This window comes from Pseudophryne corroboree, chromosome 10, assembly GCF_028390025.1.
Source record: "Pseudophryne corroboree isolate aPseCor3 chromosome 10, aPseCor3.hap2, whole genome shotgun sequence".
Taxonomy (NCBI): Eukaryota; Metazoa; Chordata; class Amphibia; order Anura; family Myobatrachidae; genus Pseudophryne; species Pseudophryne corroboree.
Window position 1 is genome coordinate 84,006,788 of NC_086453.1, and position 72,089 is coordinate 84,078,876.

General features: G+C 47.6%; 1 protein-coding gene across 1 annotated transcript; it reads left to right on the forward strand.

Annotated features, from left to right (window-relative positions):
• The first annotated feature begins 15,978 nt into the window (after positions 1-15,978).
• On the forward strand, positions 15,979-53,278 carry LOC134966085 (insulin-like growth factor III). Its single transcript, XM_063942559.1, has 4 exons — positions 15,979-16,448; positions 23,709-23,883; positions 25,857-25,985; positions 50,949-53,278. The coding sequence occupies exons 1-4, from the start codon at positions 16,398-16,400 to the stop codon at positions 50,960-50,962; spliced, it is 369 nt and encodes a 122-aa protein (XP_063798629.1). The 5' UTR covers positions 15,979-16,397; the 3' UTR covers positions 50,963-53,278.
• Positions 53,279-72,089: the final 18,811 nt, after the last annotated feature.

Consider the following 72,089-nt stretch of genomic DNA (forward strand, 5'->3'; position numbering starts at 1 on the left):
CGTCTCATTACTTTTGTGCAGGTAGCACGCACCGTCCTGTTACTTCTAGTGCAGGTAGCACTCAACATCCCGTTACTTTCAACATTCCGTTACTTCTGGTGCAGGTAGCAGGCACCATCTCATTACTTCTGGTGCAGGTAGTGGGCAATGTCCTGTTACTTCTGGTGCAGTTAGCGGGCCATGTCTCGTTACTTCTGGTCCAGGTAGTGGGCACCGTCCTGTTACTTCTGGTGCAGGTAGCGGGCACCGTCCCGTTACTTCTGGTGCAGGTAGCATGCACCGTCCCGATACTTCTGGTGCAGGTAGCAGGCATCATATCATTACTTCTGGTGCAGGTAGCGGGCACCATCCCATTACTTCAGGTGCAGGTAGCGGGCACCATCCCGTTACTTCTGGTGCAGGTAGTGGGCAACGTCCCGTTACTTCTGGTGCAGTTAGCGGGCCATGTCTCGTTATTTCTGGTCCAGGTAGTGGGCACCGTCCCGTTACTTCTGGTGCAGGTAGCAGGCACCGTCCCGTTACTTCTGGTGCCGGTAGTGGGCAACGTCACGTTACTTCTGGTGCAGGCAGCAGGCACCGTCCCGTTACTTCTGGTGCAGGTAGCAGGCACCGTCCCGTTACTTCTGGTGCAGGTAGCAGGCACAGTCCCGTTACTTCTGTGCAGGTAATGGGCGCCGTCTCGTTACTTCTGGTGCAGGTAGCGGACACCGTCTCATTACTTCTGGTGCAGGTAGCGGGCACCATCCCATTACTTTTGGTGCAGGTAGCGGGCACCATCCCATTACTTCTGGTGCAGGTAGCGGGCACCATCTCGTTACTTCTGGTGCAGGTAGCGGGCACTATCACGTTACTTCTGGTGCAGGTAGTGGGCAACGTCCCGTTACTTCTGGTGCAGTTAGCGAGCCATGTCTCGTTACTTCTGGTGCAGGTAGCGGGCACCATCCCATTACTTCTGGTGCAGGTAGCGGGCACCATCCCATTACTTCTGGTGCAGGTTGCGGGCACCATCTCGTTACTTCTGGTGCAGGTAGCGGGCACCATCACGTTACTTCTGGTGCAGGTAGTGGGCAACGTCCCGTTACTTCTGGTGCAGGTAGTGGGCAACGTCCCGTTACTTCTGGTGCAGTTAGCGAGCCATGTCTCGTTACTTCTGGTGCAGGTAGCAGGCACCGTCCCGGTACTTCTGGTGCAGGTAGCGGGCACCATCCCATTACTTCTGGTGCAGGTAGCGGGCACCATCCCATTACTTCTGGTGCAGGTAGCGGGCACCATCTCGTTACTTCTGGTGCAGGTAGCGGGCACCATCACGTTACTTCTGGTGCAGGTAGTGGGCAACGTCCCGTTACTTCTGGTGCAGTTAGCGAGCCATGTCTCGTTACTTCTGGTCCAGGTAGTGGGCACCGTCCCGTTACTTTTGGTGCAAGTAGCAGGCACCGTCTCATTACTTCTGTACAGGTAGCACGCACCGTCCTGTTACTTCTAGTGCAGGTAGCACTCAACATCCCGTTACTTTCAACATTCCGTTACTTCTGGTGCAGGTAGCAGGCACCATCTCATTACTTCTGGTGCAGGTAGTGGGCAATGTCCTGTTACTTCAGGTGCAGTTAGCGGGCCATGTCTCGTTACTTCTGGTCCAGGTAGTGGGCACCGTCCTGTTACTTCTGGTGCAGGTAGCGGGCACCGTCCCGTTACTTCTGGTGCAGGTAGCATGCACCGTCCCGTTACTTCTGGTGCAGGTAGCAGGCATCATATCATTACTTCTGGTGCAGGTAGCGGGCACCATCCCATTACTTCAGGTGCAGGTAGCGGGCACCATCCCGTTACTTCTGGTGCAGGTAGTGGGCAACGTCCTGTTATTTCTGATGCAGTTAGCGGGCCATGTCTCGTTATTTCTGGTCCAGGTAGCGTGCAGGTAGTGGGCACCGTCCCGTTACTTCTGGTGCAGGTAGTGGGCAACGTCCCGTTACTTCTGGTGCAGGTAGCAGGCACCGTCCCGTTACTTCTGGTGCAGGTAGCAGGCACCGCCCCGTTACTTCTGGTGCAGGTAGCAGGCACCGTCCCGTTACTTCTGTGCAGGTAGTGGGCACCATCCCATTACTTCTGGTGCAGTTAGCGGGCCATGTCTCGTTATTTCTGGTCCAGGTAGTGGGCACCGTCCCGTTACTTCTGGTGCAGGTAGTGGGCAATGTCCTGTTACTTCTGGTGCAGGTAGCAGGCACCGTCCCGTTACTTCTGGTGCAGGTAGCAGGCACCATCCTGTTACTTCTGGTGCAGGTAGCGGGCACCTTCCCGTTACTTCTGGTGCAGGTAGCAGGCACTGTCTCGTTACTTCTGTGCAGGTAGTGGGCACCATCCCATTACTTCTGGTGCAGTTAGCGGGCCATGTCTCGTTATTTCTGGTCCAGGTAGTGGGTACCGTCCCGTTACTTCTGGTGCAGGTAGCAGGCACCGTCCCGTTACTTCTGGTGCAGGTAGCAGGCATCATATCATTACTTCTGGTGCAGGTAGCGGGCACCATCCCATTACTTCTGGTGCAGGTAGCGGGCACCATCCCGTTACTTCTGGTGCAGGTAGTGGGCAACGTCCTGTTACTTCTGGTGCAGTTAGCGGGCCATGTCTCGTTATTTCTGGTCCAGGTAGTGGGCACCGTCCCGTTACTTCTGGTGCAGGTAGCAGGCACCGTCCCGTTACTTCTGGTGCAGGTAGTGGGCAACGTCCCGTTACTTCTGGTGCAGGTAGCAGGCACCATCCCGTTACTTCTGGTGCAGGTAGCAGGCACGTTCCCATTACTTCTGGTGCAGGTAGCAGGCACCGTCCCGTTACTTCTGGTGCAGGTAGCAGGCACCGTCCCGTTACTCCTGTGCAGGTAGCGGGCACCATCCCATTACTTCTGGTGCAGTTAGCGGGCCATGTCTCGTTATTTCTGGTCCAGGTAGTGGGCACCGTCCCGTTACTTCTGGTGCAGGTAGCAAGCACCGTCCTGTTACTTCTGGTGCAGGTAGCACTCAACATCCCGTTACTTTTCAGTGCAGGTAGCACTCAACATTCCGATACTTCTGGTGCAGGTAGCAGGCACCATCTCATTACTTCTGGTGCAGGTAGTGGGCAATGTCCTGTTACTTCTGGTGCAGTTAGCGGGCCATGTCTCGTTACTTCTGGTCCAGGTAGTGGGCACCGTCCTGTTACTTCTGGTGCAGGTAGCGGGCACCGTCCCGTTACTTCTGGTGCAGGTAGCATGCACCGTCCCGTTACTTCTGGTGCAGGTAGCAGGCATCATATCATTACTTCTGGTGCAGGTAGCGGGCACCATCCCATTACTTCAGGTGCAGGTAGCGGGCACCATCCCGTTACTTCTGGTGCAGGTAGTGGGCAACGTCCTGTTATTTCTGATGCAGTTAGCGGGCCATGTCTCGTTATTTCTGGTCCAGGTAGCGTGCAGGTAGTGGGCACCGTCCCGTTACTTCTGGTGCAGGTAGTGGGCAACGTCCCGTTACTTCTGGTGCAGGTAGCAGGCACCGTCCCGTTACTTCTGGTGCAGGTAGCAGGCACCGTCCCGTTACTTCTGGTGCAGGTAGCAGGCACCGTCCCGTTACTTCTGTGCAGGTAGTGGGCACCATCCCATTACTTCTGGTGCAGTTAGCGGGCCATGTCTCGTTATTTCTGGTCCAGGTAGTGGGCACCGTCCCGTTACTTCTGGTGCAGGTAGTGGGCAATGTCCTGTTACTTCTGGTGCAGGTAGCAGGCACCGTCCCGTTACTTCTGGTGCAGGTAGCAGGCACCATCCTGTTACTTCTGGTGCAGGTAGCGGGCACCTTCCCGTTACTTCTGGTGCAGGTAGCAGGCACTGTCTCGTTACTTCTGTGCAGGTAGTGGGCACCATCCCATTACTTCTGGTGCAGTTAGCGGGCCATGTCTCGTTATTTCTGGTCCAGGTAGTGGGTCCCGTCCCGTTACTTCTGGTGCAGGTAGCAGGCACCGTCCCGTTACTTCTGGTGCAGGTAGCAGGCATCATATCATTACTTCTGGTGCAGGTAGCGGGCACCATCCCATTACTTCTGGTGCAGGTAGCGGGCACCATCCCGTTACTTCTGGTGCAGGTAGTGGGCAACGTCCTGTTACTTCTGGTGCAGTTAGCGGGCCATGTCTCGTTATTTCTGGTCCAGGTAGTGGGCACCGTCCCGTTACTTCTGGTGCAGGTAGCAGGCACCGTCCCGTTACTTCTGGTGCAGGTAGTGGGCAACGTCCCGTTACTTCTGGTGCAGGTAGCAGGCACCATCCCGTTACTTCTGGTGCAGGTAGCAGGCACGTTCCCATTACTTCTGGTGCAGGTAGCAGGCACCGTCCCGTTACTTCTGGTGCAGGTAGCAGTCACCATCCCGTTACTCCTGTGCAGGTAGCGGGCACCATCCCATTACTTCTGGTGCAGTTAGCGGGCCATGTCTCGTTATTTCTGGTCCAGGTAGTGGGCACCGTCCCGTTACTTCTGGTGCAGGTAGCAAGCACCGTCCTGTTACTTCTGGTGCAGGTAGCACTCAACATCCCGTTACTTTTCAGTGCAGGTAGCACTCAACATTCCGATACTTCTGGTGCAGGTAGCAGGCACCATCTCATTACTTCTGGTGCAGGTAGTGGGCAATGTCCTGTTACTTCTGGTGCAGTTAGCGGGCCATGTCTCGTTACTTCTGGTCCAGGTAGTGGGCACCGTCCTGTTACTTCTGGTGCAGGTAGCGGGCACCGTCCCGTTACTTCTGGTGCAGGTAGCATGCACCGTCCCGTTACTTCTGGTGCAGGTAGCAGGCATCATATCATTACTTCTGGTGCAGGTACCATCCCATTACTTCAGGTGCAGGTAGCGGGCACCATCCCGTTACTTCTGGTGCAGGTAGTGGGCAACGTCCTGTTATTTCTGATGCAGTTAGCGGGCCATGTCTCGTTATTTCTGGTCCAGGTAGCGTGCAGGTAGTGGGCACCGTCCCGTTACTTCTGGTGCAGGTAGTGGGCAACGTCCCGTTACTTCTGGTGCAGGCAGCAGGCACCATCCCGTTACTTCTGGTGCAGGTAGCAGGCACCGTCCTGTTACTTCTGGTGCAGGTAGCAGGCACCATATCATTACTTCTGGTGCAGGTAGCGGGCACCATCCCATTACTTCTGGTGCAGGTAGCGGGCACCATCCCGTTACTTCTGGTGCAGGTAGTGGGCAACGTCCCGTTACTTCTGGTGCAGTTAGCGGGCCATGTCTCGTTATTTCTAGTCCAGGTAGTGGGCACCGTCCCGTTACTTCTGGTGCAGGTAGCAGGCCCCGTCTCATTACTTCTGTGCAGGTAGCACGCACCGTCCTGTTACTTCTGTTGCAGGTAGCAGTCAACATCCCGTTACTTTTCAGTGCAGGTAGCACTCTACATCCCGTTACTTCTGGTGCAGGTAGCAGGCACCATCTCATTACTTCTGGTGCAGGTAGCGGGCACCATCTCGTTACTTCTGGTGCAGGTTGCGGGCACCATCTCGTTACTTCTGGTGCAGGTAGCGGGCACCATCACGTTACTTCTGGTGCAGGTAGTGGGCAACGTCCCGTTACTTCTGGTGCAGGTAGTGGGCAACGTCCCGTTACTTCTGGTGCAGTTAGCGAGCCATGTCTCGTTACTTCTGGTGCAGGTAGCAGGCACCGTCCCGGTACTTCTGGTGCAGGTAGCGGGCACCATCCCATTACTTCTGGTGCAGGTAGCGGGCACCATCCCATTACTTCTGGTGCAGGTAGCGGGCACCATCTCGTTACTTCTGGTGCAGGTAGCGGGCACCATCACGTTACTTCTGGTGCAGGTAGTGGGCAACGTCCCGTTACTTCTGGTGCAGTTAGCGAGCCATGTCTCGTTACTTCTGGTCCAGGTAGTGGGCACCGTCCCGTTACTTTTGGTGCAAGTAGCAGGCACCGTCTCATTACTTCTGTACAGGTAGCACGCACCGTCCTGTTACTTCTAGTGCAGGTAGCACTCAACATCCCGTTACTTTCAACATTCCGTTACTTCTGGTGCAGGTAGCAGGCACCATCTCATTACTTCTGGTGCAGGTAGTGGGCAATGTCCTGTTACTTCAGGTGCAGTTAGCGGGCCATGTCTCGTTACTTCTGGTCCAGGTAGTGGGCACCGTCCTGTTACTTCTGGTGCAGGTAGCGGGCACCGTCCCGTTACTTCTGGTGCAGGTAGCATGCACCGTCCCGTTACTTCTGGTGCAGGTAGCAGGCATCATATCATTACTTCTGGTGCAGGTAGCGGGCACCATCCCATTACTTCAGGTGCAGGTAGCGGGCACCATCCCGTTACTTCTGGTGCAGGTAGTGGGCAACGTCCTGTTATTTCTGATGCAGTTAGCGGGCCATGTCTCGTTATTTCTGGTCCAGGTAGCGTGCAGGTAGTGGGCACCGTCCCGTTACTTCTGGTGCAGGTAGTGGGCAACGTCCCGTTACTTCTGGTGCAGGTAGCAGGCACCGTCCCGTTACTTCTGGTGCAGGTAGCAGGCACCGCCCCGTTACTTCTGGTGCAGGTAGCAGGCACCGTCCCGTTACTTCTGTGCAGGTAGTGGGCACCATCCCATTACTTCTGGTGCAGTTAGCGGGCCATGTCTCGTTATTTCTGGTCCAGGTAGTGGGCACCGTCCCGTTACTTCTGGTGCAGGTAGTGGGCAATGTCCTGTTACTTCTGGTGCAGGTAGCAGGCACCGTCCCGTTACTTCTGGTGCAGGTAGCAGGCACCATCCTGTTACTTCTGGTGCAGGTAGCGGGCACCTTCCCGTTACTTCTGGTGCAGGTAGCAGGCACTGTCTCGTTACTTCTGTGCAGGTAGTGGGCACCATCCCATTACTTCTGGTGCAGTTAGCGGGCCATGTCTCGTTATTTCTGGTCCAGGTAGTGGGTACCGTCCCGTTACTTCTGGTGCAGGTAGCAGGCACCGTCCCGTTACTTCTGGTGCAGGTAGCAGGCATCATATCATTACTTCTGGTGCAGGTAGCGGGCACCATCCCATTACTTCTGGTGCAGGTAGCGGGCACCATCCCGTTACTTCTGGTGCAGGTAGTGGGCAACGTCCTGTTACTTCTGGTGCAGTTAGCGGGCCATGTCTCGTTATTTCTGGTCCAGGTAGTGGGCACCGTCCCGTTACTTCTGGTGCAGGTAGCAGGCACCGTCCCGTTACTTCTGGTGCAGGTAGTGGGCAACGTCCCGTTACTTCTGGTGCAGGTAGCAGGCACCATCCCGTTACTTCTGGTGCAGGTAGCAGGCACGTTCCCATTACTTCTGGTGCAGGTAGCAGGCACCGTCCCGTTACTTCTGGTGCAGGTAGCAGGCACCGTCCCGTTACTCCTGTGCAGGTAGCGGGCACCATCCCATTACTTCTGGTGCAGTTAGCGGGCCATGTCTCGTTATTTCTGGTCCAGGTAGTGGGCACCGTCCCGTTACTTCTGGTGCAGGTAGCAAGCACCGTCCTGTTACTTCTGGTGCAGGTAGCACTCAACATCCCGTTACTTTTCAGTGCAGGTAGCACTCAACATTCCGATACTTCTGGTGCAGGTAGCAGGCACCATCTCATTACTTCTGGTGCAGGTAGTGGGCAATGTCCTGTTACTTCTGGTGCAGTTAGCGGGCCATGTCTCGTTACTTCTGGTCCAGGTAGTGGGCACCGTCCTGTTACTTCTGGTGCAGGTAGCGGGCACCGTCCCGTTACTTCTGGTGCAGGTAGCATGCACCGTCCCGTTACTTCTGGTGCAGGTAGCAGGCATCATATCATTACTTCTGGTGCAGGTAGCGGGCACCATCCCATTACTTCAGGTGCAGGTAGCGGGCACCATCCCGTTACTTCTGGTGCAGGTAGTGGGCAACGTCCTGTTATTTCTGATGCAGTTAGCGGGCCATGTCTCGTTATTTCTGGTCCAGGTAGCGTGCAGGTAGTGGGCACCGTCCCGTTACTTCTGGTGCAGGTAGTGGGCAACGTCCCGTTACTTCTGGTGCAGGTAGCAGGCACCGTCCCGTTACTTCTGGTGCAGGTAGCAGGCACCGTCCCGTTACTTCTGGTGCAGGTAGCAGGCACCGTCCCGTTACTTCTGTGCAGGTAGTGGGCACCATCCCATTACTTCTGGTGCAGTTAGCGGGCCATGTCTCGTTATTTCTGGTCCAGGTAGTGGGCACCGTCCCGTTACTTCTGGTGCAGGTAGTGGGCAATGTCCTGTTACTTCTGGTGCAGGTAGCAGGCACCGTCCCGTTACTTCTGGTGCAGGTAGCAGGCACCATCCTGTTACTTCTGGTGCAGGTAGCGGGCACCTTCCCGTTACTTCTGGTGCAGGTAGCAGGCACTGTCTCGTTACTTCTGTGCAGGTAGTGGGCACCATCCCATTACTTCTGGTGCAGTTAGCGGGCCATGTCTCGTTATTTCTGGTCCAGGTAGTGGGTACCGTCCCGTTACTTCTGGTGCAGGTAGCAGGCACCGTCCCGTTACTTCTGGTGCAGGTAGCAGGCATCATATCATTACTTCTGGTGCAGGTAGCGGGCACCATCCCATTACTTCTGGTGCAGGTAGCGGGCACCATCCCGTTACTTCTGGTGCAGGTAGTGGGTAACGTCCTGTTACTTCTGGTGCAGTTAGCGGGCCATGTCTCGTTATTTCTGGTCCAGGTAGTGGGCACCGTCCCGTTACTTCTGGTGCAGGTAGCAGGCACCGTCCCGTTACTTCTGGTGCAGGTAGTGGGCAACGTCCCGTTACTTCTGGTGCAGGTAGCAGGCACCATCCCGTTACTTCTGGTGCAGGTAGCAGGCACGTTCCCATTACTTCTGGTGCAGGTAGCAGGCACCGTCCCGTTACTTCTGGTGCAGGTAGCAGTCACCATCCCGTTACTCCTGTGCAGGTAGCGGGCACCATCCCATTACTTCTGGTGCAGTTAGCGGGCCATGTCTCGTTATTTCTGGTCCAGGTAGTGGGCACCGTCCCGTTACTTCTGGTGCAGGTAGCAAGCACCGTCCTGTTACTTCTGGTGCAGGTAGCACTCAACATCCCGTTACTTTTCAGTGCAGGTAGCACTCAACATTCCGATACTTCTGGTGCAGGTAGCAGGCACCATCTCATTACTTCTGGTGCAGGTAGTGGGCAATGTCCTGTTACTTCTGGTGCAGTTAGCGGGCCATGTCTCGTTACTTCTGGTCCAGGTAGTGGGCACCGTCCTGTTACTTCTGGTGCAGGTAGCGGGCACCGTCCCGTTACTTCTGGTGCAGGTAGCATGCACCGTCCCGTTACTTCTGGTGCAGGTAGCAGGCATCATATCATTACTTCTGGTGCAGGTACCATCCCATTACTTCAGGTGCAGGTAGCGGGCACCATCCCGTTACTTCTGGTGCAGGTAGTGGGCAACGTCCTGTTATTTCTGATGCAGTTAGCGGGCCATGTCTCGTTATTTCTGGTCCAGGTAGCGTGCAGGTAGTGGGCACCGTCCCGTTACTTCTGGTGCAGGTAGTGGGCAACGTCCCGTTACTTCTGGTGCAGGCAGCAGGCACCATCCCGTTACTTCTGGTGCAGGTAGCAGGCACCGTCCTGTTACTTCTGGTGCAGGTAGCAGGCACCATATCATTACTTCTGGTGCAGGTAGCGGGCACCATCCCATTACTTCTGGTGCAGGTAGCGGGCACCATCCCGTTACTTCTGGTGCAGGTAGTGGGCAACGTCCCGTTACTTCTGGTGCAGTTAGCGGGCCATGTCTCGTTATTTCTAGTCCAGGTAGTGGGCACCGTCCCGTTACTTCTGGTGCAGGTAGCAGGCCCCGTCTCATTACTTCTGTGCAGGTAGCACGCACCGTCCTGTTACTTCTGTTGCAGGTAGCAGTCAACATCCCGTTACTTTTCAGTGCAGGTAGCACTCAACATCCCGTTACTTCTGGTGCAGGTAGCAGGCACCATCTCATTACTTCTGGTGCAGGTAGCGGGCACCATCTCGTTACTTCTGGTGCAGGTAGCGGGCACCATCACGTTACTTCTGGTGCAGGTAGTGGGCAACGTCCCGTTACTTCTGGTGCAGTTAGCGAGCCATGTCTCGTTACTTCTGGTCCAGGTAGTGGGCACCGTCCCGTTACTTTTGGTGCAAGTAGCAGGCACCGTCTCATTACTTCTGTGCAGGTAGCACGCACCGTCCTGTTACTTCTAGTGCAGGTAGCACTCAACATCCCGTTACTTTCAACATTCCGTTACTTCTGGTGCAGGTAGCAGGCACCATCTCATTACTTCTGGTGCAGGTAGTGGGCAATGTCCTGTTACTTCTGGTGCAGTTAGCGGGCCATGTCTCGTTACTTCTGGTCCAGGTAGTGGGCACCGTCCTGTTACTTCTGGTGCAGGTAGCGGGCACCGTCCCGTTACTTCTGGTGCAGGTAGCATGCACCGTCCCGATACTTCTGGTGCAGGTAGCAGGCATCATATCATTACTTCTGGTGCAGGTAGCGGGCACCATCCCATTACTTCAGGTGCAGGTAGCGGGCACCATCCCGTTACTTCTGGTGCAGGTAGTGGGCAACGTCCTGTTACTTCTGGTGCAGTTAGCGGGCCATGTCTCGTTATTTCTGGTCCAGGTAGTGGGCACCGTCCCGTTACTTCTGGTGCAGGTAGCAGGCACCGTCCCGTTACTTCTGGTGCCGGTAGTGGGCAACGTCCCGTTACTTCTGGTGCAGGTAGCAGGCACCGTCCCGTTACTTCTGGTGCAGGTAGCAGGCACCGTCCCGTTACTTCTGGTGCAGGTAGCAGGCACAGTCCCGTTACTTCTGTGCAGGTAATGGGCGCCGTCTCGTTACTTCTGGTGCAGGTAGCGGACACCATCTCATTACTTCTGGTGCAGGTAGCGGGCACCATCCCATTACTTCTGGTGCAGGTAGCGGGCACCATCCCATTACTTCTGGTGCAGGTAGCGGGCACCATCTCGTTACTTCTGGTGCAGGTAGCGGGCACTATCACGTTACTTCTGGTGCAGGTAGTGGGCAACGTCCCGTTACTTCTGGTGCAGTTAGCGAGCCATGTCTCGTTACTTCTGGTGCAGGTAGCGGGCACCATCCCATTACTTCTGGTGCAGGTAGCGGGCACCATCCCATTACTTCTGGTGCAGGTTGCGGGCACCATCTCGTTACTTCTGGTGCAGGTAGCGGGCACCATCACGTTACTTCTGGTGCAGGTAGTGGGCAACGTCCCATTACTTCTGGTGCAGGTAGTGGGCAACGTCCCGTTACTTCTGGTGCAGTTAGCGAGCCATGTCTCGTTACTTCTGGTGCAGGTAGCAGGCACCGTCCCGGTACTTCTGGTGCTGGTAGCGGGCACCATCCCATTACTTCTGGTGCAGGTAGCGGGCACCATCCCATTACTTCTGGTGCAGGTAGCGGGCACCATCTCGTTACTTCTGGTGCAGGTAGCGGGCACCATCACGTTACTTCTGGTGCAGGTAGTGGGCAACGTCCCGTTACTTCTGGTGCAGTTAGCGAGCCATGTCTCAATACTTCTGGTCCAGGTAGTGGGCACCGTCCCGTTACTTTTGGTGCAAGTAGCAGGCACCGTCTCATTACTTCTGTGCAGGTAGCACGCACCGTCCTGTTACTTCTAGTGCAGGTAGCACTCAACATCCCGTTACTTTCAACATTCCGATACTACTGGTGCAGGTAGCAGGCACCATCTCATTACTTCTGGTGCAGGTAGTGGGCAATGTCCTGTTACTTCAGGTGCAGTTAGCGGGCCATGTCTCGTTACTTCTGGTCCAGGTAGTGGGCACCGTCCTGTTACTTCTGGTGCAGGTAGCGGGCACCGTCCCGTTACTTCTGGTGCAGGTAGCATGCACCGTCCCGTTACTTCTGGTGCAGGTAGCAGGCATCATATCATTACTTCTGGTGCAGGTAGCGGGCACCATCCCATTACTTCAGGTGCAGGTAGCGGGCACCATCCCGTTACTTCTGGTGCAGGTAGTGGGCAACGTCCTGTTATTTCTGATGCAGTTAGCGGGCCATGTCTCGTTATTTCTGGTCCAGGTAGCGTGCAGGTAGTGGGCACCGTCCCGTTACTTCTGGTGCAGGTAGTGGGCAACGTCCCGTTACTTCTGGTGCAGGTAGCAGGCACCGTCCCGTTACTTCTGGTGCAGGTAGCAGGCACCGTCCCGTTACTTCTGGTGCAGGTAGCAGGCACCGTCCCGTTACTTCTGTGCAGGTAGTGGGCACCATCCCATTACTTCTGGTGCAGTTAGCGGGCCATGTCTCGTTATTTCTGGTCCAGGTAGTGGGCACCGTCCCGTTACTTCTGGTGCAGGTAGTGGGCAATGTCCTATTACTTCTGGTGCAGGTAGCAGGCACCGTCCCGTTACTTCTGGTGCAGGTAGCAGGCACCATCCTGTTACTTCTGGTGCAGGTAGCGGGCACCTTCCCGTTACTTCTGGTGCAGGTAGCAGGCACTGTCTCGTTACTTCTGTGCAGGTAGTGGGCACCATCCCATTACTTCTGGTGCAGTTAGCGGGCCATGTCTCGTTATTTCTGGTCCAGGTAGTGGGTACCGTCCCGTTACTTCTGGTGCAGGTAGCAGGCACCGTCCCGTTACTTCTGGTGCAGGTAGCAGGCATCATATCATTACTTCTGGTGCAGGTAGCGGGCACCATCCCATTACTTCTGGTGCAGGTAGCGGGCACCATCCCGTTACTTCTGGTGCAGGTAGTGGGCAACGTCCTGTTACTTCTGGTGCAGTTAGCGGGCCATGTCTCGTTATTTCTGGTCCAGGTAGTGGGCACCGTCCCGTTACTTCTGGTGCAGGTAGCAGGCACCGTCCCGTTACTTCTGGTGCAGGTAGTGGGCAACGTCCCGTTACTTCTGGTGCAGGTAGCAGGCACCATCCCGTTACTTCTGGTGCAGGTAGCAGGCACGTTCCCATTACTTCTGGTGCAGGTAGCAGGCACCGTCCCGTTACTTCTGGTGCAGGTAGCAGGCACCGTCCCGTTACTCCTGTGCAGGTAGCGGGCACCATCCCATTACTTCTGGTGCAGTTAGCGGGCCATGTCTCGTTATTTCTGGTCCAGGTAGTGGGCACCGTCCCGTTACTTCTGGTGCTGATAGCAAGCACCGTCCTGTTACTTCTGGTGCAGGTAGCACTCAACATCCCGTTACTTTTCAGTGCAGGTAGCACTCAACATTCCGATACTTCTGGTGCAGGTAGCAGGCACCATCTCATTACTTCTGGTGCAGGTAGTGGGCAATGTCCTGTTACTTCTGGTGCAGTTAGCGGGCCATGTCTCGTTACTTCTGGTCCAGGTAGTGGGCACCGTCCTATTACTTCTGGTGCAGGTAGCGGGCACCGTCCCGTTACTTCTGGTGCAGGTAGCATGCACCGTCCCGTTACTTCTGGTGCAGGTAGCAGGCATCATATCATTACTTCTGGTGCAGGTAGCGGGCACCATCCCATTACTTCAGGTGCAGGTAGCGGGCACCATCCCATTACTTCTGGTGCAGGTAGTGGGCAACGTCCTGTTATTTCTGATGCAGTTAGCGGGCCATGTCTCGTTATTTCTGGTCCAGGTAGCGTGCAGGTAGTGGGCACCGTCCCGTTACTTCTGGTGCAGGTAGTGGGCAACGTCCCGTTACTTCTGGTGCAGGTAGCAGGCACCGTCCCGTTACTTCTGGTGCAGGTAGCAGGCACCGTCCCGTTACTTCTGGTGCAGGTAGCAGGCACCGTCCCGTTACTTCTGTGCAGGTAGTGGGCACCATCCCATTACTTCTGGTGCAGTTAGCGGGCCATGTCTTGTTATTTCTGGTCCAGGTAGTGGGCACCGTCCCGTTACTTCTGGTGCAGGTAGTGGGCAATGTCCTGTTACTTCTGGTGCAGGTAGCAGGCACCGTCCCATTACTTCTGGTGCAGGTAGCAGGCACCATCCCGTTACTTCTGGTGCAGGTAGCGGGCACCGTCCCGTTACTTCTGGTGCAGGTAGCATGCACCGTCCCGTTACTTCTGGTGCAGGTAGCAGGCATCATATCATTACTTCTGGTGCAGGTAGCGGGCACCATCCCATTACTTCAGGTGCAGGTAGCGGGCACCATCCCGTTACTTCTGGTGCAGGTAGTGGGCAACGTCCTGTTATTTCTGATGCAGTTAGCGGGCCATGTCTCGTTATTTCTGGTCCAGGTAGCGTGCAGGTAGTGGGCACCGTCCCGTTACTTCTGGTGCAGGTAGTGGGCAATGTCCCGTTACTTCTGGTGCAGGCAGCAGGCACCATCCCGTTACTTCTGGTGCAGGTAGCAGGCACCGTCCCGTTACTTCTGTGCAGGTAGTGGGCACCATCCCATTACTTCTGGTGCAGTTAGCGGGCCATGTCTCGTTATTTCTGGTCCAGGTAGTGGGCACCGTCCCGTTACTTCTGGTGCAGGTAGTGGGCAATGTCCCGTTACTTCTGGTGCAGGTAGCAGGCACCGTCCCGTTACTTCTGGTGCAGGTAGCAGGCACCATCCTGTTACTTCTGGTGCAGGTAGCGGGCACCTTCCCGTTACTTCTGGTGCAGGTAGCAGGCACTGTCTCGTTACTTCTGGTGCAGGTAATGGGCACCGTCTCGTTACTTCTGGTAAAGGCAGCGGGCACCGTCTCGTTACTTCTGGTGCAGGTAGTGGACACCGTCTCATTACTTCTGGTGCAGGTAGCGGGCACCATCCCATTACTTCTGGTGCAGGTAGCGGCACCATCCCATTACTTCTGGTGCAGGTAGCGGGCACCATCTCGTTACTTCTGATGCAGGTAGCGAGCACCATCACGTTACTTCTGGTGCAGGTAGCGGGCACCATCTCGTTACTTCTGGTGCGTGTAGCGGACACCGTCTCATTACTTCAGGTGCAGGTAGCGGGCACCATCCCATTACTTCTGGTGCAGGTAGCGGGCACCATTCCATTACTTCTGGTGCAGGTAGCGGCACCATCCCATTACTTCTGGTGCAGGTAGCGGGCACCATCTCGTTACTTCTGATGCAGGTAGCGAGCACCATCACGTTACTTCTGGTGCAGGTAGCGGGCACCATCTCGTTACTTCTGGTGCAGGTAGCAGGTACCGTCCCATTACTTCTGGTGCAGGTAGCAGGCACAGTCCCGTTACTTCTGGTGCAGGTAGTGGGCACCGTCCCCTTATTTCTGGTGCAGGTAGCAGGCACCGTCCCGTTACTTCTGGTGCAGGTAGCAGGCACCGTCCCGTTACTTCTGGTGCAGGTAGCAGGCACCGTCCCGTTACTTCTGGTGCAGGTAGCAGGAACCGTCCTGTTACTTCTGGTGCAGGTAGCAGGCACCGTCCCGTTACTTCTGGTGCAGGTAGCGGGCATCGTCCCGTTACTTCTGGTGCAGGTAGCAGGCACCGTCCTGTTACTTCTGGTGCAGGTAGCAGGCACCGTCCCGTTACTTCTGGTGCAGGTAGTAGGTTACTCCGTGTCTCTATATACTGTATCTTACTACAGCAGGACCTTATAATGATGATAACTTTACACGCTGTACATCAGCGGCCATTTTATTTCTGTGGTAACATTCTGAGACAGTGATGTGCTCTGCTCATGCACTTTATTAACTCCTAACAAGTTGAAAGAGTCACGGCCCCATATGAAAACAATATATTACCGTAAACATGCCAGCTTAGGAATTAGCTTCTGAGACGTAACATGTACACAGCTAAATTCACCCAATGTGGGTAGCAGCGGCCACCCTGTCGCCCTCCAAAAATGAATCCTATAGGGCTGAAGCAGAACTGATCGCACCTACATTGTGCACATGGAAATAGATGCGGATACCCACCGGTATGCTGAGCTGTACACAGCTACACAACTGCACCGCCCTACCACTTGTTTGACAGCTGTCATCATTATCTGCACCAGGCCACGGAGACTGAAATCAGATACATCCCAGATCGACACATCCCACAATTAAATATACACCCCCCCTCCACACACACTAAACTTAGTCTACGGATGAACTTTCCCGTAGATGCGTGCCTTTAGCTGCAGAGCTTGTGCGGAGCTAAATACTGCACGATGCCTCTGCAAAATGAACTTCCGTGCAACGGTATCGGCAGTCCCCATATCCGAAACCGTGCGTGGGGGACAAGTAGGGCAATATTCGGTTTATACAATGAATTTTAGGTGGACTACCCTCCCCCCTCTCTCCCAGCTGGACAACAACTAAGGATCCTCCTCCACCTTTCAAATCCTTATACTGCTGAGTTACCCTCTTCTCCCTATGGGCTTCTCTCAGTCAAACAGCTCCTGGTCACTACAATTACTGGCTGCTACATGGCCTGAGAGCTCCCACAGTGCAAAGTCCTGTCAGCTCAGCAGCACTCTGAGCTGGTAAAACATTTGTGCATGCCATCATACAGTCTCTAATACAGGCCACTGGCAGTCATGTGCCTCCAAGACTGGAGAAACCCAAAAAGGCCAAAGCTGACAAGAAAGGTAACGTCTTCATTTTACCTCCCATGTCTTCCTCCCTTTGGACATTGACCTCAAACCCTGCTTGCTTGTAGGCAAGTCCGCTGATTGTGAGTGTGACAGGGAAAATGTAATGGCGGTATCATATCTGTACAGTGTTAACTCATTAGGCAGTGGTGCAGCTGAAAGCATTTAACCTCTTGCATGGTCTTCCCTGGTGCGGACAGGGTTAATTCTATGTCATTATCTCTTAACAAATAGTGATAAACTAACAAGTGTCTTTGCTGGTGTGGTAGATTCTCTGGGCTTTCAGCTGTGTTTCTGTGTTGCTAGATAAAGTCTGTACAACGCTTTATTATATATTTAATTTTTTGTCATTTGTTTCATTATGTCTGGACCGTGCCTAGAAAGAATTATTTGCAAAAATGGATGTAAGATGTTGAATGACATAATGTTGTTGTATTTTATTTCTTCTAATACCAGTTTTAGACCACAAATACCCCATAGATTGAACGGGTGTGGTTCATTAGGTCGACATGAGTTAGATCGACATACATTGTGTCAACCACGTTTAGTCAACATGCATTAGGCCAACATGATCACTAGGTCGACATGGACATTAGGTCAACATGGAAAACAGGTCGACATGAGTTTTTTTTACTTTTTTTGGTGTAGTTTTTAGCGAAAAGTGACGGGGAACCCCAACTAGTGCACCGTGACCCCTCGCATGGCTCGCGCTTCGGGCACAGGTTACCGTTCCCAATTGTAGTCCACGTGGATCGTTAAGTATGAAAAAGGTAAATAATGAAAACAATTGTGAAAAACGCATGTCGACCTAGTGATCACGTCGACCTAATGCATGTCGACCAAATGTGATCGACCCAATGTATGTCGACCTAGCTCACGTCGACCTAATGACCTCCATCCAGATTTAATTTATAAAAGCCATCGGTCGAAAAATTTATCTTTTTTTCTATTAAAATAAAATAGCACTTTAAATTCCATTTACAAATCTTTTTCCAAATTAAAAATAAAAACATTTTTCAACAATCTCCCGTTTTAACGTCCAAATCTCAGTTTTCCTAAATGTAGAAATAAAACCTATGGCGGATGTATTAATATAGATCGCCACCCATCGCAGCGATGTTGATCGCATATGTACTAACATATGCGATCAACATCGCATTGCGGTGATGGAGGCCCCCCGCGATACCTGTGAGGTGGTGTGTGGGGGGTCTCCATCACCTCCCTGAGGTGTCCACATTGCTCCCACACCGAGAAGCAGCAGCAGGCTGTCCCCGATGCCTCCTCCTCCCCGCAGCCGGAAGGACATCCGGCTGCGTTGCTAGGGGGAGGAGGAGTTTACTTTCCGGGTCCAGGCTTCCTGGAGGAAGGTATGCCGGGGGGAGAGGGGTCGGCGGCAGAGGTGGCGGGTTGCGGCGGCCGGTGATAAGAAGCCCATAGACTTCTATAGGGTATCGTCGTTGGCAAAAATGTGGCGGCCGGGTGTTGGTACATACGAAAATGCAATAAAAACCCCGAAAACAGGGGTTTTAGCGCATTTTCCCTTTAGTACATCCCGCCCTAAAAGTCAGATTTTTTTCCCTTGGGTTGCAGGTACAATACCCCTTGCTTATCACCCATTGTGCACAATTCTGTCATTTGCACAGCTTTATGTATTTGTGCCTTCTTGTCCAATACATTCTAGGTTATTTATTCTAAGCAAGGCTTGCTGGTTTTTGTAGTCCCATGGCCACTGCTTTCTCAAGTTACCTACACAATATGCTTTAACTACACCTAGGATAGTTATTCCTGCCTGTGTGACTTGAGTAACCAAGCTGAACAGCTTTTCAAAGGTTACATTTAATTTACACAAAAACAGATCATTGCCTCAATATGCCGGCATATATAAATAGCATGGAAATCCAACATTCATCTATAACGTGAAGTTAATATTTACCATTTGTCTTCTATGAGTATGCAAACAGTGCAATGTGCAATCTTCTAAATCTGATCTGTGAAATACAGAGCACAGAGGATAATGAAGTATGCCTACAGAATATGTATACAACGCATGAAGAATCTGCAAAACTGAACATATTAGTATTGTCATTGTTAATTGATGATACACTAACACCTGCTGCAGAGCTATATAAAGTAAGCATTCTATGCCGGAATTATTACAGAATGTGATTACAGTTATAAGGCACAGGTAACCTAGAACAATAAGGTTCCCTCTCCAGAAATGGAAGCAGTACCAGCTGGAGGATGAAGTGACTGGCACATGTGATGTGCTGGTACAGCGATTGGTGTAGGGATTAAAATGTTGTCATTTGACTTTGTAAAACATTAGGAGAATTGAACAGAGGTTTGAAGTTTAATTTCAACTCAAATAGCTGCGGACACTCCCTGATATTAAAAAAATGCCGTCAATTTATTTTATTTATAGTACCCATTTGCAAAAAAATCCATATTATGGATTTGAACATTATATAAGGAGTGAACTGTTATATAACTATATCATTATATAATTGAGCGATCGGTCACAGTATTGGGGTGATTATTATTTAATAGCACATGTAAGGACGTTACGTGGCATTTTTATACTGGCCGATGTTTGGCATCTAGCCTCAGATTTCACTTCTCAAATTCTTTATTGGTCTTTGCGGTCTGTAACCATATAGTAATCCCAAAGCTAAACGTATAATAATAATAATAATAATAATAATAATTAATAATTGTGTACTATAATGTTGTTTTATACTGCAACTTACACAATGTGTAATATTGGTCTTAATTGGTACTAAACAAGAACAGACTACAATATGTGGAAATCTAGCAGCTTATTTCTTTTCTTTTTTTTTTTTTTTAAACATTAGATTTTTATTTAAATTTTTTTCACACAGAAATGGGGAACAGAAAAAAGAGTAAAGGGGAACATAGGGGTAGTCCGGAATGGTTACCATAATCAAAGCACTTCGCACAGTTGGTTACATTGGGCGTTCAGATTCAAGAAGAAGAGAAAAAAAACACAAAAAAAGAGGCTTAGCACAAACCAACAAAAAGAAAAAACATTTATTTTTTTTAAAGAAATTGTCTGATAACACAACATTCTTAAAGAGGTCAATCTAGGTGGGGTGAAGCACAGATAAATCAATTGGAGAGCCTAGCAGCTTATTTCATTGGTTAGAAATTAGAATGCATGCTTCTGAATTATTATTCTGATTATTATACTGTACAGAAAGGATTAGTCTGGATGGGCTAAAAACTGTTGACTGAAAGCACTCTGTAGACAGCAAAAGCACCGGCGACGTCTGAAAACTGTGACACATCATTTCAGAAAGTAAAGCACAATGTGCCAGATGTATTAAGCCTGGAGACGGCATAAGGAAGTGATAAACCAGTGATAAGTGCAAGGTGAGAATGCACCAGCCAATCAGATCCTAACTGTTAATTTACATATTGGCACTGATTGGTGCGTTTATCACCTTGAACTTATCACTAGTTTATCACTTCCTTATGCCTTCTCCAGGTTAATACATCTGCCCCAATATTCCAAAGTGCGATATGTTTGCAGATTCATATTCACTAAAATAAATATTTTTTTCTAAATAACTATTGTAACAAAATTGCAATATATTTAATAGGAAAGTATTTTTCACATACACTGTATACTTGTTATGGCGTCTACTTATTTTATTCTGTTGGCCTGTAAATAGTGACAGCAATTGATAGGTTTAGCCAGCGAATAGCCACACTCATATCTCTATATATATATATATATATATAAATGCGAAAGCCCTCACCCACTCACTGATAGGCTCATCACTAATTCTCTTACTTCCCGATATGTTAGGAAGCTGAAATTTAACATAGTTATTCTTCAGGTGGGAAACAGGAAAACTACGTAATAAGAATTTTTATAAACCTCCCCTAAGGGGATGAACAGGGGGTTGACATACAGACGTCATTACTGATGTATGGCTTGTGTTGCGTCAACGATAACGCCCAAACGGACAATCGGATCGAAATTTGGATTGCACCTCCAGTGGGTAGAATTTCATAAACTACAAAACTGGACCTGTCACTTTTAACATATCTGTTCCCTGGGTAACGCCAAGAACCATGGATTAATATTTACTTACTTTAAGATGTTTCAAATGTTTATCTCTATAGATTTACTAGCTTTTTAACACTCATTAATATTTACAACTGTGAAAAACAGAAACTCCCGTGCGAAGAACAGGTAGAACACCTAGTTGTAATATAAGTGACATCATCATGGTATCCTGTATACTCTGTATTCAGGATAACTATAATGATGTTATACAGTATACTGAGGCATAGTTTTCTCCTAGCTAGTAGAGAGGAGGGGATGCGGTCAATTTACCTACAATCAGCATCGCGGTCAAAATACCGACAGCCATTGACCGACGGTCAAAATCCTGACATGGTCAAAAAACAGACATGGTCAAAATACAGACATGGTCAAAATCCTGACATTTAACATGTCGACAGGTCAAAAAGTTAACATGTTTTTCATGATTTTTTCATTGAACTTGTTCATACTTTGCCATTCCAGTGGACCTGGAGGGGGAATATAATAGTGTGCATAAGGACACGGTACACTAGCCATGCAAGGGGACACGGTACACTTACACAGTGCCCATGTCGACCTATGTTGACATACACATAAAAAACCAATGAAAAACTCTTGTCGACTTTTTGACCTGTCGACATTTTAAATGTCGGTATTTTGACCTTGTCGTTGTTTTGACCTTATTGGGATTTTCACAGTCGGTCAATTATTATCGGGTTTTGACCATCTAATTGTAGGTATTTCACACTGATCCCGTTTATTTTGAATTCACATAAACCTCATAAACAAGCTTTGGTGCTAATGTTCCAAAATTAACATATGCAGAGAGACCTTTAAATATGCAAATTTGTGTTACAAATGTAAGTTTCGGTGTTGCCTGTAGTTTTAATTTCATTTATTTACTTATTAGCAGTTTCTTATATAGCACAGCATATTCCGTTGCGCTTTACAATTAGAACAACAGTTATAAAACAAAACTGGGCAAAGACAGACAGATATAGAGGTAGGAAGGCCCTGCTCGCAAGCTTACAATCTATAGGGAAAGGTGTTAATGTTGTGCAAAACACAATGGAGCTGTGTGGGAGCGTTCATTAAGCACTTATGGGTATATTTATCATAGATCGCATTTTCACAGCGGTACATAACATTCATCAGTATGACAGCTTGCTGCAGTATCACTGAGGGGTCTATTCATGTTAAGGGGGGTACTCATGGAGCGATCGCTGCTTAAAATCTAAGCAATCTGACTAGATTTTTTTAGATTTTAAGCAGTGATCTCTCCGTGTGTGCCCCTCACAGCGATAGCGATGCGCAGCCCCGCACATCGCTATCGCTGGTGCTAGATTGGCCTGCATGTAGGCCAATCTAGCAGGTCGCTCACTTCACCCGCCGGGTGAAATGAGCGGCCCCCCGTCTCCAGCCGCACGCTCAGCACACATCGCGCTGTGCTGAGTGGGGGGAGAGATGTGCACTGAGCGGTTCGCTCAGCACACATCTCCTCCCAAATCGGGGTGTGAATACCGCCCTTAAGAGTGCGATGTTTAGGTTTTAGTTATCTTTAAACATATTATATCATGGTTTCCTTTTTGTTTTGTTTTTTGCTATTCATGTACACTAACCTTTTTCTGGTATATACCTGGATCTGGTATATTGGGGGTCTATCCAAGCCACAAAATAAAGCTCCGGCAGAAGGCTCCATGGCATTAAAGTATGAAATCTTAATTGCGCCTGTGGTGGCCTAAGAGGCCACACATCCCAATAAAAAAAAAAATCTGTTCAATAAGACTGTATATGTATGAGCAGATGATACTGCAAAGACACTATGGTATATACTGCATGCCTGCAACTAGCATTGTTTTCCAACACCTGTGTGTACAGAGAGAGAGACCCCTTACATATACATTGTGTTGTTGCAGGAAAGTAGTGTCTGTGCCAGTGTTTGTGTTTTGTTCTAAGGATCCTATTATCTTGTCTATTCTACCTATGAACAGCTGTGCACTCCTAACCCTACACCCCCCCTTCCCTCCCTCCTCACACAACAAACATTTCAATATTTGTCTAGTGGCTGAGAAATGCAGATTGCTGATTGGCTGCGGATATGACATGTGCATTGTGATTGCCTGCAACAATACTGTATGTTTCAGTGCTATGCTAGTGTGGAATTAACGAACTGTAAATCAGCATCTACACTGCAGTACCTGCCTCGGATGGATGAGATAGGTTGGCTTTGATATGTTTAAAATAATATATATTAGACTTTCTTTATACAGTGTACTAAATTAGATGCTGTGTTAACGTGACGCAATTTAATTATGTTGTTTATTATTGTATTGTTTACTACTTAGCGCACAGGCGTATTTATAATGAGTGCAGTGTGTGCGGTGCACACAGGCCCTCGCGGGTCAGGGGGGCCCACCACACCGCACACCCTGCAACCGTTAATTTAAATACCCTCCAGTGTCCCAGAGCGCCGTCATTTTCCCGGTGATTCGCACATGCACAGTAGGAAAATCACTGTGAAAATGCCCACCACACCATTTTCCTGGTGATTTGCGCATGCGCTCCAGGCTCTGGGACATCGCTAGGGTCCTCTAGGGACTCTAGTGCCCAGAGCTGTGCAGCACTGTCGGCTAGAGAGGAGATGGTCAAGATGGATCCTGCACATTGGCCTCCCCCTCTCTAGATGCGCACCTGACTCGACGCCTAGTTATTCGACTTTTAACATAGTATACTAAACATGGACGGGATGTGGGCGAATTAAGGCTTGACCTAACATGTCCCAATTTTTAAAGGACATGTTGGGAATTGTGCATTAATTCATCAGCATAGAGAGCCACATACTTGCACTTAAAATCTGACTAGAAAACTTGATGCTTTTTAGCCAAGTATAATTCAGTTTTTATACTATCATAGAACAATAATCCAAAAGTCCGTACTACAGTGACAAATGCTACAGTAGTTGTTTGGCTTTACATACCAGGCAATACCTTGACAGGAAATCCTGAGTCAGATATGATTCTATCTTTGCTCATATGAAACATGTCAGTCGAGTATTATTTTAAAGATGCCACTTTACTACCCATACAAAGTTAGACACACATGTCAGCAAAGCAATGGAGGTATTTTTTGCATTACCTTTGCCCGCCATGTGTACCTATAACATTGATTTTTCTCACCTTCCCTAGAAAGCAGCACAGCTCACGGTCAGTCAGGTGATGCTCTGTCTGTCTCTGATGTTTACGCTGTATGTTGGCGTCACCAGTGGTCGATGTTCCAGGCTGCGCTCCAGGGAGATGTTGTGCGGATCTGAACTGGTGGATATGCTGCAATTCATATGTGGCACTAGAGGCTTCTATGTCAGTATGTATCTCATTCACGAGGCGACTCTGGACTCTGGGCTCTTCTGGGGCTCTCAGTAACGGATCAAATGATGGGACATGTAGTATGACAAGAGTTGTAGAGCTGTCGATGGTATGAAAGAGGAGACTACAGTATTTTACTAAGGATGGAAACAGTATAAAAAGTCATTTTACCATGTGCTAATGTGGACCTGTAACTAGTAGCATATCTAGAGACCGGGGGCTTGTGGCAAAGTAATGGACTTGCTTAACCGCATCGCAATGTCAGGGTGTCCTGTGTGGTGTACTTCTGGCCACAACATCATGGAGGCTCTGGCCAGGAGATTGGACCAAAGGTGAAGGCCGGGGTAACTTATGGAGAACTTAACAGTTGAGGATTGCAGAGCCAGGTGGCACCTGGTATCTGGGCCAGTTGTTTGTTATGGTGCTGCCTGTCACTCACCCACAACGAAGACATACATCTGTGAGCTCCTCAATATCCTTGGCTCCTGTATTCTTGTAGCACAGGAACTGGTGACAACCCTGAGACATGAGGGTGATGTTATACTTATGCGTACAGTTAAAGAGTGAGCCCATACCTCCAAATATTGATTCTTCTCTAATGGGGCATACACACTATGCAATATCGCATACGATCTGGCTGATATCGGCTGGTTCATTGCGATATTGTATAGTGTGTATGCACGATACAGGATATTGCATGCTTCTGCGGGTCATATCCTGCATCTCACGTCGGACCTGCATGCAGAGGCATTGGGGGGACTCAGAGACATTGGGGGGTATTCAATTATGTGCCATTTTTTCGGCTAGCCCAAAAAATGGCATTAATTCGACCATGGATTTTCCATTACGGGTCCATTTTCACCTGTTTTTTTTTAAATCCTTTTTGCCTGTGCCTTTTCACTTTTTTTGTGTGCGAAAAACTGACCCAAAAAATGGGTGAAAACACCCGCAAATTCAACATAACATGTGGATCAGCAGCAAATTCACCGATCTACCTGGTTTTGCCTGTGCCGGATTTTTTGACCAGTCAAAAAAATCAGCACGGACAATTGGGGGTAATTCTGAGTTGCTCGCAGCAGGAACTTTATTAGCAATTGGGCAAAACCATGTGCACTGCAGGGAGAGCAGATGTAACATGTGCAGAGAGAGTTAGATTTGGGTGTGATGTGTTCAATCTGCAATCTAAATTGCACTGTAAAAATAAAGCAGCCAGTATTTACCCTGCACAGAAACAAAAAAAACCACCCAAATCTAACTCTCTCTGCATATGTTATATCTGCCCCCCCTGCAGTGCACATGGTTTTGCCCAACTGCTAACAAAGTTCCTGCTGCGATCAACTCAAAATTACCCCCATTGAATAGAGCAAATCTAATTCACCCTAAAAACGGACAATGAATTTTCGACTGGTCAAAAAATCCGGCAATAATTGAATACCCCCCATTGTGTGCAGCCATTTGGTAGACTAAAACAAAAATTAATCTCAGTGGAACCAATTCCCTAAAAACTACTATTGCATCCATGATGTCATAGATCTAAAATAATCAGGACAAAATTGGCCATGCCATGAATATGACTAGAACCCAGCATGGAATACATATGATATCCTGGCAGACGGGAAGCTGGCTGTCCCTCTACCGACAGAGGCATCCCGTCTGCCGGATCCTGGCAGCGTGTACCCTCATGGGCTCGTTTCTCTCGCCACAGATTCTATTCCCACTTGGTTGGTAGCACAGACCCACCAACCGAGTGGGAATACAGAGCGTTTGTCGGGATTCCGGGCATTGGTATTTATCCGGCTGCCGGGATTCCAGAATCAGTCTCCTGAACGCCGGAATCCTGACAGCCGGTATATTGACTGCATACCTCGTATACTGACTTGTTAAAGTATCATGATAGCTTAATAAGTTGCAAGCTCGTTGGAAAATTTTCCTTTGTGGTACAGTAACATGCTTTTTTCCTTTCTATTTCAGGTAAACCTGGCTCCATCCGCAGCCGTTCCCGACCTGGTATAGTGGACGAATGTTGCTTCTGTGGCTGCAGCGTTTCTATACTGGAATCTTACTGCGCTGCTCCAATTACTAACACCACCGGCAAAGAAGGTCAGTTTACAGCAGTATTACGGGGTATTGGGGTTTGGTCACCAAAGAAGCCCACTTATTTACATTTTCCCCTTTGTGAGCAGTACATTTTCTATTACCACATATCACAGCAATAAAGAGAAAACTTACTGTTTGTATTTATCCAGAACTCAGCTGCAAGGGCATACTAACCGTAAGCAGCAGGAGTTCATTTACAACAAAGTCTGGTCAGTCTCCACCATTCTGTGCCTGAATTACCAGATGTGTTCTGCGCTTTCTTACACAACAAACTTTTTATAGCCATTCTCTAATCTCTCCAGACAGACAATTTCCAAAATATTTGAGTCCTGACTCAGGACCCGATATAGGGCCTAATTCAAACCTGATTGGTGCTGTGAGTTTTCGCACAGCAGCCGATCAGGTCTGAACTGCGCATGAACCGGCGCCGCAGTGCTCCGGCGAATGCCAGAGGGCCGACAGCTGTCTCAGCCCTTCAATCGCCTTTGCCTGATTGACAGGCAGAGGCGGCCATTGGGCCGGAGGGGGTGGGCCTGTGGTGTCTGGCCACCATTTAGTGGACGCGGTCCGGGCAATGCAGGTGTGCCCGGACCGTTGGGGGGGGCGCAGCGGGTAGCTCCCTGTCAGCGCGCAGCAGCTGCGCTGGCAGAGAGCTACTCCTGAAGTACAAAAGCATCACCGCTGTGCAATGCTTTTGTACTTGTGCGGCGGGGTAGGGCCTGACGTGCGGGGCGGACAAGCCCTGTGCTGGGCGGCCCCCGGTCTGTGACTGATCATAGATGTGCTAAATTTAGCATATCTACGATCAGGTCTGAATTAGGCCCACAGACCTGATCGCTGCTGTGCGTTTTCGCACACCGGGAAATTATCGATGGACTGCACATGCGTATGCACCGCAATGCGCACACGCGTCGCCAAACAACAACAGGCATCGCCGAACATCGACAGGCTGGTGCAAACATTTTGATCGCACAGCCATTTGCATGCTGATTGAAAGGAAGAGGCCATTCGTGGGCAGTAACTGACCGTTTTCTGGGAGTGTCAGTGAAAACGCAGGCGTGCCCAAGCGTTTTCAGGGTGGGTGTGTGACGTCAGCTCCGACCCCGATCAGCCTGTTCTCAACCCACAGTAGGAGTAAATCCTGGGCTGCGCACAGACTGCACACAGTGGGAAAATCATTCGATGGTGAGTGAGGTGCGAATGGATTTGCAGCTGTCCGCTGACTGAGGGACATTTTCACACGGCGTGCACATGCGATCGCACACTTCTATGGGTGAATTCACACTCCCCTTGGGCGGCAACTATCTGATCGCAGGACAGCAAAATTAGCAGCCCAGCTATCAGGTCTGAATTAGGCCCCCAGTCAGAAAGTAATATATAAAAATTACTAAATAGCTGTATATACAAAAAAAGGGATGTTTGATTGTGGTGTTAATTAAACCATGCCTACTTTCTGCTAATTGACATAACATGCCGATGTGGTATGGAAACATGGCAGTATCTCTCCTTCTATGTAGAACATCATTCAGTATATGTTTTATGGTTAACCCTCTAATAAAACAAAGTGCCCCCATCCCTGACATGCTTTGTTCAAAGCTCAGAATGCAGCAAATCAATAAAGCCTATTGACAAACATGGGCGCCAGAACATTTTTTGGTTGGGAGGAGCCAAGATAAAATCTCACTTTGGCGCCCCTAGCTCCTGGCCACCTTAGACAGGTCTCTTGCACCTGTATGGAACTCTATGGAGCAGCTGAGAGTGGCCCCTTGTACACATTACACCTGGTAGAGCCCCTTATACACATTATGCACGGTAGAGCCCATTACACACATTATGCACGGTAGAGCCCATTACACACATTATACCAGGTAGAGCCCATTATACACATTTTGCCTGGTAGATCCCATTATACACATTATGCTATGTACAGCCCATTACTCACATTATGCCAGGTAGAGCCCATTATACACATTACGCCTGGTAGAGACCATTATACACATTACACCTGGTAGAGACCATTATACACATTACGCCTGGTAGAGACCATTATACACATTATGCCTGGTAGAGACTATTATACACGATACGCTTGCTAGAGACCATTATACACATTATGCCTGGTAGAGCCCCTATACACATTACGCCTGGGTGAGAGCCCATAACACACGTTACACATTACGCCTGGTAGAACCCATTACACATTACATATTATGCCTGGTAGAGCCCCTTACACATTACAAATTACGCCTGGTAGAGCCTGTTACACATTATACATGGCAGAACCCGTTACACATTACACATTATGCCTGGTAGAACCCATTACACGTTACACATTACGCGTGGTAGAGCCCATTACACATTAAACATTATGCCTGGTAGAACCCGTTACACGTTACGCCTGGTGGAGCCTGTTACACGTTACACATTACACTTGGTAGAGCCCGTTACACATTATGCATGGTAGAGCCTGTTACACGTTACACATTATGCCTGGTATAGCCCATTACACATTACACATTATGCCTGGTAGAGCCTGTTACACATTACGCCTGGTAGAACCCATTACACGTTACACATTATGCCTGGTAGAGCCCGTTACACATTATGCCTGGTAGAGCCCATTACACATTATGCATGGTAGAGCCCATTACACATTATGCCTGGTAGAACCCACTACACATTACGCCTGGTAGAGCCCATTACATGTTACACATTATGCCTGGTAGAGCCTGTTAGTCGTTACACATTACGCCTGGTAGAGCCCATTACACATTACACATGGTAGAGCCTGTTACACATTACGCCTAGTAGAGCCCATTACACATTGCGCCTGGTAGAGCCTTTTACACGTTACACATTCCGCCTGGTAGAGCCCGTTACACATTACGCCTGGTAGAGCACGTTACACATTACACATTATGCCTGGTAGAGCCCATTACGCATTACATGTTACACCTGGTAGAGCCCGTTGCACATTACGCCTGGTAGAGCTTGTTACACATTACGCCTGGTAGAGCCCTTTACACGTTACACATTATGACTGGTAGAGCCTGTTACACATTACGCCTGGTAGAGCCCGTTACACGTTACACATTATGCGTGCTAGAGCCTGTTACACGTTACACATTACGCTTGGTAGAGCCCGTTACATGTTACACCCAGTAGAGCCTGTTACACGTTACACATTACGCCTGGTAGAGCCCATTACACATTACACCTGGTAGAACCGGTTACACATTATGCCTGGTAGAATCCGTTACACATTACGCCTGGTAGAGCCCATTACACATTACACATTACGCCTGGTAGAGCCTGTTACACGTTACACATTACACCTGGTAGAGCCTGTTACACATTATGCCAGGTAGAGCCCGTTACATGTTACACATTATGCCTGGTAGAGCCCGTTACACATTACGCATGGTAGAACCAGTTACACATTACGCCTGGTAGAGCCCATTATGCGTGGTAGAGCTTGTTACATGTTACACATTATGCCTGGTAGAGCCTGTTACACATTACACCTGGTAGAGCCCGTTACACGTTACACATTACGCCTTGTAAAGCCCGTTACACATTACGCATGGTAGAACCAGTTACACATTACACATTACGCCTGGTAGAGCCTGTTACACATTACGCCTGGTAGAGCCCATTACACATTGCGCGTGGTAGAGCCTGTTACACGTTACACATTGCGCCTGGTAGAGCCTGTTACACGTTACACATTATGCCTGGTACAGCCCGTTACACATTATGCCTGGTACAGCCCGTTACACGTTACACATTACGCCTGGTAGAGCCCGTTACACGTTACGCCTCGTAGAGCCTGTTACATGTTGCACATTATGCCTGGTAGAACCTGTTACACATTACACATTACACCTGGTAGAGCCTGTTACACATTACACCCGGTAAAGCCCGTTACACGTTACACATTATGCATGGTAGAGCCTGTTACATGTTACACATTACGCCTGGTAGAGCCGTTTCTTGTTACGCCTGGTAGAGCCCGTTAGGCATTACGCCTGGTAGAGCCCGTTACACATTACGCCTGGTAGAGCTCATTACACGTTACAATTTACGCCTGGTAGAACCCGTTACACATTACGCCTGGTAGAGCCCGTTTCACGTTACACATTAAACCTGGTAGAATCCGTTACACATTACACCTGGTAGAGCCTGTTACACATTAAACATTACGCCTAGTAGAGCCCGTTACACATTACGCCTGGTAGAGCCTGTTACATGTTACACATTATGCGTGGTAGAGCCTGTTACATGTTACACATTATGACTGGTAGAGCCTGTTACACATTATGCCTGGTAGAACCCATTACACATTATGCCTGGTAGAGCCCGTTACCCATTACGCCTGGCAGAGCCCATTACACATTACGCCTGGTAGAGCCTGTTACACATTATGCCAGGTAGAACCTGTTACACCTTACGAGTGGTAGAGCCTGTTACACATTACGCCTGGTAGAGCCCATTACACGTTACAAATTACGCCTGGTAGAACCCGTTACACATTACGCCTGGTAGAGCCCGTTTCACGTTACACATTAAACCTGGTAGAATCAGTTACACATTACACCTGGTAGAGCCTGTTACACATTACGCCTGGTAGAGCCTGTTACACATTACGCCTGGTAGAGCCTGTTACATGTTACACATTATGCGTGGTAGAGCCTGTTATATGTTACACATTATGCCTGGTAGAGCCTGTTACACATTACGCCTGGTAGAACCCATTACACATTACACATTATGCCTGGTAGAGCCCGTTACCCATTACGCCTGGCAGAGCCCATTACACATTACGCCTGGTAGAGCCTGTTACACATTACACATTATGCCAGGTAGAACCTGTTACACCTTACGAGTGGTAGAGCCTGTTACACATTACGCCTGGTAGAGCCCATTACAAATTACGCCTGGTAGAGCCAGTTACACTTTACACATTATACCTGGTAGAGCCCGTTACACGTTACACATTATGCGTGGTAGAGCCTGTTACACATTACGCCTGGTAGAGCCCATTACACATTACGCCTGGTAGAGCCCGTTACAAGTTACACATTACGCCTGGTAGAGATCGTAACACGTTATACATTACGCCTGGTAGAGTCCATTACACGTTACACTTTATGCTTGGTAGAGCCTTTTACACATTACACATTATGACTGGTAGAGCCCATTACACGTTACACATTATGCCTGGTAGAGCCATTACACATTATGCCTGGTAGAACCCGTTACACATTACGCCTGGTAGAGCCCATTACACGTTACACATTGTGCCTGGTAAAGCCTGTTACACATTACACATTACGCCTGGTAGAGACCATTACACATTACGCCTGATGGAGCCCGTTACACGTCACACATTACGCCTGGTAGAGCCTGTTACATGTTACACATTATGCCTGGTAGAGCCTGTTACACATTTCGCCTGGTAGAGCCTGTTACACATTACACCTGGTAGAACCCGTTACACGTTACACATTACGCATGGTAGAACCCGTTACACATTATGCCTGGTAGAGCCTGTTACGTTACACGTTACACATTACGCCTGGTAGAGCCCGTTACATGTTACACATTACGCCTGGTAGAGCCATTACACGTTACGCCTGGTAGAACCCGTTACACATTACGCCAGGTAGAGCCCGTTACACATTGCACATTACACATTACGACTGGTAGAGCCCGTTACACATTACACCCGGTAGAGCCTGTTACACGTTACACATTATGCGTGGTAGAGCCTGTTACATGTTACACATTATGCCTGGTAGAGCCTGTTACACATTACGCCTGGTAGAACCCATTACACATTACACATTATGCCTGGCAGAGCCCGTTGCCCGTTACCCATTATGCCTGGTAGAGCCTGTTACACATTACACATTATGCCAGGTAGAACCTGTTACACCTTGCGAGTGGTAGAGCCTGTTACACATTACGCCTGGTAGAGCCCATTACACATTACGCCAGGTAGAGCCCGTTACACGTTGCACATTACACATTACGACTGGTAGAGCCCGTTACACATTACACCCGGTAGAGCCCGTTACACGTTACACATTGTGCCTGGTAGAGCCTGTTACACATTACACATTACGCCTGGTAGAGACCATTACACGTTACACATTATGCCTGGTAGAGCCCATTACACGTTACACATTACACCTGGTAGAGCCTGTTACATGTTACACATTACGCCTGGTAGAGCCCGTTACACATTTTGCCTGGTAGAGCCTGTTACACATTATACCTGGTAGAAGCCGTTACATGTTACACATTACGCATGGTAGAACCCGTTACACATTACACCTGGTAGAGCCCGTTACACGTTACACATTACGCCTGGTAGAACCCGTTACACATTACACATTACGCCTGGTAGAGCCCATTACACATTACGCCTGGTAGAGCCCCTATACACACATTTTCCAGGAAGAGCGTCTCCTCCTCCTCCTCATTGCTCCCCTCCCTACTCCTTCGTCCTTCCCCACAGCCAGCAGCTATGCTGCTGCTTACCTCCGCTGTCACAGTCAGCATGTCTCTGGCTCTCCGCGGAGCGCAGATATTGCAGGAAATTAGGTGGGGGTGGGGGGGGCAGAGCGCATTGGGAAGGCAGATTCAGCGCTGCCCACTGTGTAAAGTTATAGTAAAAGCATAGGCGTGCGCAGATACTTTTATTTGGGAGTGCACCGCTGGAGGGGCGTGTCTAGCACCACCTTTTGGGGTGTGTCTACCACCACCTTTTGGGTGTGTTTAGCACCACTTTTTGGGCATGTCTAGCACAGCCCAGGGACATGTCTAGCACTATTTTACATTCTCTCAGTAAAATCACATGGCTTAATCTAATTTCTCCCTAGTTCCTAATAATAAAGTAGATATAATACACCCCACAGAAATGAAATGATACATAATGGTGCGACCACCGGCAGGTACTGACTGTTCGCTATTGCATAGTCCTAGCTGCCGTTGCACCCTATCGCTGCTTACACTTTCCCAACCTATCCTTAACCCAGTGGCGGAACTAACGTGTAGTGGATCTACGTGCAAAATTCACATTATGCCACACAGTATGAGCCAAATTCACATTACTCCACACAGTGTGAGCCGAAAATTCACATAATGCCACACAGTATGAAGTTGAAATTCACATAATGCCACACAGTATGAGCCAAATTCACATTACTCCACACAGTATGAGCCGAAATTCACATTACGCCACGTAGTATGAGCCAAAATTCACATAATGCCACACAGTATGAAGTTGAAATTCACATTACTCCACACAGTATGAGCCAAATTCACATTACCCCACACAGTATGAGCCGAAATCCACATTACGCCACACAGTTTGAGCCGAAATCCACATTACGCCACACAGTATGAGCCGAAATTCACATTACGCCACACAATATGAGCTGAAATTCACATAATGCCACATAGTATAAGCCGAAATTTATATAATGCCACACAGATTGAGCCAAAATTCACATTACACCACAGAGTATGAGTTGAAATTCAAATTACGCCACACAGGATAAGCCAAAATTCACATAATGCCGCACAGTATGAGCCGAAATTTACATAATGCCACATAGTGTGAGCCGAAATTAACATTACGACACATAGTATGAGCCGAAATTCACATTACACCATACAGTATAAGTTGAAATTCACATAATGCCACACAGTATGAGCCGAAATTCACATAATGCCACACAGTATGAAGTTGAAATTCACATTACTCCATACAGTATGAGCTAAATTCACATTACCCTACATAGTACGAGCTGAAATTCACATTACGCAATGTAGTATGAGCCGAAATTCACATAACGCCACACAGTATGAGCCGAACTTCACATAATGCCACACAGTATGAGCCGAAATTCACATCTTGCCACACAGTATGAAGTTGAAATTCACATTACACCACACAGTATAAGCCGAAATTCACATTACACCACACAGTATGAGACAAAATTCACATAATGCCACACAGTATGAGCCGAAATTCACATAATGCCACATAGTAGGAGCCAAAATTCACATTACACCACAGAGTATGAGCCGGAATTCACATTACGCCACACAGGATGAGCCGAAATTCACATAATGCCACATAGTATGAGCCAAAATTCACATAATGCCACACAGCATGAGCCGAAATTCACATAATGCCACACAGTATGATCCGAAATTCACATAATGCCACATAGTATGAGCCGAAATTCATATAGTGCCACACAGTATGAAGCTGAAATTCACATAATGCCACACAGTATGAGCTGAAATTCACATAATGCCACACAGTATGAGCTGAAATTCACATAACACCACACAGTATGAGCCAAATGACCCCAACCAGTATGAGCCGAAATTCACATTACGCCACACAGTATGAGCTGAAATTCACATAATGCCACATAGTATGAGCCGAAATTCACATAATGCCACATAGTATGAGCCGAAATTCACATAATGCCACATAGTATGAGCCGAAAATCACATAATGCCACACAGTATGAGCCAAAATTCACATAATGCCACACAGTATGAGCCGAAATTCACATAATGCCACATAGTATGAGCCAGAATACACATAATGCCACACAGTATGAGCCAAAATTCACATAATGCCACACAGTATGGCCGAAATTCACATTACACCACACAGTATGAGCCAAAATTCACATAATGCCACACAGTATGAGCCGAAATTCACATAATGCCACACAGTATGAGCCGAAATTCACATAATGCCACATATTATGAGCCGGAATTCACATAATGCCACATAGTATGAGCCGAAATTCACATAATGCCACACAGTTTGAGCCGAAATTCACATTACACCACACTGTATGAGACAAAATTCACCTAATGCCACACAGTATGAACCAAAATTCACATAATGCCACACAGTATGAGCCGAAATTCACCTAATGCTACACAGTGCTCTTGTCACGGGCAAGCAGGATTTTTGCCCGGGGCGCCGCTGCATACACATAGTATGCCCCAAATACATTATATGCCACACAGTGCCCCAAACCTATTATGTGACAAAAAGCACCCCCCAAAACACATTATGTGACATATAGTGACCCCAAACACATTATATAGTGCACCAGTATAGTGCAGCAGTGGCTCATCTGTACCTCTGTTGCCGGGACTGCTGACCGGGCGTAGCGGGCGGGCATAGCGAGTGAGCTTGCGGTAGCGAGCAGGTTTGGTCGACCGGGGAAACACAGGAATATATTGGCACACTTGCCGATCACTTGCAGCAGCAGGCGTGTGTGTCGTGCGCACGCTTATGAGTAACAGTGACGGATGCACCATTGTTAATACAGCAGCGCGGGTAGCGCTGAAGCTGCGGCTGCACAGGCATGCGGGTCCGGGTGTATGGCGCCTCTCTCATGTTTTGGGGGGAGCGAGCTGCCCCCTTGCCCCCCCCATTCCGACGCCCCTGTTGACAAATATATACATTTAAAAAACAATGTTGCTAAAGCCTAGATAAAAGTTTATTACATATACAGGGGCAGATTTATTAAGCCTGGTGAAGTGATAAAGTGGAAGGTGATAACGCACCAGCCAATCAGCTCCTCACTTCCATGTTACAGGCTGGGTTTGAAAAATGACAGTTAGGAGCTGATTGGCTGGTGCGTTATCACCTTTCACTTTGTCACTTCACCAGGCTTAATAAATCTGCCCCACAGTAACTGGCCACAAACACAACTGATCCAATCATCAAAATTAGGGCGGGATATAACACATGGGTGTGGTTCATAGGGTCGACCACACTTAGGTCGACAGTGTCTAGGTCGACCACTATTGGTTGACAGTAACAAAGTCAACACCCAAAATAGGTCAACACAAGCATTAGGTCGACATGAGCAAGGTTGACATGACAAAAGGTCGACATGAGGATTTTTTTTGACATTTTTGTGTTGTTTTCTTCTTAGAGTGACTGGGATCCCCAATTAGTGCGCCGTGTCCAATGCGCTCGGCACAGGTTACCGTTCCCAATTGTAGTCCACGTGGATCGTAAAGTATGAAAAAGTTCAAAAAAAGAAAAAGAATTGTGAAAAACTCATGTCGACCTTTTGTTATGTCAACTTAGTGGTCGACCTAATGACCTAAGTGTGGTGGACCTAGAGATCGGATACCATAACACATTTTTATTAGTCCTGGCGGAACATCTGGTTTGCGCAGATCCCACAGACAAGCCAATTGCAGTCATTGACCGACTTTTAACTCTGATTGGTCCCCAAGATCCAGTTTGGCTGCACAACATTATACCTGCAGGTGGAGTCACGTGCTGTAGTAGAATCTGCACTATCCGACACTAACGCAGAATCCTGCCAAACCATGTAAGCTGCGTGTCAGGACATAAGCGATGCGATTCACTCTGTGTGCCAAATACTTAATTGCAGTAAGGGGCTGTCACAGCGATAAACGTATGCCAGTTCACGGAGCATATTCTGCTCTGGGACTTAGGATATACAGAGTAATTGGACGTTCCAACACAGTCAAAGTTTAGAGAGGTGCACAGGGTCAGACTGGCCAACAGGGGTACAGGGGAAACCCCCGGTGGGCCCCACTGCCCGGGGCCCCTCCTCTAGTGATCAGGTTCCAGACTGTGTTCTTGAATTGTACATTATACATATGTTACCTTATACTGCACAGGACTATGATGTATTCTCTACATTGCATTGCCAATATTTATCTGGTACTGTACATTATCATGCACCCACTAGCAGTATTTATATATTTGTCAAGAAGCCCAGTCCATGCACTCACTAATGGTTAGGCAAACCAATGTAGCGGCTGGCCACACTCCCTCTGGAGACTGACCACACCCCTAAACATGGGCCCATACCACTGCATTCCCCGTGGGCCCTTCATGCCCCAGTCTGACACTGGAGGTGCAGATGGAATAGCGGATTATGCAGAGTTGGCTGGACAGGGGTGCAATTCTACATATGGGTGCATATTAGCATTTCGTTTTGTGAACGCAGTGCGAAAGCAATTAGGGACAGTTTGTGTTCTATTCCACATCAGGCCTTAATCGTTGTGTTAAAAAAAAAGAAAGAAAAATAATACTACTCCGTATGTACTTTTTTTTGATAAGATGAAGATAAAGGTCCGCTAGCAAAGGTCATTAAACTCATAATTATGTTCCTAAGTATGTCCCTAGTCCAGTGGTTCCCAAACTCTGTGCTCAAGGAGCACTAACAGTCCAGGTTTTACTGATATCCATGGCTCAGCGTAGATGGTTAAATCATATTGACTGTGATACTAAATAAGTCACCTGTGGTCAAGCATGGCTATACTTAGGGACCATTAGGATGCCTTGAGAACCAAGCTTGGGAACCACTGTCCTAGTCAGTCAACACAACATGACTTCCTTTCCAGCAGGGCCACAGCTAAATGTGTGCGAGTGGTGCCATCACCTAGGGCCCTTAGCTGCCCCAGGGCTCCTGCATTTGGCTTATAGAGTGCCAGCAACTGCACCCAGCAGCCAGCATTGCTGGTGCAGAGCTGCTCAAATTGTCCGTGGACGCTTCAGGCAGTGCTGGTGGCTCCGCCCCCTTAGTGTGACATGATGACCTCACATATTCAAGCGGCAGGTCCGGCACATGGTGCAGTGGCACCGCTTTCAGGCTCTAACAAATACTGTATAATGGAATTATAGAAACAGAGGACATCTTGGAAGGAGACTCTATTAATACACTAATACACTTTTTGTATGGCGGGACATTGTTGGTGGGCAGGAATAATTGATGGAGGGGATAACTGTTCTGAGGTACCCAAATATATGTAATACTGTAATTCATGAAAGTCTTCTGAACATTGTAGTGACTAAACACTTTATTTCAGGATATCTATATTATTGGTGCGATCTACTACAATAATGTAACACTGCTTTCACATACCTCTCAACTGTCCTGATTTTGGCGGGACAGTGTCCCGCATACCTATACAACATTCTTGAAGAAGATGCTGACATACCCGCGTTTCTAACCCATTGCCTGTGGCATTGCAGTCCCACACTCTATTCAATGAGCTATCTGCTCCTGTGTAGAAGCTAGAGAATTCTATGTTACAGAATTATAACTATTTGAAGCTCACCTGGATGTGTGGCTTCATGCTATAGGTGAAACTCAGAAAATTAGAATATCATGCAAAAGTTTATTTCAGTAATACAACTTAAAAGGTGAAACTAATATATTGTATAGACTAATTACATGCAAATGAGATATTTCAAGACTTTATTTGTTATAATTTTGATGATTGTGGCTTACAGCTTTATAAAACTCCATATTCAAAATCTCAGAAAATTAGAATATTGTGAAAAGGTTCAATATTGTAGGCTCAAAGTGTCACACTCTAATCGGCTAATTAATCCAAACCACCTACAAAGGGTTCCTGGGTCTTTAAATTGTCTCTCAGTCTGGTTCAGTACAAATCACAATCATGGGGAAGACTGCTGACCTGACAGTTGTGCAGAAAACCATCACTGACACCCTCCACAAGGAGGGAAAGCCTCAAAAGGAAATTGGAAGGGAAAAGTGTGGAAGAAAAAGGTGCACAAGCAGCAGGGATGACAGCAGCCTGGAGAGGATTGTCAGGAAAAGGCCAAAAATGTGGGGGAGTCTCACAAGGAGTAGACTGAGGCTAGAGTTAGTGCTGGAGCCACCACACATAGATGGATCCTGGACATGGGCTTCAAATGTCATATTCCTCTTGTCAAGCCGCTCCTGAACAACAAACGTCAGAAGCGTCTTACTTGTGCTATGGAAAAAAAAAGAACTGGTCTGTTGCTCAGTGGTCCAAATTCCTCTTTTCTGATGAGAGCAAATTTTGCATCTCATTTGGAAACCAAGGTCCCAGTGTATGGAGGAAAAATGGAGAGGCACACAATCCAAAATGCTTGAAGTCCTGTGTGAAGTTTCTACATTCTGTGTTGATTTGGGGAGCCATGTCATCTGCTGGTGTTGGTCCTCTGTGCTTTATTAAGTCCAGAGTCAACGCAGTCATCTACCAGGACAGTTTAGAGCACTTCACGCTTCCTTCAGCAGACAAGCTTTATGGAGATGCTGACTTCATTTTCAAGCAGGACTTGGCACCTGCCCTCACTGCCAAAAGTACCAAAACCTGGTTCAATGACCATGGGATTACTGTGCTGGATTGGCAAGCAAACTTGCCTGATCTGAACCCCATAGAGAATCTATGGGGCATTGCCAAGAGAATGATGAGAGACATGAGACCGAACAATGCAGAAGAGCTGAAGGCTGCTATTGAAGCATCCTGGTCTTCCATAACACCTCAGCAGTGCCACAGGCTGATAGAATCCATGCCATGCCGCATTGAGGCAGTAATTCATGCAAAAGCGTCCCAAATCAAGTACTGACAGTACATATGCATGATTATACTTTTCAGAGGGCCGACATTTCTGTATTTAAAATCCTTTTTTTATTGATGTTATGTCATATTCTAATTTTCTGAGATTTTGGATTTGGGGTTTTCTATAGCTGTAAGCCGCAATCATCACAATTATAACAAATAAAGGCTTGAAATATCTCACTTTGCATGTAATGAGTCTATATTAGTGATGTGCACCGGAAATTTTTCGGGTTTTGTGTTTTGGTTTCGGATTCGGTTCCGCGGCCGTGTTTTGGATTCGGACGCGTTTTGGCAAAACCTACATGAAAATTTTTTGTCGGATTCGGGTGTGTTTTGGATTCAAGTGTTTTTTTTTACAAAAAACCCTCAAAAACAGCTTAAATCATAGAATTTGGGGGTCATTTTGATCCCATAGTATTATTAACCTAAATAACCATAATTTCCACTCATTTTCAGTCTATTCTGAACACCTCACACCTCACAATATTATTTTTAGTCCTAAAATTTGCACCGAGGTCGCTGGATGACTAAGCTAAGCGACCCAAGTGGCCGACACAAACACCTGGCCCATCTAGGAGTGGCACTGCAGTGTCAGACAGGATGGCACTTCAAAAATATAGTCCCCAAACAGCACATGATGCAAAGAAAAAAAGAGGTGCAATGAGGTAGCTGTGTGACTAAGCTAAGCGACCCAAGTGGCCGACACAAACACCTGGCCCATCTAGGAGTGGCACTGCAGTGTCAGACAGGATGGCAGATTTAAAAAATAGTCCCCAAACAGCACATGATGCAAAGAAAAAAAGAAATGCACCAAGGTCGCTGGATGGCTAAGCTAAGCGACCCAAGTGGCCGACGCAAACACCTGGCCCATCTAGGAGTGGCACTGCAGTGTCAGACATAATGGCAGATTTAAAAAATAGTCCCCAAACAGCACATGATGCAAAGAAAAAAAGAGGTGCACCAAGGTCACTGGACGGCTAAGCTAAGCATCACAAGTGGCCAACACAAACACCTGGCCCATCTAGGAGTGGCACTGCAGTGTCAGGCAGGATGGCACTTCAAAAAAATAGTCCCCAAACAGCACATGACGCAAAGAAAAATGAAAGAAAAAAGAGGTGCAAGATGGAATTGTCCTTGGTCCCTCCCACCCACCCTTATGTTGTATAAACGGGACATGCACACTTTAACGAACCCATCATTTCAGCGACAGGGTCTGCCACACGACTGTGACTGAAATGACTGGTTGGTTTGGGCCCCCACCAAAAAAGAAGCAATCAATCTCTCCTTGCACAAACTGGCTCTACAGAGGCAAGATGTCCACCTCCTCCTCATCGTCCGATTCCTCACCCCTTTCACTGTGTACATCCCCCTCCTCACAGATTATTAATTCGTCCCCACTGGAATCCACCATCTCAGGTCCCTGTGTACTTTCTGGAGGCAATTGCTGCTGGTGAATGTCTCCACGGAGGAATTGATTATAATTCATTTTGATGAACATCATCTTCTCCACATTTTCTGGAAGTAACCTCGTACGCCGATTGCTGACAAGGTGAGCGGCTGCACTAAACACTCTTTCGGAGTACACACTGGAGTGGGGGCAACTTAGGTAAAATAAAGCCAGTTTCTGCAAGGGCCTCCAAATTGCCTCTTTTTCCTGCCAGTATACGTACGGACTGTCTGACGTGCCTACTTGGATGCGGTCACTCATATAATCCTCCACCATTCTTTCAATGGTGACAGAATCATATGCAGTGACAGTAGACGACACGTCAGTAATCGTTGGCAGGTCCTTCAGTCCGGACAAGATGTCAGCACTCGCTCCAGACTGCCCTGCATCACCACCAGCGGGTGGGCTCAGAATTCTTAGCCTTTTCCTCGCACCCCCAGTTGCGGGAGAATGTGAAGGAGGAGCTGTTGACGGGTCACGTTCCGCTTGACTTGACAATTTTCTCACCAGCAGGTCTTTGAACCTCTGCAGACATGTGTCTGCCGGAAAGAGAGATACAACGTAGGTTTTAAATCAAGGATCGAGCACGGTGGCCAAAATGTAGTGCTCTGATTTCAACAGATTGACCACCCGTGAATCCTGGTTAAGCGAATTAAGGGCTCCATCCACAAGTCCCACATGCCTAGCGGAATCGCTCTGTTTTAGCTCCTCCTTCAATGTCTCCAGCTTCTTCTGCAAAAGCCTGATGAGGGGAATGACCTGACTCAGGCTGGCAGTGTCTGAACTGACTTCACATGTGGCAAGTTCAAAGGGTTGCAGAACCTTGCACAACGTTGAAATCATTCTCCACTGCGCTTGAGTCAGGTGCATTCCCCCTCCTTTGCCTATATCGTAGGCAGATGTATAGGCTTGAATGGCCTTTTCCTGCTCCTCCATCCTCTGAAGCATATAGAGGGTTTAATTCCACCTCGTTACCACCTCTTGCTTCAGATGATGGCAGGGCAGGTTCAGGACTGTTTGCTGGTGCTCCAGTCTTCGGCACCCGATGGCTGAATGCCGAAAGTGGCCCGCAATTCTTCGGGCCACCGACAGCATCTCTTGCACGCCCCTGTCGTTTTTTAAATAATTCTGCACCACCAAATTCAATGTATGTGCAAAACATGGGACGTGCTGGAATTTGCCCAGATGTAATGCACGCACAATATTGGTGGCGTTGTCCGATGTCACAAATCCCCAGGAGAGTCCAATTGGGGTAAGCCATTCTGCGATGATGATCCTCAGTTTACGTAAGAGGTTGTCAGCTGTGTGTCTCTTATGGAAAGCGGTGATACAAAGCGTAGCCTGCCTAGGAACGAGTTGGCGTTTGCGAGATGCTGCTACTGGTGCCGCCGCTGCTGTTCTTGCTGCGGGAGGCAATACATCTACCCAGTGGGCTGTCACAGTCATATAATCCTGAGTCTGCCCTGCTCCACTTGTCCACATGTCCGTGGTTAAGTGGACATTGGGTACAACTGCATTTTTTAGGACACTGGTGACTCTTTTTCTGACGTCTGTGTACATTTTCGGTATCGCCTGCCTAGAGAAATGGAACCTAGATGGTATTTGGTACCGGGGACACAGTACTTCAATCAAGTCTCTAGTTGCCTGTGAATTAATGGTGGATACCGGAAACACGTTTTTCTCACCACCCAGGCTGCCAAGGCCTAAGTTATCTGCTTTGCAGCAGGATGACTGCTGTGATATTTCATCTTCCTCGCAAAGGACTGTTGGACAGTCAGTTGCTTACTGGAAGTAGTACAAGTGGTCTTCCGACTTCCCCTCTGGGATGACGATCGACTCCCAGCAGCAACAACAGCAGCGCCAGCAGCAGTAGGCGTTACACTCAAGGATGCATCGGAGGAATCCCAGGCAGGAGAGGACTCGTCAGACTTGACAGTGACATGGCCTGCAGGACTATTGGCTTTCCTGTCTAAGGAGGAAATTGACACTGAGGGAGTTGGTGGTGTGGTTTGCAGGAGCTTGGTTACAAGAGGAAGGGATTTAGTGGTCAGTGGACTGCTTCCGCTGTCATCCAAAGTTTTTGAACTTGTCACTGACTTCTGATGAATGCGGTCCAGGTGACGTATAAGGGAGGATGTTCCTAGGTGGTTAACGTCCTTACCCCTACCTATTACAGCTTGACAAAGGCAACACACGGCTTGACACCAGTTGTCCGCATTTCTGTTGAAATAATTCCACACCGAAGAGGTGATTTTTTTTTGTATTTTGACCAGGCATGTCAATGGCCATATTCGTCCCACGGACTACAGGTGTCTCCCCGGGTGCCTGACTTAAACAAACCACCTCACCATCAGAATCCTCCTTGTCAATTTCCTCCCCAGCGCCAGCAACACCCATATCCTCATCCTGGTGTACTTCAACAGTGACATCTTCAATTTGACTATCAGGAACTGGACTGCGGGTGCTCCTTCCAGCACTTGCAGGGGGCGTGCAAATGGTGGAAGGCGCAACCTCTTCCAGTCCAGTGTTGGGAAGGTCAGGCATCGCAACCGACACAATTGGACTCTCCTTGGGGATTTGTGATTTAGAAGAACGCACAGTTCTTTGCTGTGCTTTTGCCATCTTAACTCTTTTAAGTTTTCTAGCAGGAGGATGAGTGCTTCCATCCTCAGGTGAAGCTGAACTACTAGCCTTGAACATAGGCCAGGGCCTCAGCCGTTCCTTGCCACTCCGTGTCGTAAATGGCACATTGGCAAGTTTACGCTTCTCCTCAGACGATTTTGATTTAGATTTTTGGGTCATTTTACTGAGCTTTATTTTGTTGGATTTTACATGCTCTCTACTATGACATTGTGCATCGGCCTTGGCAGACGATGTTGATGGCATTTCATCGTCTCGGCCATGACTAGTGGCAGCAGCTTCAGCACGAGGTGGAAGTGGATCTTGATCTTTCCCTATTTTACCCTCCACATTTTTGTTCTCCATTTTTTAATGTGTGGAATTATATGCCAGTAATAGATCAACGTATAATACTGGTGGTCACTGGTCAGCAAAACTCTGCACTGTACTCCTCCTATATAATACTGCTGGTCCCCAGTCCCCACAATAAAGCAGTGTGAGCACAGATATATGCAGCACACTGAGCACAGATATGGAGCGTTTTTCAGGCAGACAACGTATAATACTGGTGGTCACTGGTCCGCAAAACTCTGCACTGTACTCCTCCTATATAATACTGCTGGTCCCCAGTCCCCACAATAAAGTAGTGTGAGCACAGATATATGCAGCACACTGAGCACAGATATGGAGCGTTTTTCAGGCAGACAACGTATACTGGTGGTCACTGGTCAGCAAAACTCTACACTGTACTCCTATATAATACTGCTGGTCCCCAGTCCCCACAATAAAGCAGTGTGAGCACAGATATATGCAGCACACTGAGCACAGATATGGAGCGTTTTTCAGGCAGACAACGTATACTGGTGGTCACTGGTCAGCAAAACTCTGCACTGTACTCCTCCTATAATACTGCTGGTCCCCAGAATAAAGATATTTGCACTGCAGCCCCCTGAAACAAAGTGAGAGGATGCCAGCCACGTCCTCTCACTATCATTTCCAATGCACGAGTGAAAAATGGCGGCGACGCGTGGCTTTATATAGAATCCGAATCTCGCGAGAATCCAACAGCGGGATGATGACGTTCGGGCGCGCTCGGGTTAACCGAGCAAGGCGGGAAGATTTGAATCTGCCTCGGAACCGTGTAAAAAGGGTGAAGTTCGGGGGGATTCGGATTCCGACGAACCGAACCAGCTCATCACTAGTCTATATAATATATTAGTTTCACCTTTTAAGTTGAAATACTGAAATAAATTAACTTTTGCACGATATTCTAATTTTCTGAGTTTCACCTGTACATAGATCTGCTCATCTGCAATGCTGATTATTTTCTTCCAAAGTACAAGTAGCTTCATATAGTTCTCATAGTTTTTATGCATGATCAGATAGCTCAATGAGTAAGGTGCTTGAGGGGAATGCAACAGGTTATAGGTTTGAATCCTGGGCATGGCAGTATATTGAAATGTGTTATTTAATTAAAGGTATTGTAACTGAATAACATCGAGCTCCCAAGTTAAGTGCATGAATGAGGTATAAAGAGGATTTGTGTCCATTATATATATATATATATATATATATATATATATACAGTTGTGCTCATAAGTTTACATACCCTAGCAGAATTTGTGATTTTCTGGCCATTTGTCAGAGAATATGAATGATAACTCACAAACTTTTCTTTCACTCATGGTTAGTGGTTGAGTGAAGCCATTTATTGTCAAACAGTTGTGTTTACTCTTTTTAAATCATAATGACAACAGAAACTACCCAAATGATCCTGATCAAAAGTTTACATACCCTGGAGATTTTGGCCTAATAACATGCACACAAGTTGACACAAACGGGTTTGAATGGCTACTAAAGGTAACCATCCTCACCTGTGATCTGTTTGCTTGTAATCAGTGTGTGTGTATAAAAGGTCAGTGAGTTTCTGGACTCCTGAAAGACACTTGCATCTTTCATCCAGTGCTGCACTGACGTTTCTGGATTCTGAGTCATGGGGAAAGCAAAAGAATTGTCAAAGGATCTGTGGGAAAAGGTAATTGAACTGTATAAAACAGGAAAGTGATATAAAAAGATATCCAAGCAATTGAGAATGCCAATCAGCAGTGTTCAAACTCTAATTAAGAAGTGGAAAATGAGGGATTCTGTGGAAACCAAATCACGGTCAGGTAGACCAACAAAAATTTCAGCCACAACTGCCAGGAAAATTGTTCGGGATGCAAAGAAAAATCCACAAATAACTTCAGCTGAAATACAAGACTCTCTGATAAAAAGTGGTGTGGTTGTTTCAAGATGCACAATAAGGAGGCATTTGAAGAAAAATGGGCTGCATGGTCGAGTCGCCAGAAGAAAGCCATTACTACGCAAATGCCACAAAGCATCCCACTTACAATACTCCAAACAGCACAGAGACAAGCCTCAAAACTTCTGGAACAAAGTCATTTGGAGTGATGAGACCAAAATTTAACTTTTTGGCCACAACCATAAACGTTACATTTGGAGAGGAGTCAACAAGGCCTATGATGAAAGGTACATCATTCCTACTGTGAAACACGGAGGTGGATCGCTGATGTTTTGGGGATGTGTGAGCTACAAAGGCACTGGAAACTTGGTCAAAATTGATGGCAAGATGAATGCAGCATGTTATCAGAAAATACTGGAGGAAAATTTGCACTCTTCAGCCCGGAAGCTGCGCATGGGACGTACTTGGACGTTCCAACATGACAATGATCCAAAACACAAGGCCAAGTCGACCTGTCATTGGCTACAGCAGAATAAAGTGAAGGTTCTGGAGTGGCCATCTCAGTCTCCTGACCTCAATATCATTGAGCCACTCTGGGGAGATCTCAAACGTGCAGTTCATGCAAGACAGACCAAGAATTTACAGGAACTGGAGGCTTTTTGCCAAGAAGAATGGGCAGCTTTACCATCTGAGAAAATAAAGAGCCTCATCCACAACTACCACAAAAGACCTCAAGCTGTCATTGATGTTAAAGGGGGCAATACACGGTATTAAGAACTGGGGTATGTAAACTTTTGATCAGGGTCATTTGGGTAGTTTCTGTTGTCATTATGATTTAAAAAGAGTAAACACAGTTGTTTGACAATAAATGGCTTCACTCAACCACTAACCATGAGTGAAATGGACAGAAAATCACAAATTCTGCTGGGGTATGTAAACTTATGAGCACAACTGTGTATATATATATATATATATATATATATAATGTGGAAAGGGGCATCTTAGCACGAGCTTCCACTGGGATCAATTTTGTCATACCCCTTCCTCGCAAGGCATGCGCCTTATGTTCCTATTGGAAATATGGGGGGGGGGGATGGGAGTCCGGGGCAATTCTCTTTCTGGCACAGGAAACCGAAAAGTCTAGTTACCGCTCTGGTCTGTGTAAAGCTACATTCTCCTCAGCCTGTAAGAATCAGAATCAGCTTTATTGGCCAGGTGTACTTGCGTATACTAGGAATTTGTCTTCGGTCTGCTATACAACAGAAAAGTAGGTAACAGATAAGCAGGTGGGAGAGGAGCGGGGGGCAAGTAAAGTCATACATATAGGAATACCGTAGAGACACAAGTGAGTCATATATATGTCTAGTCAGTCAACGTTTAGGAGTTCAGCAGGCGGACCACTTGGGGAAAGAAACTTTTGAGGCTTCTGGTGGACACGGCGGTGACGGTCCTGTAACGCCTGCCTGAAGGAAGCAAGTTAAACATGCTGTGGCCAGGTTGTAGATGGTCCTTTACTATCTTCTTTGCCCGCTTTTTAGATCTGGACAGGCACAGGTCCTGGACTGAGGGAAGGTCGGCCCGATGATCTTCTCTGCGGTTCTGACCACCTTTTGGAGCCTGCATCTGTCCCCCGCGCTGGCAGTATCAAGGAGCACAGTACTGACTCCACAATTGTGGAGTCGAAGAGGGGCAGAAGCTTCAGTGGGATGTTGAACTTCCTTAGTTGCCTGAGGAAGAACAACCTCTGCTGCACTTACTTGACAGTGGCGTCAGCGTTGGATCTCCATTTAAGGTCCCGGAAGATTGTTGTCCCTAGGAACTTGAAGGAGTCCACTAGCAATAACACACTGTCAGCAATCATTAGCGGAGGTGCACTAGCTGACTTCTTCCTGAAGTCCACTATCATCTCGACAGTTTTGAGGGGGTTGAGTTCAAGGTTCTTGTGGCTGCACCACTGGGCCAACCGGTCTACTTCCCATCTATAGGCCGATTCATCCCCGTCCTTGATGAGGCTGTTGACGGTATCATCAGTGAATTTGATGATCTTTACTGATTGCACCTCTGAGGTGCAGTCATTTGTGTACAGGGAGAAGAGCAGGGGTGAGAGGACACAATCCTGAGGGGCCCCTATAAAAATGGACCGCGCTTGAGAGGTGAATTCCCCCGCTTTCACTACCTGTGTCCTATCTGTCAGGAAGTCTACTATTCAGGAACAGGTAGCTTCTGGGACCCCTAGGCAAAGTAATTTGGTGTGGAGAATGCTGGGGACGATTGTATTGAAGGCTGCTCTGAAATCTACAAACAGGACTCTCGCATAGGTATGTCTAGGTGCTGTAGAATGTAGTGCAGACCCAGGTTGACTGCATCCTCGACACACCGTTTCGATCGATAGGCGAACTGTAGGGGGTGCAGTTGGGGGCTAGTCACAGTTTTCAGGTGATTCAAAACCAGACGCTCAAACGTTTTCATGACCACAGACGTCAGTGCTATCGGCCTGTAGTTGTTCAGGTTCGTGATAGAGGGTTCCTTGGGGACCGGGACGATAGTGGACCTTTTAAAGGCAGGAAGGGACTTTCTGTAGCTCCAGTTATTTGTTGAAGATCTTAGTGAATATGGGGGCAAGCTGACCCGCACATGCTCTCAGGGCAGATGGTGACACTCCATTAGGACCCAGAGCTTTCCTGGGTTTGGCTGTTTTGAACAGTGCCTCCACCTCTTCTTGGGCGACTTGCACTGCATGGAGTTGGCCGTCGGTGTTCAGGGCATCGTAGAGATGATTGTTTGTGTCGCATGAGACTTCTTTTGCGAACCTGCAATAAAAGTGGTTCAGCTCATCTGCTAGGTCTTGGTGCATGGTGGTGGACTTCAATGTTTTCTTGTAGTTGGTTATGGATTGCATTCCTTTCCATACAGATACAGGGCCATTGGTGGAGAGATCGTTTGTCAGCTTGTCCAAGAACCGCTTTTTTGCTAGCCTGATTTCTTTAGTCAGAGAGTTCCTAGTTCGGTTGTATAGTGCTCTGTCACCGCTGCTATAGGACTCCTCTTTGGCCCGACGAAGTTGCCTGAGCTGGATGTTGAACCAGGGCTTGTTGTTGTTGTAAATGCAGTAAGTCTTGGTAGGTACACAAGTCCTCACAGTAGCTGATGTAGGATGTGACAGTGTCTGTCAGGTCATTCAGGTCAGTTGCCGAGGCTTCGAAGACCCCCATTCCATGGAGTCAAAGTAGGCCTGGAGCTTCATCTTAGCCTTGTTGGTCCATTTCTTAACAGTCTTGATGACAGGCTTAACCGCTGTCAGCTTCTGTGTGTAGGTAGGGAGTAGGTGGACGAGGCAGTGGTCAGATGGGCCGAGTGCAGCACTCGGGATAGACCGGAAGGCAGATTTGAGGGTAGTGTAGCGGTCAAGGGTGCGCCCTTCCCTAGTGGGACACGTGACTTGTTGTTTGTACTTAGGTAGCTCCTTTCTCAGGGTAGTTCTGTTGAAGTTGCCCAGCACTATAAGCAGAGAGTCTGGGTAATTTTGTTCTATATCGGATATGCATACGGCCAGGTGGTGCAGGGCTTCATTCACGCAGGCGAGGGGGTGGGGGGTGTTCACTCCCACAAGGACGATTGAGGCAAATTCCCGGGGGAAAAGAAGGGGTTGCAGTTGATACTTAGCATCTCCAGGTGAGGGCTACATGATTTGCCTAGGATTGTGACATTAGTGCACCATCTGTCGTTGATGTAGAAGCAGATGCCACCACCCTTCGTTTTTCCTGAGAGAACCTTGGAGCGATCCGCCCTGAAGAAACCGTAGCCCGGCAGAGACATCGGGTTGTCCACGATATGGTCGTCCAGCCATGTCTCCGTAAAGCAGGGGGTGGACGACCCTGTAATGCCTGACCCTGTGCAGCACAGAAGGAGGGACAGTTCGTTTAACTTGTTTGCCAGTGAGCGAACATTTGAGAGCAGGATCGCAGGAAGTGCAGACCGGTGCCCTCACTGACGCCACCTCAGTAGGGTGCCTCCTCTGAGCCCAGGTCCTTCTACTAGAGCCAACATGAGGGCCTCCATCATTCTTTTTCAGGGGCTGCCTCCCGAGCTGCGGGGGGCCGCGTCCGCTCGGTCTTCCACTTCGGCATTTGCATCCCTGCCACCCAGGGCAGCAAGGGAAGCAAGGGCTGCTGATACGCTCATCGACAGGCCCGAATGTGGGGTAAGCACTGCGGGAGCGCTTCAACTTAGGAGGGCTTCCCTGCTGTATTTGGTCACTGGTGGGGTAGACAAGGGCAGGGGAAAACAATAGAAAACAGGTATTTTTGCTGAGCTGCATAGCTCTGAGGCAGCCATCTTGGATTGTAATCGCTATAATCGTTATTGCTATAACCTATTGCTGCTCTTTAATCCAATGGGTATATTTGAAACAAGTGATAAATTAAAAAACTTTGCTTTTTCTGTTGCTGATTTAGTCATTCCAGGACAAAGCAGGCTTGTGGAAAGGTGTTAGAATCCAATTCCTATTGTGTAGATGTGAAAAATCTCAGTGTGAGAGGCCTTTGAAGTAGATTTCTTGTGGGGGTAGTGATAACGTGTCCTCATGAATGGCTCCTGCAATTTGAAATGAACAGTGACCCTTCAGCAATTCAGAGCCTGAATAAACTGTATATTAGTTGATTAATGCAAGAAGTCAGAGTTATTTGTTGCTCAGAGCACAGAGGTGAATGATGTCTAAGCGAGGGGCTGGATGGAGCCAAAGATAGGTCCACAGTACCTTGTCTAGAATGTCCAATGCAGAGTACAGTAGATTCCCAAACTAAAGGACTTCTCAGTAAAGAGATGCAGTGTTTCAATCCAGTGTGTATCTCAGCACAGGAATGCAATCCGTTTGTTTTGATGAGATGTCCGTGTAGAGTAGTACAAGTTAAAGATAAGACCTTGGATATTTATGATGATTGATAGGTCAGTTGTGGGGAATTTAAGCTGTTTTATAGAGATGATCAGGAGCATACAAAAGGTGTGGCAGCCATCTTGGCTGGCATAACAGAATGATGAGTATAAAGTGACATTTTGCAATGTTGGGCCTGTTTGGTTATCTGTGAATTACAGGAGGATGCACTTATCAATCAAGTCATTTATAAAGTCCTTTAATAACACTCCTCTAATAACGCTAATATACTATGTCTGCCATTTCTAAACATATTTTTTGGGAAGTTTTATCAAACCTATTATTTCTTTGCAGAACAAAGAACTTAGGGTCCAGTTTGTCTTACTTGAGTCCGAAGATGATTTCAGGATGATCACCAAAATCCAGCTATAGAGACTTTTGCTATCACGGAAAAGTGCAATAAATGGGAATAAATCTCATCAATTGAAGGAAAAAGACAATTCCCGAGTGATGAAGCTGTGTCGGCCATAATCCCATGCTGTCGACAGCTAGCTGTGATATATTATACAGGTGTATGGACTTGTGATATGAATGCTGATTACCGGTTAAGGAGCAGCCTAGACACCAGCAATGTTCTGTACACCCTCCAACATCATTAAAGAAGAAATCGGTACAAATTTAAAAAGGGGGCATGGCCATGTGTAAATGGGGGCATGGCCACGCGGCGCTGCCATAAGAATTTATAGTACAAGTGAGACACTGAAAATCGGTACATAGCCCTTTTTGGCCAGTACAGACCATAAAAAACGGTACTGTACCGGACAAAAAGGTACAGTTGGAGGGTATGGTTCTGTTCCAAGTATGTGGAAGAGATATGGAATGTTGTCATTCCATCCCATTGTAATGTTAGATGCTACACCCTGACTTCCAGTCATCCCGTCCTTTACCCGCTACCATTATTTCCCCTATTCCCCTATGCCTACATTTCACAGCTTTTATTAAATTAGACTTTCCATAACATTATCATAACTTGTTCATAAAAAAAAATTCTTGATAGTAAACATAAAACGTGAAGGATCAAGGTGAACCATTCTACATACCCAACCAATATTAGTGATGGATGAATAGGCTACATGTAGATGATATTGGTTAAGTATGCAGAATGGATGTCTCCTCAATTTCTAGGTGACAGGCCCATTTTAATTAATGCCATTTTAATGTTAAAGTTTGTTTTCACATGATGCTAATTATGTACACTGTTTATATGCACAGTTCATAAATACATACAATTATATTGTCATATATATAATGAATTTACACAATTTAGAGTAAAATGTATAGAGTACTTCCAGTCTTTTCATCTCATACAAGAAAATACACAAATAAAGGGGGTCATTCCCAGTTGATCGCTCGCTAGCTAGTTTTAGCAGCCGTGCAAACGCTATGCCGCCGCCGCCCACTGGGGAGTGTATTTTAGCTTAGCAGAAGTGCGAACGCATGTGCAGCCGAGCTCTGCAAAAATAGTTTGTACAGTTTCTGAGTAGCTCTGAACCTACTCAGCGCTTGCGATCACTTCAGCCTATTCGTGTCCGGATTTGATGTCAAACACCCGCCCAGCGAACGGCCAGCCATGCCTGCGTTTTTTCAGACACGCCTGCGTTTTTGCAAACCCTCCCTGAATACGGTCAGTTAACACCCAGAAACGCCCCCTTCCTGTCAATCTTCTTGTGGCCATCAGTGCGACTGGAAACTTAGCTAGAACCTGTGCAAGACAACAAATGCCTTTGTACACATACGCCGAGCGTGCGCATTGCGTTGCATACGCATGTGCAGAAATGCCGCTTTTTAGCCTGATCGCTGCGCTGCAAACAACGGCAGCTAGCGATCAACTCGGAATGACCGCCAAAACCTGTTGGCCATTGGTTTAGGATCTGCTAATATACTGTAGGTCATGCAGCACAGAACAGCATGTCAGACATCCTTCTTATACTTATATATTGAGCCCCCATTCTGTGCAGAGAATTTTTGTTACTTATGAGACTGCAAGAAACATTACTTGATGACATCTGCACTGTCAAACAGCCATCTTAAGTAGCTTTTCTTTTTTTTTTTTTTAAAAGAGATCTGTTATCAGCAATGGTTTGGAACAATTAATGTTTTACCTCCCCTGTAACAAATTGTTAAAAAATGTGTATGTAGTTTGTGTTTTGTTTTGCTGGGGTTTTGTTTTATATAAAAATTTGTTGAGACATTTCCAGGAAACATCCGATTAATATGACATTCTGTTCCTTTTCTTACATACTACTTAAAGGGAAATAATTGTACATAGCAACAGGGATCCGCATATTGCAGAGGTGAGGTTTTTTATGCATATGCTAATTGCATTAATTGCTTCAAACTGGCATCTATTAGTGTGAGTGAATTAGAACACGAGGTTAGGCATCTATTATGTTTTAGATTGGAGTTTGCAATATCCATATCTAAAATACAGCAATTACTGTTTGTACCATTATTAGCTTGCGCTAAAATGTTAAAGAAACCCGTAAAGTATTCTCTATTCTCTATTCGCTATGTATATTATTTAGCTTAGCAATACACAGGCTTTGATAATGTGCACTAGTCGCTCTTCTGATTGAAATGATGGTAAAACATAGAGTAGAAATAAAAGTGCAATTCTTTTTCAAGTCAAGAGAAAAAAAATGAACGTCTTGTAACTTACATATAGTCGTTAAGGATACAGGCAACCCTAAATAAGGTGCATATCAAACGGGCGTGCTTAACTTCCATCCATGCACGCCTCCTGTATTGCACCTGCAGGTTTACAACCCCTATCCACCTCTCCAATCACAAGGAGTCATAAGTGCAGAGTATATCCTCCAATGTAAATGATTAAGTGTGTGAGATCTCAACCAGTTCAGTGACCCCCATAACATGCCCATACGGCGCATCTCTGTGCGCTAGAATAGCCATCGCCCAGTCACCGCCGCACAGGAACGCCCAATACATTTCTGATACCATACACCTCAAGCATAAGTGTGCCTCTGTGATTACACACACTAGCGCACGCAGGGGGGGGGTTTCTGAGTACCCAGAAACCCCCCCTGATAGACCAAATGTATAATTTTTTTAATCTGGAGGGGTCCAGAAGTCGGCGATTGGAGCCCCGCCCCCTCACAGCTATATGCCGCGATTCACTGGTTGGTGGTGAGGGGCAGAGCCAATATGACACGTTTCTTATAGCGGGGCCTAATGATGAACGTTCCCCAGGGCCCTGACCGACACCCAGCAATGCAAGTATGTATGTGTGTGCAAATGTATATTTTCTACCTGTGTGTATATTTATGTGTATATATATGTATATATATATATATATATATTGTGTGTGTTTTCTATGCGTGTGTAATGTATGTGTCCTACGTATGTGTATGTGTTCTATGTGTGTGTATGTGTGTATATATATATATATATATATGTACATATATATGTGTGTGTATATATATATATATATGTACCTGCGGGTTGGGTTGGAAATGCCGGCAGTTGGGATGCTGACGGTCAGAATCCCATCCGCAGCATCCCGGCAGTGAGTATCCCAACAGGGGGAAGGTAAGTATACTCCCCTTTCCCCATGAACCCCCTAACCGCCCCCTCCCAGCAACCTAACCCTCCCCCTGCAGCATAAAGCTAACCTCCCTGACACCCCCCCCCCCCCCTCCCCTCCCTGTGTGGCTTACCTTTCCAGCTGTCTGGGTGTCGGGATGCCTGCGCCGGGATTGTGATCCCATTTGGGATGCCGGAGCCAGTATTCCAGATTCCGGCGCTGGTATTTTGACAGCCGGGATCTCGATCGTCGTGATCCTAACCGGATCCCATATCAGCATGTGTTTTCTGTGTGCATTTGTGTGTATGTGTTCTACTGTATGTAACGTATGTGCAGTGGTTAAAGTGGGCCGGAACGGGGTGGAACTGCTTTCCGTCACCTCTAATTAACTGGTTCCGCCTCCGCCCGGCCACAGCATCAGGTCCCTGCTCCATTTTAAAGGTGACAGCGGCCGCCAGCCAATCCCGGCTCACGGACCGGCTGCAGCTCCAATCAAAAGAAGGGGCGGCTTTTTTAAAATCTGGCGTGAGCCAATCACAGCTTGTGGACCGCCAGCAAATGAGAAGCTGCCAAGTGGCAGCTTCTCATTAGCTGGTGGTCCGGGATCCATGAATGGCACACAATCGGTGCCAGATTCAAAGTGCTTCCTAGCTTCTTTTCAATAGCAGCCGGTCCGTGAGCCAGTACTGTCTGGCGTCAGCTGCCAGCGTTACACCACAGACGGGACCTGATGATCCAGGCCACGGCCACTGAATCAGGGGGTGAGATGGGGAGGGATTGAGAGGAGCAGGGGGTGAGATGGGGGGTGGTCTTCAGTTTGCCGGCTGTTGGGATCCCGGCACACAGTATACTGGCGCCGGAATCCCGACACTCGGCATACCAACACCTATTCTCCCTCTTGGGGGTCCACGATCCCCCTGGAGGGAGAATAGATAGCATGGTGCGCGCAGCGTGGTGAGCCCGCAAGGGGCTCATTTGCGCTCGCCCAGCTGTCGGTATGCCGGCGGGCGGGATTCCGGCGCCGGTATGCTGGCCGCCGGGAGCCCGCCCGCTGGCATACCATACTAGACCCGAGTTGGAGAGGGAGTGAGAGAAGCAGAGGGTGAGATGGGGAGGGAGTGAGAGGTGCAGGGGGTGAGATGGGGAGGGAGTGAGAGGTGCAGGGGGTGAGTTGGGGAGGGAGTGAGAGGAGCAGGGGGTGAGATGGGGAGGGAGTGAGAGGTGCAGGGGGTGAGTTGGGGAGGGAGTGAGAGGTGCAGGGGGTGAGTTGGGAGGGAGTGAGAGGTGCAGAGGTGAGTTGGGGGATGGAGTGAGGTGCAGGGGGTGAGATGGGGAAGGAGTGAGAGGTGCAGAAGGTGAGTTGGGGGAGGGAGAGGAGGAGGGGGTGAGATGGAGGAGTGAGAGGTGCAGGGGTGAGATGGGGAGGGAGTGAGAGGTGCACGGAGTGAGATGGGGAGGGGGTGAGAGGAGCAGGGGGGGAGATGGAGGAGTGAGAGGTGCAGGGAGTGAGATGGGGGAGTGAGAGGTGCAAGGGTGGGGGAGTGAGAGGTGCAGGGGGTGAGATGGGGGAGTGAGGCACAGGAAGTGAGAGGTGCAGGGGGTGAGTTGGGGGAGTGAGAGGAGCAGGGGGTGAGATGGGGGAGTGAGGCACAGGGAGTGAGAGGTGTAGGGGGTAAGTAAAGGAGAGAAAGATTCAGATGATCAGACACAAAGGAGAGCATATAGGGAGTAAGGGATACCTTGGATGAAGATCTGGACTCATGAGGAGAGTGACAGACAACGGAAACAAGAAAGCAGAAGGGACACATAGAAGACATAAGAGAGGTGAGCAAAGGTTGTTCAACATATACTGCTATATTGTGAATCAAATCTAAAATTAGGAGAGGGGGGGGGCACTGCTGTGGGCATTGTGTGTGTAAGTGGCTATTGTGGGTATTGTGTATGTAAAGGGCACTAGTGTGTGGCAGTGGCAATGTGAATAAGATTGTGCTACTGTGAGGCATTATTTTGAATTGGTGGTGCTTTTGTGTGGCCACGCCCCTTCTTTGTGAGGCTAGACCCCATTCTGCAGCGCGCGCGCCAAAGCGGGAGGGGTTGCGGGTGAGGTGAGTACCCCCACCTCTCCAGGACCACTTTAAGCCCTGCGTATATGTGTGTGTGTGTATATATATATAAATATATATATATATATGTGTGTGTGTGTACTGTATGCGTACATGGAAGGAACCCCCCCCCCCCCCCCACAAACGAATCCTGCATTTACCCCTGACACACAGTGTAACGCATGCACCGTACAAGTTTTTTTGTATGCGCGGTAGCCAAAAATCACTCAACTTTATAAACATTAGAATTGCGCGTGACTCAGGATCAGCCCCAGCGTATGCAACTATAAATATGGATACAAGAAGTGCGCATACACTGATCAGCAATTATGCACTAAATTGTAAATGCACTGACATACAACTCTGACTTGTGTTATTGTGTAATTGCTTCTATTCGCCTTTCAGAACACAATCTCTCTTCATTGCCAAATAAGGATATTTGCCTAGTGTATCTAGAATAGCTGACAGGGAGAGAATCTTTGTGAAGGCCACGTCCACAGCATTAGAACAACATTTATCCAACTGAGTTTAAAGTGGAAGTTACACAATAAAGGCTTATATAGAAAACGCTAATAAAGCTACGTGGTGAAACCATCTGCAGACCTGGCGCATTTTCTTGTGTATTAGCGTGAATAGAGGAATATGTGTACCCAGGGTATACATATCTTTTACCGGCGGACGGGATCTCAGCTGTCATGATCCTGACAGCGGTATCCCGGCCACCAGTGCAGGGCGAGCGCTAGAAAGCCCCTTGCAGGCTGACTGCACTCACCACAGGATGTTTTCTCCCTCTATGGGTGTCGTGGACAGAGGGAGAAAACCCTGTTGCGCCGGTATTCCGACAGCGGATTCTCACCGCCTGTCAGGATTCCGGCGATGGCATTGTGACCGCCGGGATACCGACAGGCGGTCTCGTGATCACCTCCCATACCCAGGGCTGCCTGCGTTCTTGGACTAATATTAACATCAGTCCTCAGCACTCTGTTTGGGTGTGGATCAAAAGATCGCCATTGAATAGGTTGACAGTCAATTGGTCGACAGCATATGGTCGACATGCATTAGGATGTCAGGGTCAAAAGGTCGACAGGGTCAAAAGGTAGACATGAAAAAGGTAGACAGTACAATAGGTTGACAGGTACAAAAGATAGATAAAAAGGTCGACATGGAAATGTTTGACACAAGTTTTCCATGTCAGTTTGTATATTTAACCATATCTAAGCCAAGTTAGTGGAAACATACCCTCGCAGGCTCACTTCGCTTGGCACAGGTTACTATTCCCAACCGTAGTCCATGTGGATGGTAAATGATGAAAAAGTTAAAAAGCGTAAAAAACAAAAACATATGTCGACCACATGTGTGTCGACCTTTTGAACCTGTCAGCTTTTAGCACTGTCAACCTTTCATCTGTCGACTTTCTATTAGTATTCCTGTAAAGGAACACTCATGGACTCATAGTATCAATTTAAGTCCTCATATGAGGATGGTATCTATTGGGTGACCACAAAATATTTATAAAAAAATAACTTTTATTTGAAAATGTAAAAGCCAGCAAAATATAAAGTGATAAAGTTGTGATACCTTGTGAAAATGGCAAATTAAATACACTGGCCCTCATTCCGAGTTGATCGCTCGCAAGGCGATTTTAGCAGAGTTACACACGCTAAGCCGCCGCCTACTGGGAGTGAATCTTAGCTTCTTAAAATTGCGAACGATGTATTCGCAATATTGCGATTAAACACCTCGTAGCAGTTTCTGAGTAGCTTCAGACTTACTCGGCATCTGCGATCAGTTCAGTGCTTGTCGTTCCTGGTTTGACGTCACAAACACACCCAGCGTTCGCCCAGACACTCCTCCGTTTCTCCGGCCACTCCTGCGTTTTTTCCGGAAACGGTAGCGTTTTGATCCACACGCCCATAAAACGCTGTGTTTCCGCCCAGTAACACCCATTTCCTGTCAATCACACTACGATCGCCGGAGCGAAGAAAAAGCCGTGAGTAAAAATACTATCTTCATTGTTAAATTACTTGGCGCAGTCGCAGTGCGAATATAATTTATTCTAGGTCTCTTCAGCCTTATCCCACGTTATACGCACTTCCGTTCCGTCCCATAGCTCAGAAGATGTTATATCTGTGTACGTCATAACTATTCCTGTTTATAATTGCAGTTTGCAATAGGATCCTCTGCTTAGTTTTATAAAAGTAATAGTTTTTCACATACAGATAACCAGACATCTGCTATTGTAGTAGGGGGATTAGTCTATAAATAAAAGACTTATAAATAACGTATTCATTTCATATCTAAAACGACATTATGCCATTAGATAAAGTGTCTTTGAAAGTTTGAAATAAAAGTTATTCTTTAAAAAATATTTTGTGGTCGCCCAATTTATTAGATCTTCATATGAGGAATTCAATTGTTTTGTGAATGCCCCTTTGTGGGAATACTTTTCTCTTGTGTTTTGTGGATGACTAATCCAAATGTGTTTCCCCAGTGGATGGATTTCTGCTGACTGTGTGCTATTAATGAAAGTGATGACATCATCATGTGGTTTTTCTCAGTCACTAGAATCTCCCCTACGCAGCAGCAAATATATTCTCCATGACTTACCAGTCCTTACCACACACACTGGAAAGCTGCCAGGTGTCTTTAGTCAGTGTGCTCATTATGTCATTGTCATACTCACTTGTTTAACCTCTCTCCATAGCCTGATGCCAGCATGATCACAACTATCACTTAAGCAACTTATGACACTCAAAGGCCTTATAAAAAAGCTGGCAGTGTATGTTGGGACTTGTAGTTCCATAATAGATGGACAGTCAAAGGCTGTATTAGCCTGATTTAACAGATATTCCAGGACAGTGGTAAATTAAAAGAACCATTAGTACCTAGGTAGAGTTCAATGCCAATGTGACCCTGCCACTGTTGCCACATCCCTTTTACTCATGGCTGATCATGCAGAACCCAGAGCTTGAATAAAGGGGCTCTTGGCACATTCTCATCAGCTGCTGGTCAGAGAGCTGGCATGAGAAATACAGGCTACAGATTTGCTGAGACAGCAATCAAGCTTTCATCTACCTGGTTCTGCGTTGCCAGAATTCCTGATTCCACAATCACATAGATCATACAATACCCTTGGAATGTAGGTTAATGACCCCTGAACGAACCATCTGTGGTCTCCTCAATACACCAAGTCTCTGTGTGGGGAGAGCCATCAGAAGTCTCTCTAGCATTGCAGATCCTCTACTGCAGGGCTGGCCAAACCGGTCCTCGAGATCTACCAACAGTTCATGTTTTCCAGGCCTCCTGGAGATCTGTAGAATTGTCAGTTAGGAATGAATGCAGCACATCTTAATTAGTAATGACTACACCTGTGCACCAGCTAGGTGGTCTGGAAAATGTGAACTGTTGGTAGATCTCGAGGACCGGTTTGGCCAGCCCTGCTCTACTGGCTACTTCTTTAACATTACAGTCCTTGCACTGTCGGTATTTTGTACCCAACCCCTTGCAGCAATCAGTATTTACTGCAGTTGTAAAATGCTGCACATAGGTGAGAAAACCCCTTTTACAGAAATCTGTGCTTTATCAAGTGTAAAAATCTATTTCAGACCTACTTGCTCCAGTTTGTCTACCTGCACAAAACACATTGGGGGTCATTCCGAGTTGTTCGCTCGCTAGCAGTTTTTAGCAGCCGTGCAAACGCTAAGCCGCCGCCCTCTGGGAGTGTATCTTAGCTTAGTAGAAGTACGAACGAATGCATCGCAGAACGGCTACAAAAAAATATTGTGCCGTTTCTGAGTAGCTCCAGACCTACTCCTAGCTTGCGATCACTTCAGACCATTCAGTTCCGGATTTGACATCACAAACACGCCCTGTGTTCGCCCAGCCACGCCTGCGTTTTTCCTGGCACGCCTGCGTATTTTTCGAACACTCCCTGAAAACGGTCAGTTGACACCCAGAAACGCCCACTTCATGTCAATCACTCTGCGGCGGCCATTGCGACTGAAAAGCTTTGCTAGACCTTGTGTGAAAATACATTGGCCGTTGTGAAAGTACGTCGCGAGTGCGCACTGCGCCGCATACGCATGCGCAGAAGTGCTTTTTTTTACTTAATCGCTGCGCAGCGAACATTTTCAGCTAGCGATCAATTCGGAATGACCCCCATACTCAAGAAGAGTAACTTTAACTTGAAAAAGTTGTGATTCTTGTGTGGCATTTGTGAGAAGAATACAAAGGAATGGTAGAGAGTATTTTACAGAAGGTAAAGGTGGACTCTCACAGCTGGTGAGAGGACCAGAGCAACAGTATTTCATCTCAAGTGTTAAAAATAGGTCTAGCCCAGAGGTTCTCAAACATGGTCCTCAAGGCACCCCCAACAGTCCAGGTTTTAGGAATATCCATGGTTCGGCACATCTGGTTAAATTAAATTGATAGAGGTGCCATGTAAGTCACCTGTGGCCAAGCATGGATAAACTTGAAACCTGGACCGTTGGGATGCCTTGAGGACCGCATTTGAGAACCTCTAGGCTAGCTAACAAACCGAAGTACATAATTTTGCTAAAAATCTCCACACAAATCAACTAGTGACCTAGGGAAAAGAACATGGGGTCATGCGTGGGATTGCATTAGAGGAGACCAATGATGGGGATGACCTTGTAATCCCCAGAGATGCAGGTAGCATTGCTGATCTGGCATTGCCTGGTAAATTGCCCTAAATCCTCAAGGATAGATGTCGTCAATACTGCTTGCAAACAACCACTCCAGCCTCTGAGGAATCCAGCTGCCTTCATTGGAACATCTGGCCCTAGTTTCTCAGTTTTACAGACTAGACCTTAGCTCCAGTCCTAACAATTGATATTTCTGAAGGCACATAACAAGATGAGAAAGTTGCATCTGCTGCTGTGTCCTCGGTTTTATGTCCAGGTGAAGACATTCCTGCAGAGTCTATAGTGAATGAGATAATTAATCTGCTCCCATGCCCATGGCTCCAAGAAAAAAAAGCTTCTGCCAAGTCCCGAAAGGACAAGAAACTTGAGGTTATATCTGTATTCACTGTTATGGGGCATATTGGGTTCTGTTGTGTCCCCCAAGGATGAACTCATACTTGTATCTACTATTTTGGTATCAATGTGTACACTTGAGTACAATGTAAAACATATCTCCATTCCCATACACACTGTATCCAGACAAGGTGAACCAATTTCCCAAGATGGGGTACAAAACTAAAGTCGTTGCCCAACAGACAAGTTTCTGATACATCAATAGTAAGACGTCCCTCTGGGGGAAAGGCCTACAGACTGTAAGGGGTACCCCAGGCAGATGTCCCTTGAGACTACTGCCTTTTCTTTGGACTTACTTTGATTTAGAATTTTGTATCCATTGTTGATGGTTTTGCAAAGCCTCGAAGGGGCTAGACTTACTAAGCGGAGGCTTTTGCATTTAATATTATTGTCATCTTTAATTTTGGGGTCAAACAAGCTGAGAAGCAGTATTTAGCAAAAGCTGCTGCTTAGTAAATGTGTGGACATGCCCCCTGCCCCACAAAAGTTTTACAAATACTATTTAAAAAATATTTAAAAATGCAAATATAGCACACAGATGCAGAGCCACACTGCACCGCAACTAGGAATGTCACCGTGCGCCCTCCACCTCCCCAGTGTTATGCTCCTGTAATCTCCCCACACTTATTTACCCCTCTAGTACAAGGTGGCTCGCAGTTGGTGACAGAATCAAAATTTCCTTGGCGCTGTCTATCCATGGCTGCCTGCCGGTGCGCCAGGTGTGACATCCCCCCTCTAAATTCCAGGACAGTTGGGCGCCTAAAAAAATATTTTCGGGAAGCCGGGATTCACCTATAAAAAACGGTACATTCCCGGGAAATCCCAGGACGTATCACATCCCTAGTTATTCCACTATATTTTATATATGTTGTTCCCCACACATCTTAGACAGTAAGTGAATTTGCAATTTCAGCAAATATTCCCTGTTTTCCACAGCAAAAACCTCAGCCCTGTCAATGCGATTCTTCATACCTTATGATCGCTATATATAGTTCTCCTCTAGCTCATCTTCTGGAGATACCAGGGTATATAACAAGGGTATATGTGCGTATGAGATCTGACAGGCCACTCTATACTTTCAGTGAATGCAGGTCACACATATCAGATTGTGGCGTTGTTTGCACAGACAGCACAGTACAAGGATCCCAGCGCCAGGAAAGTGAACCAGGACAAAATTCCAACACGCAGCACATTTTGTTTTAGATAAAAATAGCAAATGCAAATATTGTTCGATGAACTGTCATTGTCCTCGGGGCAATGATTTGGCCAGCGAAGACTAGAATCTCACATCCATCATTAACACTTCAGTCTACTTCTCGCTATTTCAGGCATAGTGACCACTTACACCCACTTTCAGGACGTAGAAAGGTTAATTTATGTACTGTAAAGGTTCAGTATGTACCGGCACTGGCTTATTTGCACAAGAGCACCGTTCACCATCCACATTACACAGGACACACCCACTTCCTATCTGTGGGATCATCCTGGATAAGAGGGATGTGCCAACGCTTTCAGGTTTGCAGACACTCGGGGAAAAATACATAGTGGAAACACTAAAACCATCGCATAGAAGTCCCACCTTCTTCTACTTTAGGACATCCCCCTTAATTATTCAAACCTACTGCTCAGTTACTTTAATTTGTGTGTAGATGAACCGTTGGGACATCAGGACATCAGAACTGTCTTTACTACATGCCTCATTTTTGTGTATTATATAAGTCTTTTTTGCTGGGAAGGTAAATGTGCCTTTCCCACCCACTTCAGTTTAAAACTAGAGGTACTGATCTAATGCGTATTTACCAATAAATGTCCCTGATCCACCTAACTCCAACGTCTTACAGTGTAAACATTTTTTTCACCCTTGCAAACACCACCATCTTGGCCCACAAATTCATTCCCCATACACCAAGCACAGGATCCAGCAGGCAGCACTGTGGCTGCACCAGGACACATATATTTGGCTTGCAGGCTGCTTAGAACAGCACCTTGCAAACTTTGGGTGCCTTTAGGATGCTCTGGGCACTAATCCTGTAGCTTGTAAAGCCAGCCAGAGTGTCTGTAGGCACTCCCCTGCTTGCTGGTCCCAGATGGACATTGGCGTGTTTGCCATCGATGGTGAAACTGTGACTGGCTATGGAAGACCATCGATGATTTCAGCCACCGATAATCATCCCTGTTATTTCAGTGAATGACCCGCGGGTTAATCACAGCCCAGGGATGGGGCTTCGCGGGTGTCGGGGGCGGACCTATGCTCCGTGCCCCTGGAACCTTGTAAAAGAAAAATATATATTAGTTTATGCTGTGCCATCGATGGAGGGAAACCACCTGGTACTCTCCCATCAATGCAAAAGCATTTGACATCGGCCATAAACCATTAGGAATCATCGGTGGTCGATGGCCATCCCTACGGTGTTCCTGCCTCCTTGACATCATATGTTCAGTGAATTAATATTTTTCCCTGCTACAGTTAGGGTGGCCAATCCCGGGCTATTTTTTCAATCTCGGGTATTGGGATTAAAAAATGGTCAATCCTGGGATACCCGGGATTGGCTTATTTCCTGTGTGGTCGCCCCCCTCCCCACCCCACCCCATACACATAACTCACCATACCACACAGGTGGGAGGGCGGGTCACTTCCTCCAGGTGCCGGTGACGGGCGGCTGGCTGCGCACACTTCCTCAGAGTTCGGCGGCGGGAGACAGGTGGCTGTCTGTGCGGCGTGACCTCTGACTTCACGTCACGCCGCGCAGGGGGAGCCGGGAGGAGGGAGCCGGGCAGCGTCTGAGCCTCCTGAGGACGCTCAACGCTGCCAGACACTGAAAAAACAAGGAGCTTTCTAATCCCGAAATCCCCGGGTTTGGAAACTCCAATCCCTGGATTGAATCCCGGCCAATTTTAGGCCTAAATCCCAAGATCCCGCCGATCCTGATCCCGGGATTGGCCACCCTAGCTACAGCCCTGGCCTACCATGTAATTATCTGCAAAAAAAGTTAACACGTGAGGCAGTGTTTCCACTTTCATAAATGACACTCAATGAAGGGTAAATACGTGTATATTTATGCAAATCACCAGAGACCTACCAGCCGTCCCAATTTCAGCAGGACAGTCCTGATCTGAGGTCTCCGTCCCAGTATGCATTGTCCTGCTCTCTGGACAGTTGGTAGTGTGACCGTTCACTACTGGTCTGCATAGCAGAACACCAGTGCACCTGCCACAGTGCACGTTACAGGGTGGTAGGATAGGCTGGTAAACGTCAGCCTGGCGCTCTTCATCGTATATAATTGTGTGAGGTATGGATTACTTCACATCGTGTTTAATGCCTCATTTCTTATTGAGATGTTTTGCAGACTTGGGGGCACATTTATCAAACACATTTTTGCGGCTATTTCCCTGAAAACGGGTAGCCACAAATACTAAGTATCCCTACTATACATGTAGGAGGGACCGCATACCTGCTGGATCAGTCCATTCCCGTGGGCAGCCGCAACCCCCATAGGTTTCTATGGAGAGGCGATGCTGCCAGATTTACTAATATACAGAAAATGAAGCATTCCTGATATTGGCCCCCGCAGCTACTGCCATCTGAACATGGCGGTAGTCTGTGGTAGCCTATGGGCTACACATCGGGGTTGTATTTCCAGAGGCTTACCCTGGAACCCTCTGTCGGCAATGGCCGAAGCACATGCACAGTCTGCGGGGGCCGTGCATGCACAGGATCCCCCGGCAGGACGCGGAGCACATCACAGCGGCGAGCTCCTTTCGGAAGCCCCTGTCACTGCCTGTGGCGGGTGATACATTCATCTGATGTGATGGTATTCTGCAGTGCAATCTTGGGTGGTAACACTGCGCCCAGATCTCATTGGAAATACTAATTTTGATAAATGCCCCCCTTAGAGGGAGATCTCTCAAACCTCCTAGAGGACTTGTAGAGGTATTGCCTATAGCAACCAGAATCAGATCCAACCGATACAAGCAAACAAACTGAAGCGCAGCCTGTGTTTATTGTTACCTTGTCTTCACACATGTATACGAAGCCACCGACCATACCAGTATCCTGTGAGGTTTATTACCTGGCTTAGTCGATGGTTTGTTGATGGAGAAGTGTTTTATAGGCACGTTTCACTAATGGGAACTGATCCATGCTCTCCCCTCGCTCACACTCTCCGTGGCCAGGCCTTGGCTTCTCTGGAAGGTTTGCAGCTGCTGATGACCTTTGCTATGTACCAACACTAAGGACATCCAGTAATAACTGTTCAAACAGCACCTGTGTAAGTGACATGTACTGTAGCCATCGACATGAATCGATCATTGCGATAAAAAATATCCCTTATCACAGCAGTTTAACAGAAATCGCAATGACTTGGTGTATCTGTAATGGATGCAAGTTATGCAGGGCATACTGCCCCTCTGCCCAGCGGAACCACCCCCATATAATTTTTCTCACCTCTCCAGAGACCAGCGTTGGTTCTACAGCTGCCGCAGAAATCACTGATGTAGTGGACATTTTCCCAGCAATATGGGCAGTAGAAAAGTCACCGATAGCATGGCGCTGGTTGCAATGCCGGATTCTACTGCAGAGGGCAGAGGGGTTTGCAAGGAGCCTGCACACAAATCCTCTCCTCTTTTAAAGGGCCCCTGAGCTAAGCGGTACTGCGCAGATGGCCACATGCATGAGCCAGATGTAGGCTTTCTGTTCAGGAGTTTTCAACGCCAATAGAGCATATCATCATGATATCATGGTGAAAAAAAGATTTTAAAAATGTTTTAGTTTTTTTAAATTAGGTATTTGTTTACTGTATAAAGGTTTTAAATAAAAAAAACAATAATACTTTAATTTTATATTTTTCCTATAACTAAGTAGAAATAAAGCACAAATGTGGGGTTTCAGACAGTTCCCCTGCACCAGTGTAAACAAGGATTGGCCCAGCCAAGTGGTGAGTTAACTCTTAGGAGAGAATCCAATTGGCTGTGCTGTTTGCCGTGCGGGGAAAAGCTCCGGGTTCCACGTCGGAGCTATTCAATAAAACAGCCTTTTCCTCGTGGAGTAAACAAAGGGTTAATGCACCCTAACCCATTGATTCTGTGTAAAAAAAATGAGGAATAAATAGCTTCCCCCGCTTTTATTTCAGACTTATTGAGTCGGTGGCTGATGCTAATTGTATTCTCACCTGGGTATTATGGGGGACATTTACTAACCAGTGATAAGAGCGGAGAAGTGAGCCACTGGAGAAGTTGCCCAAGGCAACCAATCAGCACTGAAGTAACATCTATAATTTGCATACAATAAAACGATACAGAGCTGCTCACATCAGGGTCCAAATGTAATAGAGTGAGAGTTTCAGAAAGTGAGAGATTTGGTAAGGTTTTGCAGTCTTTTTTAAAGTGGCAATCATTTACACTGCAAAATCAGGATGATCTTGCTGTGTAAATGATTGCCACTTAAAAATAACCTCTGCAAAACCCTACCAAATCTCTCACTTTTTGAAACTCTCACTCTATTACATTTGGCCCCAGGCCTTTCACTTACACCAACAGAAATTAGTCCTGTTTTCTAGGGACAATTTAGCTGTGACAGTTGCTGCTATTTCCCTGTAGGTGGCGCTATGCACCTTAAAATGCAAACCACTACCAGAAACAAGCATGGCTCTCTTAAATAGATGTTTCTGGTGTCACTGATGTAGGAAATAGGAAGGACATTTTCTTTTAGCCTGTTCTTTTTTTTTATATGTCCGTCCTATTCTTAAGGTGGGTACACACTATTAGATATATCTGCAGATCAATTGATCTGCAGATATATCTATGTACGGATCGGGCAGTGTGCTGTGCATACACACAGCCCGATCCGTCGGGGGACTGACGTCATGAACTGGGCGGGCGCTCGCGCCCGCCCAGTTCACCTGTCAATCACCGCCGGCCGCCGCAGCATGTGTACGGGCGGTCGGCCGACCGCCCCGTACACACACAGCGACGCGACAATATATCGTTAGATATATTGGCTGTCGGCTGTGCTGCGCGGCCGACGCGATACGTCTGTGAGCGACGGAGTTCACAGACGTATCGCCCGTACACACTGGCCGACGGTCCTGCGATGTATCGGCCGTTCAAGAGAACGGCCGATACATCAACCAGTGTGTACGGGCCTTAAGTCGCACAGAATTTGGTCGGCATTTCTGTGAAATTGGGAGTTTCTGGACAGCAACAATGCGAGTGCAGTGGTTTTTTTTTGGTGCCCAGATTAGTTCCTCCATTGCAAGCACTGATCACTATTACATAGATTTGAGCAACTTGCCATTTTTGTGTATCACTGTTCTGAGAGACGTGCATGGGATAAGCAGTTGGGGGGCATGATGGTCCTTGTAGTGCCATTTGGAGGATCTTGGGGTGCTTCCCGCTGAGCTGGCTCTCAGTTTATAAATATATAAATGTATGTGCTATTATCATGTAGCAATACACAAATGTATGTCCACAGTGGGTCCTATTATCATATATTAGGACCATCATCCATCATATCTGTTCATCATATATGTTCAGGAGTTTTCAATGGCTATAGCGCATATCGCTATTGATAAATCGCTATTTCAGGATGGTGATAAAAGATTTATAATAATTGGAAAAAAAATGTGTTTTTTATTTATTAGGTTTTTTTTAAATGTACAAATGTTTTTAAATAATAAAAAAATACTTTCAGTTTATCTTTTTTCCATAACTATGTAGAACCATACCTGCTGACTTTCTGGCTTCTCCGCATGGGATGAAGCTCTGGAAAAGGGGCCGTCCGGGGGCGTAGAGATGTGTCATGTCATTGCGGCCCGCTGCCCGCTATGCAATGCCCATATTGCCGGCATTGTGAAGCGGGGGTGGGGCTATGATGACGTGATTCAGCGCGAAATTAATCATTGGGCGAAATAATCAGGCACCATGGCCTGGTCTACCACTGCTATGCAGATGATACACAACTGTACTTGTCCTTTGCTCCGGGCACTGATAACCCAATAGCAACCCTAAATGGCTGTCTAGCTGAGCTACAGGAGTGGATGAGCGCCAGTTGGCTGTGACTGAACCCAGATAAAACAGAGGTCCTTATGATACGACCGCAACATCAAAGGACAAGACTGCAGCATAGCCAAACCAACTGGACTTACACTCGGGGATTCAGAATTACAGACCAGTGATCGTGTGCAGAATCTTGGCGTTGCCCTGGATGGTGACTTGACACTTAAACATCAGATATCAGCCACAATCAAATCCTCATTCTTTCAACGGAGGAACATAGCCAGAATCAAGCACGTAATTCCCTCAGATGATCTGCCAAAAGTCTTACATGCATTTGTATCGGGTGGTCTTCTGTATACCTGCGGTCGGGCTCCCGGCGCTCAGTATACCGGCGCCGGGAGCCCGACAGCCGGCATACCGACACTTATTTTCCCTCGTGGGGGTCCACGACCCCCATAGAGGGAGAATAAAATAGTGTGGCGCGCGTAGTGCGCCACCGTGCCCGTAGCGTGGTGAGCGCAGCGAGCCCGCAAGGGGCTCATTTGCCCTCGCCACACTGTCGGTAAGCCGGCGGTCGGGCTCCCGGCGCCGGTATGCTGGTCGCCGGGAGCCCGACCGCCGGCCAGCCGTAGTGAACCCTTTGTATCATCTCGATTAGACTACTGCAATGCCCTCTACCTTGGTCTCTTAGCAAAAGAATTGCAACGCTTACAGCTAGTGCAAAACACAGCTGCCAGGCTGTTAACCAACCAGCTCCGTTCTAGCCACATAACACCCATCCTCTACTCCCTTCACTGGCTGCCTGTAAGATGGCGAATCATCTTCAAGATTGGCTTACTGAGTTTCAAAGCATTACATGACCAGGGCCCAAGGTACCTGAAGCAGCTTCTGATCCCATACTGCCCCACTCGATTACTGCGATCTGTAGATGAAGGACTTTTAGCAGTACCTAGAATCTCCCGTAATTCATCTGGGGGTCGAGCTTTTAGTCATGCGGCTCCGACTCTATGGAACTCACTTCCCCGCACAGTGCGAGAGGCCCCAACTATAGAATCCTTCAAAAGTAGACTCAAGACTTTCCTGTTTACTCAAGCATTTCCATAATGTCCTTTTTAGTATCTTCATGCTTCTGTATTTTATGAAAATGTACTTCATTATTTTCTGTACTATATTATGCTATGTATCTGTTAAGCGCTTTGAGTCCTATTGGAGAAAGAGCGCTATATAAATAAAATTATTATATTATTATTATAGGCCTCCGCTGCCGCACACTTTCACGAAAGGTTGCGGGAAGGGTGGGCAGGGCTGGGCTGGAGGTAGAGTGAGGTGGCTCTGGGATACTTGTCTACCTTTCCCGGGGCCAGGAGCACCACAAGATCTTCAGAGGCCTCTCAGCCAATTGGGAGAGTAGGCAAGTATGCGTAGGACTGAAGCACAGATGTGGGCTTTCAGTTTCCCTGCACCAGTGTGAGCAAGGACTGGCCCAGCCAAGTGGTAAATTAACTCTTATGGGGCAATCTAATTAGTCAGGCTGAGTTTCACGGCCGGAGCTATTCAATAAAAAAGCCTTTTCCCAGTGCAGCAAGCACAGGGTTATTGCGCACTAACCTATTGTGTGTAAAATGTATCTATAGCTTGTGCATAGGGGCAAGGGTAGCCTGTCTGGTGGCATTCTGGCGGGTGGGATACTGATGTTGGGATCTTGACAGCCGGCATCCCGTTCGCCGGTAAATGGTATGTATTCCCTGGGCGTATATATGCTGTGTCTAAGATATATGCCTGTGATATTGACGCATGTCTGCACATGAGTTTTTACACCGCTGCACATTTGTAAAGTGTTCACACACAGCAAGTAAAAACAACAGGTACACAATACAAAAGAATAACATGTGACTGGCCACTAGCAAGATATACTGTATGTATGCTACTGGTGCAGTGCTGCCTGCTTCTTGGGGTCTGTATGCCTCAGCATATGGGCATAGTTGATTGAAAGTCATCAGGTCGCCATGTCGAAAGGGTCAAAGTGTCGACTTGCAGCATGTTGGCTTAGTCAGTATGACGACGATGACAATGTTGAAATTCCTGTCTACCCGGATATGTTGGCATTAGAGATGAGCGGGTACGGTTCTCCGAGATCCGAACCCCCCCGAACTTCACCCATTTTACACGGTTCCGAGGCAGCCTCGGATCTTCCTGCCTTGCTCGGTTAACCCGAACGCGCCCGAACGTCATCATCCTGCTGTCCGATTCTCGCGAGATTTATAGTCTATATAAAGAGCCGCGCGTCGCCGCCATTTTTACTCGTGCATTGGAGATTGAATGGAGAGGACAATGGACATGGCTGCGTTCTCTCCCTGAAAAGCTCTGTAATCTGTGCTCAGTGTGCTGCAAATATCTGTGCTCAGTGTGCTGCAAATATCTGTGCTCAGTGTGCTGAAAATATCTACGTTCTCTGCCTGAAAATGCTCCATATCTGTGCTCAGTGTGCTGCAAATATCTGTGCTCAGTGTGCTGCATGGTGGGGACTGGGGACCACTAGAGATGAGCGCCGGAAATTTTTCGGCTTTTGTGTTTTGGTTTTGGGTTCGGTTCCGCGGCCGTGTTTTGGGTTCGACCGCGTTTTGGCAAAACCTAACCGAATTTTTTTTGTCGGATTCGGGTGTGTTTTGGATTCGGGTGTTTTTTTCCAAAAAACCTAAAAAACAGCTTAAATCATAGAATTTGGGGGTCATTTTGATCCCAAAGTATTATTAACCTCAAAAACCATCATTTCCACTCATTTTCAGTCTATTCTGAATACCTCACACCTCACAATATTATTTTTAGTCCTAAAATTTGCACCGAGGTCGCTGGATGACTAAGCTAAGCGACCCTAGTGGCCGACACAAACACCTGGCCCATCTAGGAGTGGCACTGCAGTGTCACGCAGGATGTCCCTTCCAAAAAACCCTCCCCAAACAGCACATGACGCAAAGAAAAAAAGAGGCGCTATGAGGTAGCTGTGTGAGTAAGATAAGCGACCCTAGTGGCCGACACAAACACCGGGCCCATCTAGGAGTGGCACTGCAGTGTCACGCAGGATGTCCCTTCCAAAAAACCCTCCCCAAACAGCACATGACGCAAAGAAAAAAAGAGGCGCAATGAGGTAGCTGTGTGAGTAAGATAAGCGACCCTAGTGGCCGACACAAACACCGGGCCCATCTAGGAGTGGCACTGCAGTGTCACGCAGGATGTCCCTTCCAAAAAACCCTCCCCAAACAGCACATGACGCAAAGAAAAAAAGAGGCACAATGAGGTAGCTGTGTGAGTAAGATAAGCGACCCTAGTGGCCGACACAAACACCGGGCCCATCTAGGAGTGGCACTGCAGTGTCACGCAGGATGTCCCTTCCAAAAAACCCTCCCCAAACAGCACCTGACGCAAAGAAAAAAAGAGGCGCAATGAGGTAGCTGTGTGAGTAAGATAAGCGACCCTAGTGGCCGACACAAACACCGGGCCCATCTAGGAGTGGCACTGCAGTGTCACGCAGGATGTCCCTTCCAAAAAACCCTCCCCAAACAGCACATGACGCAAAGAAAAAAAGAGGCGCAATGAGGTAGCTGTGTAAGTAAGATAAGCGACCCTAGTGGCCGACACAAACACCGGGCCCATCTAGGAGTGGCACTGCAGTGTCACGCAGGATGTCCCTTCCAAAAAACCCTCCCCAAACAGCACATGACGCAAAGAAAAAAAGAGGCGCAAT

Coding starts and splice junctions, on each gene's coding strand:
- LOC134966085 (XM_063942559.1), top strand. CDS start 16,398: ATGTGCCTCCAAGACTGGAGAAACCCAAAAAGGCCAAAGCTGACAAGA. Junction 16,449..23,708: donor GGCCAAAGCTGACAAGAAAG/GTAACGTCTTCA, acceptor CACCTTCCCTAG/AAAGCAGCACAGCTCACGGT. Junction 23,884..25,856: donor CACTAGAGGCTTCTATGTCA/GTATGTATCTCA, acceptor TTTCTATTTCAG/GTAAACCTGGCTCCATCCGC.